The 72,089-nt window shown below is 39.2% G+C and overlaps 4 protein-coding genes across 8 annotated transcripts in view; 2 read left to right on the forward strand and 2 right to left on the reverse strand.

The window, feature by feature from the left end:
- Positions 1-3,832: 3,832 nt before the first annotated feature.
- On the forward strand, positions 3,833-21,550 carry LOC105443501 (NAD-dependent protein deacetylase sirtuin-1). 2 transcript variants are annotated; one of them, XM_030979351.1, is made up of 10 exons: positions 3,833-3,926; positions 9,286-9,477; positions 10,451-10,704; positions 11,213-11,365; positions 12,434-12,581; positions 14,954-15,033; positions 17,361-17,550; positions 18,246-18,484; positions 18,530-19,607; positions 19,850-21,550. In XM_030979351.1, the coding sequence occupies exons 1-10, from the start codon at positions 3,833-3,835 to the stop codon at positions 20,287-20,289; spliced, it is 2,868 nt and encodes a 955-aa protein (XP_030835211.1). In that variant the 3' UTR covers positions 20,290-21,550. The 2 variants fall into 2 exon arrangements, with proteins under 2 accessions (XP_030835211.1, XP_030835210.1); XM_030979350.1 differs by having other exon boundaries at positions 18,246-19,607.
- Positions 21,551-26,911: 5,361 nt separating this feature from the next.
- Positions 26,912-31,236, reverse strand: LOC100889034 (E3 ubiquitin-protein ligase RNF181). 2 transcript variants are annotated; one of them, XM_003731233.3, is made up of 6 exons: positions 31,079-31,236; positions 30,088-30,129; positions 29,412-29,506; positions 28,426-28,532; positions 27,757-27,831; positions 26,912-27,132 (listed from the first exon to the last, which is right to left on the reverse strand). In XM_003731233.3, the coding sequence occupies exons 1-6, from the start codon at positions 31,159-31,161 to the stop codon at positions 27,073-27,075; spliced, it is 462 nt and encodes a 153-aa protein (XP_003731281.1). In that variant the 5' UTR covers positions 31,162-31,236; the 3' UTR covers positions 26,912-27,072. The 2 variants fall into 2 exon arrangements, with proteins under 2 accessions (XP_003731281.1, XP_030835212.1); XM_030979352.1 differs by lacking the exon at positions 27,757-27,831.
- A 7,551-nt stretch (positions 31,237-38,787) lies between these two features.
- LOC115921640 (salivary glue protein Sgs-3-like) lies at positions 38,788-44,873 on the reverse strand. Of its 2 annotated transcripts, none has more exons than XM_030979355.1 (6): positions 44,817-44,873; positions 42,870-43,088; positions 40,853-41,098; positions 40,211-40,327; positions 39,728-39,820; positions 38,788-39,099 (listed from the first exon to the last, which is right to left on the reverse strand). In XM_030979355.1, the coding sequence occupies exons 1-4, from the start codon at positions 44,824-44,826 to the stop codon at positions 40,260-40,262; spliced, it is 543 nt and encodes a 180-aa protein (XP_030835215.1). In that variant the 5' UTR covers positions 44,827-44,873; the 3' UTR covers positions 38,788-39,099; positions 39,728-39,820; positions 40,211-40,259. The 2 variants fall into 2 exon arrangements, with proteins under 2 accessions (XP_030835215.1, XP_030835214.1); XM_030979354.1 differs by having other exon boundaries at positions 39,728-39,829.
- Positions 44,874-63,982: 19,109 nt separating this feature from the next.
- Positions 63,983-72,089, forward strand: part of LOC105437798 — a 15,787-nt gene continuing 7,680 nt past the window's right edge. The window contains exons 1-3 of one of the 2 annotated variants that reach the window (XM_030979357.1): positions 63,983-64,523; positions 69,976-70,186; positions 71,680-71,776. In XM_030979357.1, the coding sequence (XP_030835217.1) occupies positions 69,979-70,186; positions 71,680-71,776 (305 nt within the window). In that variant the 5' untranslated portion in view covers positions 63,983-64,523; positions 69,976-69,978. Of the gene's footprint in view, positions 64,524-69,945; positions 70,187-71,679; positions 71,777-72,089 lie in introns of those variants that run through there. The other variant, XM_030979356.1, reaches the window with a different exon arrangement.

Consider the following 72,089-nt stretch of genomic DNA (forward strand, 5'->3'; position numbering starts at 1 on the left):
ACACACACACACACACAAACGCACACACGCACACACACACACACACGCACACGCACACACACACGAACAAACAACAAACACACACGTACCCAAACACATGTACATAAATTTATACATGCATACATATGCACGCACATGCCAAATTTGACAACCATAAAGTAAAAGAATTGGACACACTTTCAAGTAGTAACATAAAGATTGAGTATTTCGTCAGGAAGATGCGAACTCTTTATTTTGAGTCCCATCACTTAGAAAATGATGTATAATGGTATTACCACAGGAACATCGACACAAATGTTTTATTGGGGGAGGAAGCGCATTGTAAGTCATGTTCCTTGTTTTCTCTTAAAGGAGAATTAACTTAAAAAACATTGATCTATGACCAAATACACAATTCTGAGTCCTTTCTGGAAAGCCTAGGACAGGCGCGGATCCAGGATTTCTTAGGGGGAGGGGGGGGGGGCAAATTTGAAATTATGCGAGCCAAATACTGGTACGTAATAGTGACCAGCATTGGCGTAATGAGGGGGGGGCAGGGAGGGGCGATTTCCCCCTCCCTCCTCCGCAAAGCGCGGAAGCTTTTACGTTTCATTAAATCATTAGAGAAAGAAGACGATTCGTTGTACCGTTCTCGACTCTAAATCCTCATCCGAATTCAGTTTTTCCTTCCCCCCCCCCCCTCCCGCGCGAAGCGCGGAAGCTTTTACGTTTCATTAAATCATTAGAGAAAGAAAAAAGGGGTGGTTTTTTTTCTCTCTCTCTTTGGACTTCTGAGAAATGTAAAGAGGAGGTTATAAAATATTTTGAATATCATAGAAAAATTGATCAAATCCCGGGATCAAATTCCTGCTAGCTTTGAAAGCTTATTCAGGATTATTTCATTTTGAAAAGTAAAAACATTGGCCCCCAGTCCCCCTCGATCGACTAGAGCTAACCTGAAATTGGGGGAGGGGGTGTGCTTCGAGCTAGGGGGGTGCAGCCCCCCCCCCCCATCCCCCCGGGATTTACGCCCTGCTACAAATAGAAATCATGAGCTAATCATTGGGACATTAGAGTTTTGGTCATGAAGTATAAAGCAAATGAATTCACAAACGAAATGAGAAAGATAAAAAAATAAGTAGGCCTACTCAGCGGCGTAGCTAGACCTGTTTCAGTGGGGGGGGGGGGGGGTGTAGAGGCCACCGATTATCGACAAAACTAGCCACAATTACCGACAAATATATTAGTGCCAATTATGTTTTTTTCTTCTCGAGGTTCCCCCCTGCGGCGCTCTGACGTTTCATAAAATTATTAGAGAAAGAAGACGACTCGCTATGGTTGTAACGTACTCCACTCTTTATCCTTGTCTGAATTCAGTTTCTTCCCTCGCGAAGCGCGGAAACTTTGAGGTTTCATTTAATTATTTGAAAAAGAAGACGATTCGTTGTACTGTTTTTGACTCTTATAAATCCTTGTTTGTTTCAGTTTTACCCCTCCCGGGCGCAAAGCGCGGAAGCTTTGACGTTCCATTAAATTATTAGAGAAAGAAGACGATTCGTTGTACCGTTCTCTACTCTTAAAGGCAGGCTTTACTACTTCAGCCAGAAGGGATTAGACTACACAGCGAGCCAGCGAGGTCACTGTGACAGGTGGCTATCTCATTAACTCAGCTTTCATTTAACATAAGAAAAAGAGGATCATGGGGGACCAACAGGCACCGATTGGGGAAGTTTTCTACATAGAGGGAGCAAGTAGCTACAAGTAGGACAGTGTGCCTTTAATCCTTGTCTGAATTCAGTGCCCCCCTCCCGCGCAAAGCGCGGAAGCTTTGACGTTTCATTATATTATTAGAGAAAGTAGAAGATTCGTTGTTCTGACTAGTTGTCTGAATTTTCACAAATGTTTATTTGTCCGATAAAAAGTCACAGTTCGTAGGGAAAAAAATTCCTTGCCGACCGAAATAATACATCTCACGACTTAAAACTTTTGCACTGATATACACGAGGGTCGAGCACATGGGTGTCGATCCCGGGGGGGGGGGGGGTAGGGGGGGATATACCCCCCCCCCCCAATATTTCAGGTGGGGGGGATGGCCTGTTCAATCATCCCCCCCCCCCAATAATTCACCATCAAAAAAAAATAAAAATGATGAGAGCCCGATGAGAGTAGTTAATGGTTATTACTCGCAAGATGACCATCAATATACACATTTTGCTATCTCATTTTCATAATACATACATATATAAATAGGATACGAAGTAAATGAGACGACCGTATATGAGACAAGAATAAATTGAATTCTCGCTCATACGGCTTCATCAGGAATTGATGAATTTATTCAATTTATTCAATCAACAGCATCATATAAATGCAATGCGTCAAATGCAAAGCCGCAGCGTTAAAAAGCAACGAGCTTAGTAAATGTTAAGCGCGAAGCGCAAAAGTGCAAAAAAGAAGAAGAGAGTGGGAGAGAGAGATAATGAGAGACAGAGAGGATACAGGCGCATATCCAGGGGGTGGTGGGGGTGGTCCCCTACTCCCCCCCCCCCCAAAAAAAAAGAGAAAGAAAGAAGAAAGGAAGAGGACATAGGAAGAAAAAGGATTGAGAGTCGAGAACGGTACAACGAATCGTCTTCCTTTCTCTAATAATTTAATGAAACATCAAAGCTTCCGCGCTTCGCGCGAAAAAGGGGGGGGGGGAGGGGACTGAATTCAGCAAGGTATAAGAGTCGAGAATGGTACAACGAATCGTCTTCTTTCTCTCATAATTTAATGAAACGTCAAAGCTTCCGCGCTTCGCGCGGGAAGGGGGGGGGGGGGGGTGGGGAGGAACTGAATTCAGACAAGGATTAAGAGTCGAGAATGGTACAACGAATAGTCTTCTTTCTTTAATAATTTAATGAAACGTCAGAAACTCCCCCTCCCTCCACCCACCCCCTAGGAGGTGCTCACTACCGGCCCCTAAAATAAAATCCTGCCTATATGCTTAAGAGGATAATAACCCAGGTAGCAAGCATGTGGGACACACATGGGTCCTATATTCTCTAGAATGTTATCTTTATTGAGGGTGACTTGAAAAAGTTAAAAACTTGGAAGGGAGGGGGGGGGGGCAACCTGCCACACGCCTCTACCTCTTGGTTGCTTTGATCCATTGCCGAAAATATTTTGGCACCTATCACCCCCCCCCCCCCCCCCCCCCAACCGAGGATACAAATCGACACCCTTGGTCGAGCAAGAATATCGACACAGCGGACCCGACACAGCAACATAATTATCTTGGCGTATCTTTCTTGCTCCCTCGACGTGGCGACTCCACCCAACATCCCCTCCCTCTCTTATTCCCACCCCTCTCCTCTCAGGCTCTTACCCCCCCGCCCCCTCTCTCTCTCCCCTCTTTCATCGCCAGTTTCTTTTGTTTCCTTTTTCTCTTTTTTTTTCCTTTTTCCTTTTCTTTCTTTTCTTTCTTTTCCTTTCTTTCCTCTCCTCCCTCTTTTTCTTTTTTCTCTTTCTTTCTTTCTTCTCTTTCCTTTCTTTTCTTTCTTTTCCTTTTCTTTTTTCTTTTCCTTCCCTTTCCCCCTCCCCCGGCTTTTCTCATTTTTCCCGACAGCAGCGCAATTTTACCGACAATATCCTGATAGGTGGGGGGGGGGTCGCACCCCCACACCCCCCCCCCCTTTAGCGACGCCCCTGGGCCTACTGTATATAAGAGATAAACTTAAAAGACACCAACAAAAAAGTGCCTCCAGAAATGTGTGCTCCAGAGTATAGTACTGTTATGTCTGAATATTTAGACTAATTCAATGAAGCCCTATCCTTCCCATCATGCACCTTCTAATTGCATTAAAAACCCAACATGGCTGAAAAACGCAAACAGGAAGAGGCCATCGATGATCTGTTTTTCAAACGACAGTGTGTCGAAAATTCCGATTCTCTGAAAGATTTGAATGGTGAGGATTCTAATGTACATTTTCATGTATTTACTATTCATATTTTTCTTACGAAAGTGGAAGAATAATGGTTGTATTGAAGTCCTGTTGTGTATGTTGGGCCCGCGCCCTGTGTGTGGGCAATCGCTTCCGTTCGTACGGTATGTGTCTACGTCTGTGTATGGTGTGTGTGTCTGTGAGCTACCATACCGAGGCCGTGTTGGGAGACCGTTCCGATTGTACCGTGGCGGAGAGTAGTACACTAGCCTAAGCTGAGCGGAGCTGCGCTACAGCTGACGTCGGTCTAATCTCAACTGCTGTGCTGTGGTGGGGGCGCGGGGGCTTGGGCCTCAGTCCGATTGATGGGGGTTCCAGAATATTTAGACCGTCCATCGAATTGACAATGGTGCATCTAGCCTCCAGTTTTGCTTTTCCCCCTTTTCTTAGAAGTAGATCTAGATCTACCCTAACTTGTTAAGTTTTATATATTTTTTTTTATTTATAAATTATAGTAAAGCCTAAAGGAGCCTGTTTTCGGCCACTTAAGACAAAATCCTTTTTTTAGGACCCTTTACTTCCTATTTATTATCATTTTTTGTTCAAATCATGAAGCAAATATTATTATTATTTAAACAAAAAAAGAATCCCAGAAAAAAAATCACGAATTGCCATGACAATATTCATTTCAATTTTCACTGTTTTGGAGCCCGTTATCGGCCGAGCGTTTCAGTTTACGGCCGCATGTACAAAGTCAATAGGAAGCGCTCGCGCGCGCCGTGCGTTTCCGCGCTGATGTACAGCACAAGCGGGCGGAGCAGGTATCCCACGCCGGAGCTCCCTGGTGCTCGCCTGGCCGAAGACGGGCACAGCGGTGATCGGAAGTTGGAATCTGAATTAGACAGAGATATCGTGTGTGCGTCGCGGTGTGCGGCTGCATTGATTTAATACATGCGATGAGATACTTTTGAGCTTGCGACTAGCACAAAATCGGGCTTTAAATCTGAAAAATACTTGAAATAAAGCTCATTTTATGGTACCCTTATTTCTTACAGACACGCGTAAGATACTCGATTTTTCAGATTTGGGTAGCGGGACCGGCGATTACATCGCTAAAATGTGATATTTTAGGATATATTTTCCATTGCAAATGTGGTTCTTCAGTGACACTGGCATGGTATGGTATGTGTGGGATATGTGTTATGCTATTATGCGATGTATTTTAGAGTGATTTTACCTTGCATCCAACCAATCGGCCGAAAACGGGAGCTGGCCGATTACGGGCTCCTTTACTCTAGATCTAGGGTAGCGTGCCCAGTATTCGGTCAATTCCCAGTATTCGGTCAGACAGCCGTTTCAACAGCTGTAACAATTTAAAAAATAATTAAAGAGCGACGAAACTTGCACAGATCAGGCAGCTGAACAACTTTTCTTAACTCTCAAAATTAAATCAGATTTAGGGCCCCAGAAAGATCTCCAACTTAGCTCAAAATTGGTCAGTGTCGCAAGACTTTCTGCACTTCTGCGTTCTCTTAGCACATGCGCTAACATGCATAGCCATATGTAGAAGTCTATTGCGAAACAACTGCGTGTGCTGTCGCAATGAATTTAGTATGTGTGTGAAGAGAATCACTTCCGTGTTCACTCCATCGCAGTGAATTTGCAAATGACGCATTTGCCGATGTGCGAGAGGTATTTATACGATACCCTTGCCATGCGGTATCGCTCGGCCAGTATTCGGTCAACGCATTGACATTCAGTGCTTTATCGCGCAATTGTGTGAAAATAGTGCGCAAATACGCTTCGCTCTTTGGTAGGCAAATTCATGCAAAAAAATATATTCAAAAAATTGACTTGAAAACACATCAGACAATTAGTCTGAACCGAGTCAGGAGCAGATTTGAAGAAATTATATTTTTAAATGTTGTAAAACCAAAGATATAAGAAGAAAACTGACCAAGTATCTGTACTAAAAATCGTACATGTAAAATTGGTCGTACACATTCGACAGCTCTAAATGACGCGCACGGTTGCGTTACGTGCGTTCTCGAATCCAAAATCATACCTCACACACACACTCTCACCATACCGCGAATGGTCCGTCGTGGGGAGCTAGCCGGCCGAGAGTTTGCAGCGATACCAACGCAGCTTCGGAGCTCCGCAGCGCGCCATTTTAGCGGGACTCGGAAAGGTTCGCGGTGGGAAGGCAGTGGCCTAACTTTTTGCCCAAACAACGCTAGATCGGCTGCTGGCAAAATGAAAATAACTACGATCGAGAACATCATCGGTATCTTAACTTTTCAGTGAGATAATTCTGAATTCTAATTGAGACTATATAATAAATTAAATCGACAAAGAAACCTCGGTAGAATTCTTATAACTATACAAAAGCTTGTTTATTTCTTCATTTGACATTTTGTTTTTGACCATTTTTTCGTGCGCGAGTCAATGCAAACTATGTATTACCAAACTTTCAACACGCAAGGAACGGGGAACACTCGCGGACCTCGTATCAAATTCGTTGCAAAAAAAAAAATCAAGGGTGATTTTGAAGCAGTGAAGAATATTGGCGCTGCAATGCGCAGAAATATACTTGAAAGAAACTTAAAAAATCATACCTGAATTTTCAGAAAATCGTATTTGTATTAGTGTACCTAGATGTGAATTGTTTATAACTCAGATTTTATGAAGATTTGTCGGGGAAAAATGTCAATTTTTTCCGTTTGGTGGTCATTTCTAGGCTAATATTTTAAAAGTCACTTCAGTAATGGTCCCGATGTTTCTCTTATCATACTCGGCTCGCATGTTATTCCTACATAGATTAAACATAGGATGGTTAAGGGTAAGACCGGATAAGATTATAAAAAAGATATATCCTTCCAACCTCCCATATCCCAGTTTTGGGCTGATTATTGCCGACCCACCGCAGCAAGGCCATTCAGATTTTCGTACGCGACCGAAGCGCCCTCTAGTGCCCCATAAATGTGCCTATCTTTGGCAACGGAGATACCACGCACAAATCGCGTGACCGAATTCTAATCGGCGCGACCGAATTCTGGGCAGAAAAATGCTCCGTCTTCTTTCGGAAGTATTTTGCTTATCATTATTCTATATTTTAAGTGACTATAAAATCCTGTTAGAGGAATAAATTTCTTTTCTTTTGATGGGTATATTGCCAAATAAAAGAGGTAAGAATTCAAAATATTAGTGATTTCCCCTTAAGTGACCGAATACTGGGCACTCTACCCTACACTGGACTGGCGTTTCATTCAAGAGTCGAGACTGAACATTTTTCCAATAAATATTAAATGGACATTTTTTGGAAATTTTGAAAATTGGTTGGATATTGAACCTAGATCTAGTAATTCTTTAACATTTTGATATATTTGGATGGCCCTGTGGATGAATTAAGCACTAGAAAATTTAGCCCCTAAAATAAAAGTAAAACATTTCTGCTTTCGAGAAATTGAATAAATAAAAAATGATCGGTGCTCCCGTTAAATTTCAAATGTTTCAAATAGCTCCTAAGGTCATTCCATTGGAAATCTCAGAATATGCATTTTTGATACATAATTTCCGAACGGGAATAGCATTAGCAAATCGGTCGATTATAGTCAAGAAAAATTGTTTTGAAGCTAAAGTAATATCAATTCTGAGAGAGAACAATTTAACAACAATTTACTCAAATAGCTTCTTCCCATGGATTGTTAAATATTGGAACGACCGCCCTCATGACATCCTGGACGCCCCAAACATAGACATTTTTAAGAAAAGGCTCTGCGATTTTTTCACAAACACCAATCGGAAATAATTCCACCAGGTCAACCCCCAGGTCAGCCCTCTGACGCGATGCGGGATCCCGCTTTGTCGGAGTAAAATCCAGAACCAGAACCAGAGAGCTATACAATATAAAGAGTTTATATTTAAAATTTCATCACTTTGGACTTGATTTAAAACTGCGACAACGATCATTGAATATTGTAAAATCGCATAAGCCCCAGTCCCATATAAAGCCGGACCAGCACGGACGAGCACGGACCACTCCGGACCATCCCGGACCATGGTCTGGGGTGATCCGGGATGGTCCGGGATGTTTTGTTCAAAAAATCGCAACCGCCGACCGTCTCCCCGGACCCAACACGGTACCACTACGGACCACCCCGGACCGTCCAGGCATAGCCCCGGCAGCAGTACAGATCATTCCAGACCCAGCACGGAGCCGCCACGGACCGTCCCGGACCACCCTGGTGCCAACACGGTGCCAACACGGATGACACCGGACCATCCCGGTGCCAACACGGATCATCCCGGAACGCCCCGGTGCTGGTCCAGGGTGATCCGTGTCGCCACCGTGCTGGGTCCGGGATCATCCGTAGGGGCGCCGGGGTGATCCGGGGTCAATAACTCACTCCCGGACTGCCACGGATCAACACGGACCGCCCCGGCGCCACTACGGATGACCCCGGACCCAGCACGGTGGCTACACGGATCACCCCGGATCAAACTATTGTCCCGGACCGTCCCGGACCACCCCGGCAGTTTTTGACCGTCAAAAACATCCGGGGTCGACTCCCGGACCGCCCAGGACCATCCAGGACCATCCAGGACCATCCAGGACCATCCAGGACCATCCAGGACCACCCCGGTGCCAACACGGTGTCAACACGGACCGAATCCTGGATCACCCCGGATAGGGTCCGGGATGGTCCGGGACGGTCCGGGACGTATATGGGACTGTAGCTTTATCTTCCAATATATTCATTTGAACCAAATTCATGACCCCATACCAAAACTCTGTATTAGGCCCTTAGTCTATCAGAATATTTGGTACCACATAGACACATGTTTCGTCACAGTGTCGGATAGTCTCATGTGCAGATCGCTAGCGCTTGTTAAATAATATACCCCCTTTAAAGTGCACTTTTACACTGAGTTTGAAAGTGAACTACTCTCTTAGAGCAGAGGAAAGCAGAAAAATCAGAGAAGTAGACTGGTGAAAGTTTAAATGAAAACGTTCCAAAAAAAGTGTTGAATATTTTAAAGATGTTGTCATTACCTTATACGTATGGGCTCTTCAAATTGTATGAATTAGTAATAACTCTGACTCAGTATAGCTATGCCACAAACCAGTTCAAAAAAGGGAAATTCAAAAATTATCATTATTGTCTTGTCTTGAGAGTTACATGTACATGTATGGAGTTGGATTTTGTCTGAAGTGTCCACAATCCACAGTAATTACTCTTTGTATTGTTTTGTAAATGCATCCTTGTTGGTTTGGCGGTATGTGTCTTTGCTCTGCCAGTTTAAGCCAAATCTGTGTGTGTGTGTGTTTGAAACATGGATTAAAAATAATCAGAAATTTAAATTGATTTGATTCTTTCAGGAGAGGAGGGGCATGTTGAGCAAGAAGTCTCTGATGGGCCCGCACCAAGCTGGGGTTCCCAGGCCTCTTCAAGCGACTCCTCTAGCTCAAGCAGCAGCGGACATCAGCCTGGTGGAGATTCCTCTAGTGAGGGCAGTATAACAGACAGCTTTGACATGGGACTGGGAGATATCCGGCCTGACAGTCTTGCAGGTATTGTTAAACAAAATCAGCCCTGTTCGTTTCTCTCTGTCTTTTTCTGTTGGTACTTCTTTCCATCTATCTCTTTCTATTTTTAGGCCTGCCTCTCACGAGCTGATTCTTGTTCCTTCTACATGTACTGTGTCTATCCTGCCATCGCTCTGTCTCTCTCTTTCTTCCCAATCTTATCTCTCTGGCATTCAGTATCTTTCTCTTTCTATCCCTCTTCTCTTTCAGAATTCATTTGTATACTATTATAATATTGAACATAAATAGAGACAACACCTGAAATTCTGGACAAGTTAAAGGTATTTTTTCTTTAATTCACAAGCTGAAACATGTGATGGCAGCATGACGGTGAAGTTGGAACAGGAAGATAACAATCTATGAGTTAAGACATCTAGGCATCGTTTCACAAAACTGTCATAAGTAAAAGTTTACTGACATCTCATTGATATGTTTGGTATATTTAGCACATGCATTGTCAATGGATTATCAGGGAACTAGAGGGATTCGTGTAACACCGCACATATATCTAGCTGTACTTGTCGTTGAAAATTGTTATTAAAGCATATCTGCTCTAGTTTGGCCAGGAGGGATTAGACATCCCTACATGGTTACTGACAGGTGGTTATCTCATCAAATCAGCTCTTAATTAACATTAGAAAAAGGGTCCGTGGGGGACCAACGGTCACTGATAAGCCATTGTTTGCTGTAGAGGGCACAAGTAGCTATAAGTAGTGCAGTGGGGCTTTAATGTCCTATGTCAAAAGTCAGTTTTATGTTTAAAAAGGGGTTCTCTGTTGCATTCATTCCTATCTGTTTGTGACACTCTCCCCAACCAACCAGGTTGGGTTGGTTGCAGAAGCAGATGATGTCTGGAAATTGTTATTAATGTCCAATGTTAAAAGTCAGTCTTATGTTTAAAAAGGGGTTCTCCATTGCAATCATTCCTATCTTGTTTGTGATACTCTCCCCCAACCAGGTCCCATGGGTTGGTTGCAGAAGCAGATGATGTCCGGTACCAACCCAAAGTCCATTTTGATGCGCATCATCCCATCGGGGATGACCATTCCGGAGGAGATGGATGAGTTTGAGATGTGGTCCATCATCGCAGAGTACCTGCGCTCCATCGACGAGCCGCCTCCAAGGCAGAAACTGGAGCAGTACAACACCTTCGACGATGCGATCCAACTACTGAAAACCTGCAAAAACATTCTGGTCTTGACTGGAGCAGGAGTGAGTTTTCTTATTTGTCTTTTACAGAATTGTAATGAGATCAAACTCATTACCTTCATATAGCTATTTCATCATATATTGTAAAAGCTGATAGCTTTGCATCTACAAATTTCTGTGGAAAATTGAGACACAGATATTTGTGATACATGTGACAATTTACAGAGGCTGTTTACAATGCATATTCATCTTGCATTATCAGCTGATTCTTATTGGCTACTTAGTTCATGACTTTAACCAATTACAGTCAAACCTGTGTATAGCCGTCTATGGCCGTTGTAGACAGGTTGGCGTATTCAGCCATTTTGATTTTGAATAATGGATTGACAGCGCGAGGCCCACTCGCAAGGCTCTAGCAGACCCGCCAGTGCGTGAAAATTTCTCTGTCTTTATGAGGGCTCTTAATGAAAAACAAACAGGATTGTTTCATGGTAAAATGTGTTGTGGACTACAAAGACTCTCATTTCGTACAGTATATGGGGATATTTTCTTTGTCATTTATGATGTTCAGGTATCTGTATCCTGTGGGATCCCAGACTTTCGCTCCAGAGACGGAGTGTATGCCCGCCTGGCGGTAGACTTTCCAGACCTGCCAGACCCGCAAGCCATGTTTGAAATCAGCTACTTCCGCAAAGACCCAAGACCCTTCTACAAGTTTGCAAAGGTATGGGGCAATGATTACTTCACAGTATAATTTAAGTCTTGTTGATGTATGGCTCTCAAGTTACCAGGAAAATCAGGGAACCCCTGGACACTAAGTCAGGGAGTTTCAGTGGTCCAAAACAAGTAGCGGTTATCAGTATAATGATAATAGCATTGTTTATATAGTGCTTCATACATTGAAGTTATCTCTAAGCATTTTACAGATATGTTACTACCCTGGTCATTGAATTCAGGCTTGCCTGCACACAATGTATGCACATTCTCCGCTCCTTGGGGAGCATTCCAGCGAGGTGCCAACTACAATGTCTTTCGCATCATACCCATTTAACACCTTGGTGGAGAGTGGCGAAAGGCTTTATGTCTTGCCAACAAATGTTAGTGCCGGGCTGGGATTTGAATCCTCAACTCTTAGATTCAGAGTCAAGTGAATAAACCACTATACCACAACACCTCCACCTTCAGTACCTTATATTTTGTCCTGTGTACAACGGCGTATCCCTCGGATGATTGGCTAAGGAGGCTTTTAAGTTTGTGCAATGCCTCTTTTAAGATCCTGGACATTTGAATAGCTATCTGGGAAAACTCAAGGAAACATCAGGGAATTTTGTTTTTAATGGAATGCTGGGAACCTTTATGCAGTAGAATCTATTACTTTCGCAAATGTCACTCACTATCCAGATTTGGGAAAGTTAATGCCGCGAAAGGCATCCGTAAGGTAAATTTGCCAGTTTGGAAAAATTCTCGGAAGTGCAATGGCTAAAGGGTATAATTTGCGAAGTTCAGGTCACAAAAGTTAACAGTACAAAGACTGCTCAAGAATATGTTGTCTTTAAATGTAGACAAGGGATCTCTTGTTTTGATAATCTGATAATCCATTCATTGTGTAATACTAGAATATAAGATAATTTCTTGTCTATCTTTAATTTGATGGTTCTTCTATGATTATAAACACAACGATATAGTTTCTCATATATATTTACGTATTTGTACGATGTGTGACCAGAACAAATTTCCATGTATTCTTGAGAATTTGGATAAATAAAAAAAATTGAATTGAATTGCATTGCAGGAGCTGTTCCCAGGCCAGTTCAAGCCCTCCACCAGTCACAAGTTCATCTCCCAGCTGGAGCAGCATCAGAAGCTGCTGAGGAACTACACTCAGAATATTGATACCCTAGAGCAAGCCGCAGGGATCAAAGGAGTTATACAGTGCCATGGTAAGTCCATCGCCGTTATCCTTAAGCAAAGCTGCCAACCATTCCGTTTTTGGCGGAATTACTCCGTTTTTTTCCTCCAAATAACGGTATTACGTTTTTTATGCCTCTGTTACGAAGTAGCCGGAGGCATTATGTTTTCAGGTTGTCCGTCCGTCCGTACGTCCCGTTCTCGTGATCGCGTTATCTCAAGAACCGATTGATGGATTCCTGCCAAACTTTGGTCATGTATGTATCTTGCAGAGCCGATGAACTGATTAGATTTTGGGGTCACGAAGGTCAAAGGTCAAAGGTCACAGGGCTCATTATATATGCAAAAACAGCTTGTGATCGCATTATCTCAAGAACCGATTGATGGATTCCTGCCAAACTTAGATCATATATGTATCTTGCGGATTCAATGAACTTGAGTAGATTCTTGGGTCAGGAGGTCAAAGGTCAAATGTCATGGGCTCATTATGTATGCAAAAATAGCTTGTGAACGCATTCTCATTAGAACTGACAGATGGATTACTATTTAACTCAGGACATCTTGCAGAGCCAATGAACTGAGTAGATTTTAGGGTCATGAGGTCAAAGATCAAAGGGTCATATATGTATATGAGAAATTGCTTGTAATCATGATATTCTGAGAACCTGTTAATGGATTACAATGAAACTTGAATTTGAAAAATTTCTTCTGTTTTGGTTTGTAAACTTGCTCTATGATGGAGACATCATTTTCGACTGCGCGCAGTCGAAGTTCCATCTAGTTCTTCATAAAATACGTTTTTTAATTTTTATTTTTTTTATTTTTTTTTTACATACCGCACGTCAAACAACTGCCCTAAAATGGTGATTTGATCACAAATTCAATAGAAAACTAATTTTAAAACATACTTGAAGAGAAAAATATTCTAAAAAAAAATGAAATGCAGATAATACCAAAATAACCACAAAAAAATTACCTGCTTGTATGGAAAAAAACAGCATGATGAATGAACATTTCTGCATTGGAAGTGTGTCGCGCGTGGTTGTAAGTTTCGTTTTTATGAATTCCTCTTTTTGGCTTGAAATTCCTTTTTCTTGCCATCATGATTCCTTTTTTTGGTCGCACAAGGTTGGCAGCCCTGTTAAAGCCCCACTGCAATACTTATAGCTACTTGCGCCCTCTGTATAGCAAACAATGCCTAAACGGTGACCAATCGTCCCCCATGATCCCCTTAAAAAAAATATTAATTGAGAGCTGATTTGATGAGATAGCCACCTGTCAGTGACAATGCAGGGAGGTCTAATCCCTCCTCTCCAAACTAGTGCAGTGGGGCTTTAAAGGCATCGTTAAACAATGTTAAATCTGAGATCCATGGCCCTACGTGTTATCAGTGTCTGTGATATGGTGTAATATGGAACCCCTACAAAAATTGCGCTTCAAAATGAACATAAACTGCCCCCTACCCCCCCCCCCCCCAAAAAAAAAATCTTTCAGTGACCGGTTTTACCATACAGTACTCATTTTCCAAAATAGACTGTAGTGTTATGAAAAACGAAAAATGAAATTCCGATTTCCAATCATAAATATCTTGATAATCAAACAAGCCATCAGCTTGTATAAGTCATGGGATTCCTGATTGACCTAAAGGTTTATAATTATGATTGCAGCATGAGCTAAATCCAGGATTTTGTTTCAGAATCTGAGGCAATGTTACTAAGTCACTTTAAAGGGAAATGCATCCTTGAAGGTATGAAGTTCAAACTTGGTGATAATATGCAACAGTATAGGGAGATGAACTTATTCAATCTTGGGGTCAGTAGGTCAACGGTCGTAAAGGTCAATTCCATGAAATTCTGGGTTATGAACCTCGTTTTCACAATATCTGAAGTACCACCAAATGTAGATTAATTGCCAAAGGTTATTAGTACCCTAGCAGAACTCGACTCGCCAACCATGTGATCCACAGTCTGCCGATGTACCTGCTACACCCCAACACCTCTAGTGGAGGTGTTGTGGTGTAGTGGATAAGTCACACGACTGCAGATCACAAGGTACGGGGTTCTAGTCCCGCCGCAGCACTAATGTCCTTTGGCAAGACGTTTATCTACATTTGCCACTCTCCACCCAGGTGTTAAATGGGTACCCGGTAGGATGCGAAAGCTAATGTGGTTTGATTAGCAAGTGTGCGCTTGTAAAAATGGCGACTGGCCTGAATGCTTCTCAGGGAGCGGAGAAGGTACATACGTTGTGTGTGGGTAAGCCTGAATCCGATGGCCGGAGTAATAATATATCTGTAAAGCGTTTCGACACATCGTTGTATTGATGTATTGGGTGCTAAATAAAAGCGGAATATTATTATTATTATTCCTTGAGAATCGCATTATTTTTAATTTTTTTGGTAAAGGTTCCTTTGCCACTGCAACATGCACTCGATGTGGACTAAGTGTGGACTCGGATGCGATCAGAGATGATGTATTCAACCAGGTAAGACACTCCTTATGACAGTACTACCACTTGATTTTGAAGGTTAAAGATAAAGTTGAGTTCTGGTCATGCGATTGCATTGTGAAAGAAAAGTTGTGGAATGGATCAGAAAAAGTTGATCATGTAGCATGTAAGTATCGGTGTGTACTGCAAGGTTCTGGAGTCATCAAAATCATAATAAATTTGACCCAGTCTTGGTAAAGGAACAAGCACTGTACACAGAAAGATGTATATGGGACTACACAAATGGTGTCAGGGGTTACCTACATGTACCTTGATTCCTTATCTTTCTTTGCTCTTTACTCAGCCAGTATACATTTTCAACCAAAATTGTTTGGCAAATGACAATTATTTGTAATCTTGAACATTCAGTGTAAGTTTCATTTCATTCTGTGATAAATCATTTTCTTTCTTTTTTACCAGAACTCACGTTTATCTTTAAGATAATACTCACGCTTACGGGTAATGGGTTGTGCCTGTATTTAGCCATGTGAATATTCAGTTCAGTAGTAACTGTGTTTAGAAATGTCCTAAGATGTTATACAAACCGAAGATCAAGAGTACATGGTGTTGTGATTTTTCCAGTGGGAGAAAATCCTAATAGGTTGCATGACTGGCCACTGACTGGTTGCTGGTCAAGACACACTGAACTGAGCCAGATATAGTCTGGTTTGACCATAAGGATCACTGTAACAATTCTTATTTCCAATTCACTTTAGGGCCCCATTTCACAAAACTTGTCATCAGTGACAAATGACATTGATTGTTATAAGCTACTGAAATCCTTGCTTCTGATTAGTTATCAGCAGATTTGTCACTGATATTTGTCATTTGTTATTGCAAAAAGGCTTTGTGAAACACCCTCCAGGTTGAACCAGTCTGCCCTCAGTGCAGTTCTATACACCAGAGTAGGCCATCCTTTTTTTTTTTTTTTTTCTTTATGTGAGAGTAGGCCATCCTGAAAGCAAACATAGTTTTCTTTAGTGGCGATGGTCACTCTAACCATTCCAATTTCCTTTTCACTTCAGGTGGTTACAATTTTGCCCACGGAGCAGCCGTGATACACCAGAGATGGCCGTCCTTAAACCAGATATAGTCCTATGTATTGAGACTAACTTTTACCACTCCTATTCCCCTGTCATCCTAGATTGTTCCTGTCTGCCCCCAGTGTGGCCCTGATACACCAGAGATGGCTGTCATGAAGCCAGATTTAGTCCTATTTATTGAGACTAACTTTTACCACTCCTATTCCCCTGTCATCCTAGATGATTCCTATCTGCCCGCAGTGTGGCCCCGATACACCAGACATGGCCGTCCTTAAACCAGATATAGTCCTATGTATTGAGACTAACTCTTACCAATCCTATTCCCCTGTCATCCTAGATGATTCCTATCTGCCCTCAGTGTGGCCCTGATACACCAGACATGGCCGTCCTGAAGCCAGATATAGTCCTATGTATTGAGACTAACTCTTACCAATCCTATTCCCCTGTCATCCTAGATGATTCCTATCTGCCCTCAGTGTGGCCCCGATACACCAGAGATGGCCGTCCTTAAACCAGATATAGTCCAATGTATTGAGACTAACTTTAACCACTCCTATTCCCCTGTCATCCTAGATGATTCCTATCTGCCCACAGTGTGGCCCCGATACACCAGACATGGCCGTCCTTAAACCAGATATAGTCCAATGTATTGAGACTAACTTTTACCACTCCTATTCCCCTGTCATCCTAGATTGTTCCTGTCTGCCCCCAGTGTGGCCCTGATACACCAGAGATGGCCGTCCTTAAACCAGATATAGTCCAATGTATTGAGACTAACTTTTACCACTCCTATTCCCCTGTCATCCTAGATGATTCCTATCTGCCCTCATTGTGGCCCCGATACACCAGAGATGGCCGTCCTTAAACCAGATTTAGTCCTATTTATTGAGACTAACTCTTACCAATCCTATTCCCCTGTCATCCTAGATTGTTCCTGTCTGCCCCCAGTGTGGCCCTGATACACCAGAGATGGCCGTCCTGAAGCCAGATATAGTCCTATGTATTGAGACTAACTCTTACCAATCCTATTTCCCTGTCATCATAGGTTGTTCCTGTCTGCCCTCATTGTGGCCCCGATACACCAGAGATGGCCGTCCTTAAACCAGATTTAGTCCTATTTATTGAGACTAACTCTTACCAATCCTATTTCCCTGTCATCATAGGTTGTTCCTGTCTGCCCTCATTGTGGCCCCGATACACCAGAGATGGCCGTCATGAAGCCAGATTTAGTCCTATTTATTGAGACTAACTCTTACCAATCCTATTCCCCTGTCATCCTAGATGATTCCTATCTGCCCGCAGTGTGGCCCTGATACACCAGACATGGCCGTCCTGAAGCCAGATATCGTCTTCTTTGGTGAGGGCCTTCCAAACCACTTCTATGACAAGCTAAACGACGACAAAGAGACAGCTGATCTACTCATCGTTATGGGGTCCTCTCTTAAAGTCAGGCCTGTAGCTACTATCCCAAGTGAGTTTATGATACTTTGCAGATAGATTTGATACAATTTAAGTGATATTTTGCCATCAAATTTTTGGCTCCCAACACCTTAGAGGGGCTTTAAGCCGAGTTCTGAGAGTACAGTCAGTAGCATGATACATACATATAATTTAGTTCTTTCTTCGGGTATTAAAGATTTGAATGAAAGTACGGATGATTGTCACCATTCTGTGGAGAGAAAAAAAGATAAAGATCTTTAGCAATCTCAAATCTATGACTTTATTCTAGCAAGAATAAACATAGACACAATTGGATGTCCACTTCCAAATGAAATCCACTTTCTGAAAGTTAGTCCTAACCTGTAAAAGGCATTGAACAAAAATGAGCTTTTCATCTGATATTGAAAATTATGATGATGTAGAACCGAAAATGTTCGCATGCATGAAATGTTAAAAAATTTGGTTGAGTAGTCCAGGTTCACAAAGAGTGTCATGCCATGGAAAACTTGAATCACAAATGATTTATCCCAAAAATGTTATAAACGCTAAAGTCTCTTGCGATGAAAATTGCTGTTGTTTAATAGCAAACAAGTTGTGTAGCACTTGTTTCTTGTTTTACAGTACTTTTATTGAATTTCTTTTTGTACTTTACTGAATTTCCTTTTATCATGTAATATTTGTAGACTTGTAGTCATCTTTGTTTCTTGCACCCGATTATTCTTGCAGGTCTGCTTCCAAAAAAAGTGCCTCAGATTCTGATTAACAGAGAACCCCTTCCCCACTTGAACTTTGACATCGAGTTGCTAGGCGACTGTGATGTCATCATCAATGAGATCCTCCACCGGCTAGGGGATGGCTGGGACCATGTGTGCCAGTCGCAGCAGAGATTGACAGAGACCACCCACATTCCCAATGGATTCAAGCCTAAAGAGTCTCAACAAGCCCGGAAGGCAGTGCTGGAGGAGGGAGAAACAACCGTGGATCAGAGACCTGATCCAGTGCTGGATGAGGGAGAAACAACCGTGGATCAGAGACCTGATCCAGTGCTGGATGAGGGAGAAACAACCGTGGATCAGAGACCCGATCCAGTGCTGGATGAGGGAGAAACAACAGTGGATCAGAGATCCGATCCAGTGCTGGATGAGGGAGAAACAACCGTAGATCAGAAACCTGATCCAGTGCTGGATGAGGGAGAAACAACTGTGGATCAGAAACCTGATCCTGCAGGTAGGATAGATCAGGAGGAATCCGTGTCAAATCCAATAAATGTCAAATCGAAAGAGGATACACAGCACTCTTTGAGTTCTTTGAAGGAGGAAGGTCAAGTGTCTAGTGGTGATGATAAGAATGAGGGATCTAAAGCTGGAGAAGGCGATGACAGATTAGCTCGTTCGAACAGCCAAGATTCTCCAATCTCGACAGAAGGACATGTAAAACAGAGTTGTGTCGAAAGACTCCGGGCTCCCGAGAATCAAACTTCATCAGAACATCATATAAATGGCTTAACAAACGAAGGCAAGATTCATGTAGATGCTTTGCCTTGTTCCCGAAGTGAGACAAACTGTTCCCCATCGTCAAATAGTGACAGGTTGCAGAGTGCTGATGAAGTTGAAAATGCCTTAGCGTCGAGTGAACCCCAAACTTCCAAAACGATTCCCTCTGAATCGTCACAATCCCATACAGCACAGGATCAGACTGCTCAAAGAAACAGTGCTGCTGAACAGTACATGCTCTTTCAAAGAACGTTGGACTCGATAGGGAACTCGTCCACGGGTGCTAGCTCCCCGGATGTCAAAGTGGGCAACGACTCCGAAAGCACTCAAACCCATGTTGCAAGTGACTGTAAAGAACCAAGTACTGATGTGAAAGCGGAAGCTGAAGATCTGGGATTGTGTGTGAACGAAACAGACAGAACAAATTCACAAGATGATTTAAATTCTGAAGTTGGTAATGTTAGCTCGTCAAGTGGAAGTGTTGTAGAACATAGGGAGCAAGCTAGTCCTGCCTCGGACTCTGAAGCCAAGCCAAGTCCATCCACGTCTGCGGCAGCCAAAACACCTCGGGCAACGATTTCAACTCAACTGAAAGGTAAAGACCAATTTTTTGTAATGAGGAATATTTCTTCTCTTTTGATTTTTGGAACTAGAAAGTACTCCATGTTGAATTAAATTAGAGAACATTCCACAGAAACTTTAAAGCTGACTCTAAATTGGAAAGAGAAACAAAGGATTCTGTCAACCTTCCTTGCTTTTTACTTCCATACATTTTCTTTATTCAAATGAAATATATGTCTTTGTTGAAGTTGTTTAAATCTTTTTTATTTTTCACAGAATCGTCCTTCCTCTTCATCCCACCAATGCGCTATGTATTCCATGGAGCCGAGGTGTTCCTTTCCGATGACGACAATGAAATTGAGCACGGTTTGGAAGGTCTCAACAAAGACATGGACATTAATGATCTTCACAATGAACTTGAGAATGGTGACCTTCACAATGAACTTGAGAATGGTGACCTTCACAATCACCTTCACAACGGTGATGACTTGCCTGATCTGTCAGAAGAGGATCACTCGCTGGCTAAAGAGAAAGCTGTTTCGTTAGACGACTTAACTCCGACTGTGCCCTCGACCGACCGGGAGACTAGCCAGTATGGTCAATCAGCGTCCAAAGCGCAGTGTGTTCCGGAAACGAATGGAAGAGATGGGTCGCCTTTTGAAGCGCCGTCTGGTGAAACTGTACACACACATATAGATCTACCTGTGACACCTTAACTAAGCCACGATGCCTTTTGTATTTAAAGATTCCATCATACTGCAACCGAAGATAACAAATGTAACAGTTTGTGTCTTTTTTGTCTCTCCCATTCTTTGCATGATTCTTGTAGGTGTACAAATTTAGAGTGGGTTTAGTGTATGGTATCAAATTTAGAGTGGGTTTAGTGTATAGTATCCAATATCTGTTCAGTCTTCTTTTTCATTTTGACCCAAACACTTTTATTATAAAGTTAAATACTTGTAATGCAATTACATGGTGAACGGAACTCTCCTGAAGTAATTGGAAAAGGCTGATTATGTAGTGCAATAAGTGCATAGAAATAAGTGTATGCTGTCGGGTCTTGGAGTCGTCTCGCTGAACATAACAACCACTGCACACAGAAATGGACATATGGGACTTCACATACATTTGGAGTGAAAATTGGGTTCTAACTTTTCAGCCATTTCTCAAGTCACATTTCAAGTGTGAGAGTGATATGCAGTGCAATCCTATGAAGAGGATACACTGTATTTGCATTCCTGTCAAGTCATTTAGCCGCTTCCCCAACATAGCTCGTTTTTAAGACTATACCTGCCTTCTTACAAATTCTCAAATGATTTTTTATTTTAAAAGAAATAAAGACCACAAATTCAGCCAGAAGAAGCAAAGCTGGATTCTGAACTCCTCAAAATAAAGTTCTGCAATTCAAGTTTGAGCGTTGATATCTCTCTTGTTACAATATGGTCATATTTGACGCTGGTATCATTGGAAAGCCTTTGTATTCCCCTTTACAATAATACCCCATTTGTAACGATCAGGTAATCACAGACTGTGCAGTACACCTGTAAGTTGGGCCGAGTCAAAATGCATTGTTATTGTCCATAGCGAATTTGTTTGGACAGGAGGATAGATTGAGTTTTGAAGGAATAACGATGCATTTTGCAATATTTCACTGTTGACTTAGTATTGTACATTCAATGATTACATAATCGTTATGGATGGGGCAGCATTGTTAAGGGGAAGAAACACTTAAAGAGAAGGTAGAGTTCATGGGAGAGGTGAAAAATGATTTGTTATCACTTCCCTGAAAAGCATGGCTCTTCAAATGCCTTCATATTCTGAATATGACAAGTAACAGCTTCAAAATGAGGCCCGATTTATATGCCACATTCTTGTGTAGTCCCGCTTTTTCACAATGCAATCGCATGACCTGTGACCTGTTTTACAAGGCCTTTTATCAATGACAAATGATAAAAATCAGTGACAAACCTGCTGATAGCCAATCAGAAGCAATGATTTCACTAGCTTATAACAAAAAAAAAGCTTATGACAAGTTTTGTGAAACACCCTCCCCCCCCCCCCCCCCCCCCAACTTTTCAACGATATCACTGTCAGGTATGACCATATACCAACAAGGGAGATATCGACGCTAAAACTTGAATTGCAGAATTTTCTTTGAGGGGTTTACTTTCAAGTACCTGATTTAACTTCTGAAACAAAACCTGGAGAGAGTTATAAGTTATAAGCCACTGATGTAGTAGTACTGTATTCAGCAAAATATGCGTATTCAAAATTAAATGTTCAATCCTAATTCAAATGTAGAAGTTACGATTATATAGAGCTTTGGTTTTAATTTGTTTTCTTTGATTTTGTCATTCTTGACATAACTAGATTTATGTGTTTGTTCTTTCTCATATTCTCAATGGTAAAACATCATCTACTGTATGCTTTTAAAAATATGCAGTGAACAGCCACGGTTTACTGCGGTATATGCCATTACAAGCCTTTAGAGTTCTTGGCCTATATTTATAAAACATTACTAAGCCGTCTGTCAACTAATTATTACATAAGCTTTAGTACATATTTATAACAGGCTTACTAAGGTTATATATATATGGACCGGGAAGTTCACTAGGCCTCCTGGGGGGTGTTTCACAAAGATCCTAAGTTGAACTTATCTCTAAGTTGGACTTAACAATTATGGAAAGCTGTTAGCATCCTTGAAAATATTCCATTACAAAGTTATTTTAAAAGGCATAAAATGTTGATTCAAATCTTTCATATTTTTTTTATTATCATGGGAGATTTCATGTTCTTGATGTAGAATTTATGAAAAGTCTAAAATACTTTAATTTTTGCTTTTGAATATAGTTCATTATAAGGCTACAAATGGCTCTCCATAATAGTTAAGTCCAACTTAGAGTTAAGTTCGACTTAAAATCTTTGTGAAACATCCCCCTGGTCTAGGTCAGTCAAGAAATAAAATGTAGTTAAAGCCCCAATGCACTACTTATAGCTACTTGCGTGCTCTATATAGCAAACAATGCCTAATCGGTGACCATTGGTCCCCCATGGTCCCCTTGTTCTTATGTTAATTGAGAGCTGATTTGATGAGATAACCACCTGTCAGTGACCATGCAGGGAGGTCTAATCCCTCCTAGCCAGACTAGTGCAGAGGGGCTTTGAGTTCCATTAACTGTTATAAGCTTGTGAAATTGTTCCATTTGATTTGCCATTTGCAAATTTTTACAAATATGCAACTCTTACAATTGATGATAAATATTAAATGGCCCAGTTGTCGGAAGATTCAGGAGACAGAAAATATGTTTGTGAGGTGTGGAGAATTGTTTGGGTAGTGCTGTATGTCTTCAATGAGGAAGCATCTTTCCCACTGGTGTTCATAAACAGGGTCTTAGATATTTTGGTAGTGGATGGATACAGTAAGAAATGGCAATGTGCAATGGCATGTTGCTATAGAATGAAGCATGTGTTATACCAAGGTGTGTTTATGGAGCGAATATGATTATTTATCTTCATTTATGTGGAATGGAGTCTGTCGAAACATGTGTCACGGGATAGGAAGCCGTAAGTGTTCCTGTACAAAGTGGAAAGCTTGAAGGGTAATCCAATCTTAATAGCAAACAACTCTAAAAGAAAGCAGAAAAATCAAAGAGGGCGACAGTTTGATCGAAATTGGACAGAAAATATGTGTGGGAACTGCACATTGATGAATAGATAATGTCACTGTGATACAGTGCCGGACAACTTTTCCCAATTGTTCCAACACACATGACCAAAATGTCATTTTTGTCATAATATATGGTTCAGGTGGGTCTTTTCTTTTCTAAAATTGGAGAAAATAGAAATTAATGACATTTTTGTACACAGTAAATGGGAGAGTTCACAATCCAATGACAAACTTGCCAATTTGAGATTCACATAGCTTTAGTGATCTCATATTATTTCAAACTTTCGCCATTCGTTTTCTCTTGTTTTTCTGCTCTCATGCCCTGCCCTGGCCTGCTCTCATATTTCAGTACCTAGACAATCATACAAAAGGTTTGCACTATTACAGTGAGCATTCATTACATGATGTAGAATAGAATTGACTCCATTCTAATTTGTCTCAAATTCAGGCAATAACCACAGATTTTCTTTCAATCACATTCACTTTGTCATACATGAAGATATAGTTACATTTTGTTTTGACTTGGGGTGTATAGTTTGCTTGGTTTAATCAACTTCTAATAAACGCAAACTTCCCATGACTGTCACACTGAGCAGTTTACTATCACTGCCTTTAATTTGTAAAAATGCAAATAAAATCAAAATTTGATAGAATTGATATATTACTGTTTTTTATTGACCATAAATGTTGTACATAATAGCAGTACATGTAGAAAGAAAACGGTGGTATGAAAGATATAACTTACATGTGTGTAGTAGATTTATAAGCGAGTATTGTCATTTTTTAGACAGTATTAAAACGACGGGAATAAAAGAGTTTGAAACACACTTCTGTATTTATTGTGTAGTCTAATAATCTACTGTGTCATAGTAGTCGGTCAGTCAAGTTCATATATTTGGTTTGTTCACATACCTGTACAGTCGAACTGATCCTGTCTATTGAGGCCACCCAACGGAAAGTGGACATTGTAGACATGGGTGACAAAATTGATGACCACAATAATAGACAGGTGGTCACTGAAGGCTAGTTCAGATATGATACGATACGGCAAAACTTGGTTCTTCTTTTTTTTCTTTCTTTTTTACAAGTGAAGAAACCATTGTGGGTTTTTTTGCGATGGTTTTCCGGCCCATATCTGAACAAGCCTTTAGTGACCACCTGTCTACAATGGCCACATATAGACAGGTTTAGTTTGATTGACCTTATGTGAACAAACTGAATACATGAACTTGCTAAGCATATATGGATGTGAATGATTCATCAAGATTATCCCTCGAAAAAGACATTGACATGATATATCAATTGTAGCTCCCAACCCCATGCAAATGTAATGTGAACACAAATGAAGCATGGTACTACAATGTGACTTGTATTCCATTTTATATCATTTGCACTTTGCAGTAACCATGGAGATATGATTTACATTCAAATAATGTTGTAACTGAGAAGTATTCATAATCAGAACATTATGATAGACATGGATTCACAAACAGCATTTATTTCATAACACATTCACTTGAATTCATTAGAATTGTAAAAATATACAACAATGTTTGCAGCTTTTGCTTACGCCAATCTCAATAAGAAGCATAAATAATGGACCTACATGTAATTTTAAATATATTAAAAACGAAAGGGCCTAAAGTCAAACATGTCATTAAAATACTCAAGGCCTACCAAACCATGGTCTGTATTTAATACAGTGGTAAGTATGGTAAATTGACCTAAATTTGCTCTTGCAAATAAATTGCACATCCTGCCAAAAGCATCATTCATATCAATAACCTATATTACAGGTATACAAATGATGCCTTAGGAACTAAATGTACAGTGCAACATGTACCTTAACAATTAGTTGAGCATTGCGAAACAACAAAAAAGAGAGAAATGTGCATGCAGTGGCAAGTGTTTATGCATCTGTTTATACATTTCATTTCCATTTGTCGGTAAGGTATACATGATCTATCACACTTTTATCTCAAACATATAATATGGAATACCCTTTTCAAACCAAGCAGTTCCCTGGGAAACTTTACCCGTGAAGTCCTTGGTTTTCCTGGGGAAGCCCGGAGAATTTTATAAGGGATCTCCTCCACTTTAATACCAAGGTGGAGAACTTCCCTGGTATAGAGAATTTCACCGGGGAAATGGCCGGCGTGATTGGACAGTGGGTAACTCCCCCCCCCCCCCCCCCCAGTGAAATATGTAGGAGGTCAAATATCACTCCCGCCCGATCTCACAGATTACACACGCCTAGCTCTCGCTCGTCCTGGGGGGGGGGGGGGGCGTTTCATAAAAAAAAATTCAATGACAAATGACAAAAATCAGTAACAAATGTGCTGATAACCAATCAGAAGCAAGGATTTCACTAGCTTGCAACAAAAACTGTCATCTGTCACAGATGACAAGTTTTGTGAAACGCCCCCCTGATGATAGGTGTATAGCCACGTACATGCTTCCAAACTCCATGCCATGAATCTGACCTTACTTATAAGAACACATCAATCGTGAGATTCCTAACCAAATGGCAACTTCCTCGAGAACCGAGGTCGGAGTGAAAGGTACTCCGGTATTTTTTCTCTGTTTACCCAGCCAATTGAGCACATACAATTCTGAGATTTTCCCCAGGGAATTTCATGCAGAAAAAGCCAAAATTTGGTTTGAAAGGGGTATAAATTGTCCCAATATTCCTGGGCATGGGTTTTATAAATACAATTCCATTACAAATTTAATCATCAAATACAATCTCTACAAAGTCTTTGGCCTGGAACAAGAAGGGCATTTATACCAGTATTCATTTTGACAACACGTAAACAAACATGGATCCAATACATATTAAAGTCGAATTTGATGGGCCCGCATAAAATAGTTTGGACTTTTGACAGTTGTTTATGATTGCCCTAACACAACTTCAGCAATTCCATGCATAATTTATTGCTGGAAAATTAATTTAAAATTGTCTTTTTTTCTATTATGGAATCGACCTGTGCTGTTACTTATAAAACAATATACACATGTGTAGTGCATACATGCCAACATTTGAAAATCAGAAATCTGTACAAATTATGCTATTTAAAAAAAAAAGAGGAACAATCCTAACTCTCCTATTCAATACAACAGACAAATTTGTACAGGAAGAGGAACACCTGCATTAAAATGATAATTATCTTCTCCCAAAAAGAGGAATGTTCCTCTTTAATCTGAACAGTTGGCATGTATGGTAGTGTATTTTAAGAATTTAGTTCCGAAACATGCGGCATCAACTTTTTAACAACATAGACTTTTTATTTTTGGCATGAATATACTTATTTTTAGTTGTTATATAAATAGACACAAACAAAAAACATTAGTTTTTTATGAGAATATAAAAAGATCCGACATCAACATACTGAGTTTGGTTCCAAAACATGCTACATCCATTTCAGTTCAGTTCCGGAACACGATAGAGTGGCCTGCTTTAGAAACCGACCAATCACAGAGCAGCATGACGTGCATGAATGAACGCGCACTGATATTCAGTTTCCCACACAGTAGAAGGTGGTGAGCGGCACTCAGTACACTGCAAGCTTGGGGGACCCAGAGTTCCGTTACAAGACGTGCTAGCTACATCAACAGATTTTTAAAAGTAATTAATTTATTGCACTATTAAAACTGTGGAATCTAAAAAAAAATTTAAAGTTATAATGTCATCCCAATACACCATGGGAATGAGTTTCATTTCAAACTGATATTGCAAAATAGGCATATTAATTAAAAACCCTTGTTTTTCTCAGAACCTAGTTTTGTGGATGTAGCATATTTTGGAACGGAACTCTTCATGTTTTCTTCTCCATCATGTGTACATAGAGTTGTGAAGGCTCTCCGTTTCAAACTGTCTCTGCTTGGCCCGTGCCTGTGAAATTGCGGGAAGAACAAGACAGATGAAAAACAAACATGTTTGACAAGCATAAACATTGTTGTTACGTAAAAGTAAGAAATGTAGCCGAAGGTTAATTGAAAGTTATCAAAAATAAATGATAGAGTATCTCTCTCTCTTTGTAGTCTTAACGGTAACACAATTAGATAAAGTCAAACCTAGAATGTTTCCTAGCTCTGCTGACTATTAATGTACATGAATACTCTCTCTCTCTCTCACTATTTCTCCCCCTTCTTTCTCTCTCTCTCTCTCTCTCTCTCTCTCTCTCTCTCTCTCATATCCCCTACATTGCAAGGTGTACATGTATTTTCTTTCCAACTCAATTGTTTTATGCCTTCACACAAAAAGAGGGATGTGCAATTTGTGCACCCTTCAGGGGGGGGGACTACAGTTATTATTTACCTACACGTAAGTTCACACAGAATTTTAACACAAATTTCTTCCAATCTGTTCTAAATTTTTTAATTTGTTATCATTATATTCTAGTCAACAGATCGACAACAGACCAAACACAATATTGCACTATCTCTACGGCCAAGAAACGGTCAATTTGCCCTTGTATAAACAAGGTATTTGGACTGTGGTATCGTGACTACTTACTTTGTGTTTTTTGTATTCCTCATAATCTTCATCATCTGTGGGTAACTCATGTCTACATAGGGGACAGGAATTGGTCTTTTTTTTTAAAGGAAGAAAATAAATGATCAAAAATTGAGCACTCTTTTGATATTGAAGCGATTGTTACTAAACATACTAGTAATAAGGGTTCTAGAAACTCCATCATTCAACGACACTTTTTATATTAATAACCAAATCATGAAGTAAAAGAAAAAAAATTGATCATGCTTATTTTTCATGAAAACTTTCTTTTTTTCTTCTTCAGATCAATGCATCCACAAGGCTTACCTCTACTAATTATTCTTTCTGAAATCAATTTAACTTATTTTGGGTTACTACTTATTAAAAAAGTATTCTCTTGCATTCCAGCTAAAGATTGTTAAAAACCTTTGAAGGACACCTTCATGGTACAATTGAATTATCCCTGGTATGTGTGTCTGAGTTGAAGCAAAACTAACAGAGAATAACAGAGGTGAAATTATGATGTAAATGAGACAAATAATGAGAAGTTTATAACAAATCCTCCTAGCCGTAAATGTGGCTATTAGGTGTGATATTGGACAGCAATCCTTGTAAAATTAAAAAATAAATGAATAAATAATTTTTTTTTTTTTTTTAAAATCCAAAATATTGCTTGGTTTTAATACATACCTTGCCTAGCCATGGTAGGATACAAGTCTGGTGAAATTCATGGGTGCATGGTAGAGTCTTTGTTACATCTCCCCTTCGATAGGGCAGCAGGCATATAGGACACTTCTCTGGTAATAACAATAAATATATTGGATACTTTATTGTACCCCACATATCCAACATGCAAGGTGCTCCAATATTACCCCCACTTTTCTAGGCTACCAATTTTTTGGTGTTCACAGCATTCAAGGAATTTCCTTCTACCAGTACCCAATTAACACCTGGGTGGAGAGTGGTAAGTGTAGATTGATGTCTTGCCAAAGTACATTAGTGCAGTTAATAAATCAAGATATCAAACCTAAAAAGGTGCTCTCTCTCAGCTGAGGAATCACCCCCCCCCCCCCCCCCCCCGGGGATCTCGGCCATGGGGAGAAACTTGGCATAAAAATAGAGTATCTTAAATATCAAGAATAAGCCCCTAATAAGGTTTCATATGCATCTCTATAGTTATTTTTTTATTATTGGCAATTGAGTAGTAGTCTCTATATTCACATGCATTAGGTACCATACATAGAGGTGTTGTGGTCGAGTGGATACGTCGCCGGACTGTCGATCACAAGGTCCGCGGTTCGAGTCCCGCCGCCGCACTAATGTCTTTGGCAAGACGTTGATCTACATTTGGCACACTCCACCCAGGTGAAGTAAATGGGTACCTGGTAGGAATTTATTCCTTGAAATGCTAGAGGGCTGTATGGCAGCAGTGCTAAAGCCAGGGTACTAATCGGCAGCACCAGGAGGGTCAAATCTGACCGACACGAGCGCTATACAAAGATCCCACTATTATTATTATTATTACAGCTGCCTGCAGTGCGCTAATTTGGAGGCTGCAAGGTACCTGATATTTAAAATTGCATAAATTTTGTCTTAAAAGATGTAAAGGAATCTAGGCGATAACCCCATGAAAAGCCTTCATCTCACATACGTCTGGGTATATCTGGAATGCTTACCTGATCTGTCTTTTAAAACGTTGGTCTCCTTTAAATTGGCAACACATTCCTTTGAAGCTGGAGGAGCTTTTCTGATATCAGGTGGGAGTTCCAAACTAAAAAGAGAAAAATAATAATCAAAATAACACAAAGCAAATAAACGAATAACAAACATGCTAGAGAAATAAATGTTTTTCTTAGATTGCTCAAGCTGATGTAAACATGCATCTTTAAAAAAAAGGATATCATTCACCCATAATTTTCAATCATTAATTAGCATTCTGTCTACTTGATTCGTTACCCAGAGGTGTACAGTAGCCAGTTTAAATCCTTGGCCTGTGTTTATTACGCATCTTCTTTTCAGTTATCTCTTTATATTGCAAATGGTCTTAATCTCGGGAACTTAATATAAAACATATTGTCTTAAAATAATCAATGAGTACCTGGAGTTTATGTTATTTGTTTATTTTCTGAAATTAAAGACTTCAAATGATAATTTGTTCTTTACTCCAGTTGAACCTATTAATATCTATTCAAAAGAAATGTACTTTTCTTCATTTGCTCCATTGTTGGATTTGCGACCAAGATCTCTGTGGTATTGAGTGGTTTTCATGAAGAAGAATTGACCATGGATAATTAATAGGAACAATTCTTCTCATATCATGACGACGATGTTGATGATGATGTTGAAACTCACCCTTCTCTTTCAGCATACTGCCTAACATCATTTATTAGAATCCTGTGAATTATAAGATACAGAATTTAAAAAAATCAAAACTTGATGAACACAGACACAAATCAGGGTTATCCATAACAGAATATCATCATCACGGAGTCGGGCTAACTTGGCCTTCTGGCAAATTCGGCCTAGCTGCAAATGCAAGGCCGGGTTGTCTCGACAAGATTAATCAATCAAGAGTCACCAATGTGTATATGTTCATGCTCATTGTGATTTAATAATGCCCTTTCTAACCACAATCTTCAATGGAAATGTGTTCAATGATAAAATTGAAGATAATCTATAACTTCTCTTCAGGTAAAATGACAACAAAAAAAAACCACATTTCGGATTCATTATCACATTATGCAGCATGCAGTGTCACACTTCAACGAATGTAATTTCTGCAATGAGGCATGTATGGTCATGATGGCAGACTCGCTCTGTTTCTATTTCTATCTTAAAAGTTCCAAGTTCCAGTTCTACACGTTGTCGTTACGAAGTATGGCCCGACGCCAGCAATAACACATTAATATTAATTTCATCAATGACATTTGTCATCATTTTTAATTTCAAGTAGCAATTTTTTCTTTGTCATAATCTGCCTCGTGCACTAAAGAGAGGAGCCGACCCTACCCAAATCAGAGGCTAACGAACAAAAGAGTTTCCAATAAAATGACAATTTAAATTATAAGTATTAGCTGGCACAGCATGACATTAGCACTGTATTACTAACATAAATGATAAAACAATTTTTAAAATACCATCACCTTGATCACTGTTATTAATTAATGTACGCGCGATAAGCAGAATCCAGCCACCCTTCTACTTATCACGCCGCCAGAGCTCCGGGGAGACCAATGCCTCACGGTTCTGGTCAAGCAGCAGCTGCGCGCAGCCTTTTCTAACATTCAAAATTCACGTACATTTACATGATTATTCTAGCTGTTAAACTGTCATTATATCTCACCTCGCCCATCGTAGCAGAGTATTTAGTTCAGGACCAGTTTCCCCAGTTGGTTCACAGCCATGTTCATCGAAATAAGATGCCATTGTTAGGAATAAATCCGGGTGGATTTGTAAGTTCTCGTCTAAATTGTCATATCATTGATGTTGTTGTTGTTGTGTTTTGAGTTATTGGCGATTAGTCAGTGATTTGACTATTGTCGCCAAATTACTTTACGGCACGTGTTATATCTCTCAATTTTGGATTTTTTTAAAAATACATTTATTTCGTTTTATATTTATCTATCTTTTAAGATAGTATCGTAAAATAATATCGTAAGCAAAACATTCATGGGCTTTGTTAGTGTTTCTTAACAGTACGTGCAGATTATTTGTTATATCACATACACACCATACATAAATATGTATATAAGATAGCACCTACACAAGCTTCTATATTCAGTAATCTTATCATACCTTTTATCATTGTTGTTACTTTTTCTTATTTTATTTTCTTAATACATTATGTTATTATATTTTTAATGTACTGAGTGTAATTTAACATATTTATAATATCGTATTATGTTTTACTGTTCTTATTTTATTTTCTTATTACATTATGATTGTTATTATATTTTTAATGTACTGAGTGTAATTTAGCATATTATAATATTGTATAATGTTTTACTATTCTTATTTTATTTTCTTATTACATTATGTTATTATATTTTTAATGTACTGAGTGTAATTTAACATATTTATAATATTGTATTATGTTTTACTGTTCTTTTTTTATTTTCTTATTACATTATGTTATTATATTTTTAATGTACTGAGTGTAATTTAGCATATTTATAATATTGTATTATATTTTACTGTTCATCAAGGGAGGTATTACTTCCTGATAGGGAACCGTTTCGTTCTGAGAAAGAACCGTACAATAGCTTTTTGTATACTGGACTCACTCTTTTTTAAGTATTCCATAATTTTTTCAGGTTGGGATTCGTTAATTTCTGTTAGAAACATAGCCCTTTCTATAATATAGTTAGGGCAATGTACTAAAAAATGTTTTACAGTCTCTATTTCACTGGGGCATCTATTACAGAAACCAGTAGCATGAATTCCCAATCTGAGGAGATCCTGGTTAAGTCCAAGGACTCCAAAGCGGAGTCGATGTATTATTGTTGAATGTTGTCTCTCTAATGAGCATATAAATGGTTTATTAACATCTTTTTGATATGTTTTCAAATACGAGTTGGTTTTGTTCCACCTTTCTTGCCAAAGGAGTTTGGAACTTGTAGTAATTAAGCTTTTCATTTCTGACATATTTAGGTTATTATTGACTTCTATTTTCTTTACTAATGCGGCCTTTGCGTGGAAATCCGCCATCTCGTTCCCTTTTATTCCACAATGTCCAGGTATCCACTCTACATATATATCAACTCCTTTATTCTTTAAGTGAGTAGTCATGGTGAGAATTTCCAGAATAAAAGATTCGTCCTTCTGTTGTTGTAATGCAATAAGTGCACTCAGTGAATCACTAAAAATAACAACCCCCACATAAATGTCTAATTCATCTACCCATCTGAGAGCAAGAATGATGGCAGCCAATTCAGCCCTGTACGAAGAGGTGAAATTTGCTAACCTTTTGCTCCGATGTACAGAATAGTAAGGGACGTAAAAAGCAGCTGCAGAGGTCCCTCTTTCAGGTACTTTTGATCCATCGGTGTATATATGTAATTGAGTCGCCCATTTAGTATGTATGATTTCCAGGCTGCTTTGTTTTTGTTGTGTAGGATGATCTGTTTTCTTTATTCGAGTACTTAATTCCGTTGACACTGCCGGAGGGTAGAATAACCATGGTGGAAATGGGGAGTAGGTTATCGTTTCTATACGTTTTCCCAGCTTGCTTTGTATTCTATATCCAAAAGGTTTGTTTACGTTTTTCCCCTTCAAGTATTCAAAATGCCAACATGGTTCAATGTTTTTTAACAACGGATGATTCGCCCATCTTTCGATGTTTTGTCTATATTTACTTGAAAGCATTTGTCTTCTTATATCCAAAGGCATTTCCCCCATTTCCACCTGTAGTGATTCTAAGGAGGTTAATGGCAGCCCACCTGCGCATATCCTCAGTGCTTGGTATTGGACAGAGTCAATGGCTTTTTTGGTGGTAGCAGCTGCACTGTCATACGCCTCACATCCGTAATCAAAAAGAGACCTTATAATTGCTCTGTACACCATGATAAGTGATTTCGAGGAACTTCCCCAGTTTGTTCCAGTTAGACATCTTAAGATATTTAATTTTCTTTTACTTCTCGTGATTACATTTTCGATATGTGGTTGCCAAGTTAACCTTTTATCAAATATAACCCCTAAAAAGCGATGAGATTTTTCGTACATTAACACATTTCCATTCAGTTCTATATCAGGCGGTAGAACGGTATTCCAGCTTTTCGTAAAAAGTACGGGCACTGTTTTGACAGGTGAGAGTCGAAACCCCCACTCTTCAAACCAACGATTTAAAAGATTCAAATATTTCTGTATTTTTTCAGTAATATGTACAATGTTCCTGCCTGATATCCATATTGCGCAGTCATCTGCATACATAGATATGCTTACATCTTGGTCTGTAGGTATATCACCCATCATTATATTATATAAAAGAGGACTTAAAACACTCCCTTGTGGTAACCCGTTATGCGTTTTATAAGTTTTAGATTCTGTATTTCCAATTCGTACTTGAAAAGTTCGTGCTGTTAGATAATTTTCTATATATCTCAGCATGTTCCCTTCTATTCCATTTTTTGCTAATTTAAAAACCAGACCCTTTATCCAAACTGTATCGAAAGCCTTTTCGACATCCAAGAAAACCGCTATTACATGTTCATTACAATTTATACTCTTTTGGATGTCATTTTCTAATTGTACAATATTGTCCGTCACACTACGACCTTTCCTAAATCCACTTAAAAAATTGGGTAATAATTCATGCTTTTCAACATACCATTGTAATCTTTCTTTTATCATTCGTTCAATTATTTTGGCAAAACATGATGTTAAAGAGATTGGTCTATATGACGATGTATTTCTGGGATCTTTTCCATGTTTGAGAATAGGGATTATTATAGAATGCTTTAGTTGAATTGGAATTTCCCCGGTTTTCCATATTAAGTTAATAATGTTCAGCATGATTTCCTTGTTTGCTTTTGGCAGATTTTCATAAACAACGTAAGGTATATTATCTTTTCCTGGGGCAGTCTTTTTTCGCGATTGCACTGCCTTTTCAAATTCTGTTATAAAAAAGGGTTCATTTATAACATGATCTACATTTAAAATATGAATGTCATTATTTGGTGCCTTCGGTAATTCCTTATTAGTATCCCTGTCTTTTATTCCTATTTTTTGAAAGTAATTTCCAAAGGCATTTGCTTTCTCCTGATCGGAGACAATATCTTTACTATTTACAATCAATGTTGACATATTTTTTGTTTTTTTTATTAGTACACCATTCAGCCGTTTTATACAAGCCCAGATCTTAGATTCTGGCATATACTGATCAAGCTTTGTGCAAAATGCTCGCCAGTAATTTCGTTCTGCTTGGCGGAGCACACGCTGTGCTTCTGCTTTCTTTTTTAAGTACTCATCTACCTTTTCAAAAGTTATTTTCCGTGACATCTTATTACACATTCTATTTCTCTCTTTGATTTTCTCTGTACATTCTTTGGTCCACCAAGGCACCGGATTTTTAGAGACATTTCTCCTTTTCGGTACAGTTTCTTTTATACACAGTTTTAAATATTTCATGAAATTATCATATATTTCCTGTATATCATTATTTATAAGTATGAGATCATTTGTAATCATCTCTTCACATTTCTTAGCAAATTTTTTCAAATTTATATGTTTAAAGGAGATAAAATCATCTGCACTTCTTATTGAAGCATCATTATATTCAGAGCTTTTCCCGTCTAAAGTTGTTTGGATATTTATTGGGAAGTGATCACTTCCAAAAAGGCTTTCCATGACTCTCCAAGTACTTCTACATGCCAGTGAAGGAGTGGTTATACATAAATCCAAGCATGACAGTTTTCCTGTTCGTGGATCCAGTCTGGTTCCTTCGCCATCATTCAAAACAGTTAGATTATGATGATTCACGAATTGTTCTATCACTTGTCCATTCTTGTCTGTTTTGTCACTTCCCCACATGGTACCATGAGCGTTAAAATCGCCTACTATAATAACTTTATCATTTTTATTAACGTCTTTTAATAGCACATTCATAATATATTCATTTAATTTCTTACAAGGATTATAAAAGTTCACAATTGATAACTTTTCATTTCCTGCGTGTATGTTTACTTGCTGCATTTCTAAATTTACATCATTCATTGGACCTTCATACTTGATTTTATTATGAACGTATATCGCACATCCTCCCCTCGCCTGATTTTCCCTATTTCTTGGGAGACATGTGTATTCAGGAATTTGAAGAACTCTATTTTCCTGAAACCATGTTTCTTGTATACATATCAAATCATAGCAATGTTTGTGTGTGTTCAAATACTTTATAAGTTCTTTTCCATGCCCTAGTAATCCCTGTGCATTCCATTGTAGTATGGAAAACAGTATCATCAATGTTTTAAGTATCGTTATCAACATTGTTAGCACTACTTATTTGCTGCAGCGATCTTTTCGCTGCGACCAGAACTAAATTATTTATTTCTTTAAGAGTTTTGCCCTCTGTGAGTGAGAGGATCAATTGACATATAAAGTCAATTATCTGATCATCATTTGCTGTAGCTATAAAGTTCGTGGTTACAGAAGGATTTTCTTTCTTTTCATTGTCTTTTTTTGAAGTGATTGTTGTGGAGTTTGTTGATGTTGTTGAAGGATTTTGTGGGATTTTTCGAGGGATTTTCGAAGGATGTTATGGTGGCTTCAAGAATAGAAAAATATGAAAAAAGATAATGTAACTAAAATTGTCGATGATAATAGTCTTAATAGACTCAATAGATGATGATTCAGCAGATACGGATGAAGAACGTCTAAAACGAGATGCATAAAATGAGAAACGGATAAATTAATTGATTACAGATATCCAACAGTTCATTTGCAACCCATAAAGTGCACAATGAACACAATCATCAGGGGCTGATCTAGCTTTTTGCCAAGGGGGGGGGGGGGGGTTGACCCAGTGGTGGATGCAAAAATCGCGCCGTTTTACTGTTTTACCCTTCCCCCCCCCCTTTTTTTTCTTCTTCCCCCTTGTTTTCCTCGCTAGGCCGCCCAAGAGGGGGGGGGGGGTAAACCGCCGTACCCCCCCCCCCCTAGATCCGCCCCTGATCATTTGGGTAGATGAAACGGTATCAAAGATAAAGGTAAATTAAAAAAACCTCAGAGCAAAAGTTCTACGATAAATGCTCCGGAGACGATGTAACACAACCTACAAAGGAGCGAATGATCAGGAACACTCTTAAAACTGAAATGTTAAATCACCATTTAAAAGGGCCGAGGAGTGACAACTCTTTCAAAATGGTAGATTAACCCTTTGAACATGCTGGATCCAACACTATAGAGGTTGGATCCAGCATGTTCATTTTGAAAGAGTTGTCACTCCTCGGCCCTTTTAAATGGTGATTTAACATTTCAGTTTTAAGAGTGAAGAGGAAGAACGGAAAAGGGCGTTTTCTTCCTCAATAGATAAATGTGTCATTAATTGGAAAGCTTGGAATGTTTATTTTCAGAAAAGGAATGAGGAGTAAACTTTAGTGACTTCTGCGATTTTTATTTAAATAATGATGAATTAATTTGTTTTTGAAAGTATCTGGATGACTACACCTTTGTCTTATCTGAGCCCCTGGCAACTACCGCTTTTGACTACCCAAGTGCAAAAATCCCTCACTTTATTATCTTCTTACATTCTCTCACTTTTTTATTCTCTCTTACAAATGATATCAGTCCCTTTTATTTCACCATTCTGTCCCCTTTTCACCTTCTCATATTCTCACAATCGTTATCTCAGTCTTCCTTTCAATATTCTATCACTCTACCATACATCTCTTTCACGACAAATTTCTTTCAGTTTAAATCAATATCTTCTCACATTCTCCCAATCTTTATCTCTTCCTTACGAGTTCTCTCACTGAATTATACATCTCTTTTATTAAAACTTCTCTCAATTCGTCTTTTCCACACGACCTTATGTGCTGTGCATCTCTCTTTTTCGTACTCACCCAAACACAATAGACATTATAGTATTGAAACTATATTAATACACGCCAAACAAACCGTGATTTATTTACTTATTTTAATGACTTTAATAAGAAAAATGAATCGTCCTTTAATAGTGCAACACCGATTGTATAAAGTTTGCCTATTTACATCAGCTTTACTTACTATAAATATTATTATTGGTTTGGAAAGAAATAGCGATAGCATAAATGATAATGATAAAAAAATAATAATATTAATAAATATGATTAACAACAATAATGATAAAAATTATAATACCCCCTCCAAATAATGATTAACAAGAATCGTAGTTATTAGTATTACTATTATTATCATAACAATTATAGTACTGATAATAATAATCTTAATCATAATTATTATTATCAGTATTATTATTATCATAACTTTAATAGTAATAAAAATAACAATAATTACAATAATAATATTACTAATAATACTACTACTACAACTGATAATAATAATAATAATTATAATTATAACAATACTGATAATAATAATAATAATTATAATTATAACAATACTGATAATATTAATTATATTGATAATTATGATGAATACAATTTTGTATTGTTTTGTAGTAGAAACTGTTGGGAAGTTCGCTCCAGTAAACACAAAGCCCAAAAAACAAACAGTTATTGTGAGCGAACTATTGGCTGTACAGAAATAATTTCATCCTTTCTATAGAGTAGGGGTTATATGTTTTTTTGTAAGATACTTTGTTTGCATTAATCTACACACGATTCACGACCAAGCAGCATTGTGTTAAAAGTGACATTTCAAAAAATTGTAAGCTTTAAAGGTAAAGACCAGTATTGGAAACGCCGCAATTTCAAAAAATGAAATGGAAGCTCTCATTACCAATCATGTGAAAGAATATGTTTTGACCAATACATGATGATACAAAATTTGCCAGGAAACCAACTACTAATTCATATATTTGGTAAATTTGTTTCTCTCATGGTCTGTGAGAGATATAGGGTAGTCCCATATACATCTTTCTGTGTATAGTGCTTGTAACTTTACGAAGAATGGGCCAAATTTCTTATCATTTTGATGATTCCAGAACCTTGCAGATGCTAGATGCTAGATGATCAACCTTTTCTGATCGATTCCACAACGTTTCTTTCACAATGCAATCGCATGACCATAACTGGTCTTTGCCTTTAAAAGACGATTATCCAATATTTTCATTGTGTATTGATTTAGCGTTTTTCAAATAAGCAGTTCCCTCTCCCCCCCAAACAAAAAAATAGGCGCCAATACCCATTTTTGCGATGAAAAGGGCGCACGTATCCTCAGATATTCATTGGCGTATCCAGGGGGATGTTTTGGGTGTTCAAACACCCCCTGGGAAACAGGGGGTGCTTTAGATGTTCAAACACCCCTACACCCTTTATCTGTATTTTATCTATGACCTCTCCCCTAACCCCCCCCCCCCCAAAAAAAAAAAAAAAAAAAAAAAAAAAAAAAGTTAAACATGTTTTGTTTTTCCTCATCATACTAACTATTTTAAAGCCTTAACACAATTCGAAAACAGCTTCCATTGTCACTGAACAAAGAAGACTTAACATTGCTATATGTAAGACTTGATCCATCTAGCCACCTTGCCTCACTGAGACTTGGACCGGTCAACCCGATCCAGTAGTCCTCAGTGGCACTCCTTTTCTTCTTGCGGCTCGATGAAGACCAGATGGAATTGGGAACAAGCTAAAATCGCATAAACTTGATTCATCTTGCAAGTGCTGGATTTGTAGAACGACCTGCTGTATGCATATTCCACCAGAGAACATGCTAAAAGATGAAAACAATATGTAAATGACTAAACTTTAAGAAAGTCGACAAAGAGATTATTTGGGTAGCCGAGAAACTGAAATATTGAAAGAAAAAAAGATATTGATGACGATGATAACGCAAAAGAAAAATAATAATGAAAAATAATGATACTAAAAATAGATGCAAAGACATAATATTTTTTAAAGCTTTGATAATTAATGTCTAAAGAAACTCTGCTCACCATCACAATTTTTTTACAGTCATTTTTGTCTATATGAATGAAAGAGAGGGAGGGGGAGGAGGCGGGAGGGAGGGAGGGAGAGAGGGTGTCAAGGGAGTCAGGAGAGTGGTAGTGGATAGACCTAATATAATGAACATCAAATGCATGACGTTATTGCATTGTTTCTCTTAGTCAGAATCAGATAAAGATTGAGAGAGTGAAGAGAGAGAGAAAGGGATGGATGGGGGGGGGGGGGGTGAAGGAGGAGGGGAGAGAGATGAAGAGAGAGAGAGAGAGAGAGAGAGAGAGAGAGGGGGGGGATGGATTGGGGGAGAGAGAGGGAGAAAGAGACAGAGGGGGAAGTGGCTAGACACATTATAATTATGATCAAAGCCATGCCATCATTTCCTTGTTTCTCTTACTTACTGAAGGTGGTGGTTTCTTGTGATGTCATTGTGTCTGACATGGTGATCGTAGAACTTGTCGTGGGATTGGACATCGCATTCCCAGCCGATAATTCTGTTGACTCTGAAACATTTTAACAAACATTACAGACTTAAATGATCATGATATAGTTGATGGTTCAAGGTTGTAACAAATGAAACCATACGACAAAGCAATGGGATCAGGAATGACACCTAAACAGGAATGCAAGGCCAAAACAAAGAAACTTGGGCCACATTTAAACATATAAATTTCAACAGTTTATTTATTTTAGAAAGTATAATTGGTGTCACCAAATTGGACATTTAGACTTAGTAATGTTTTTTCAAAGTCAAAAGGACTATTTTTCCAAATAATTTATCTAAATGCATTCCTGTGGCGTGTTTGTTGTCATTGAACTTGTGGGCAAAAGGGTATTACGATTGGTACCCTCCCCCTCAAAAAGAAAAGTTTGAGCTAACTTACTTCAGCAAGTGAGAGAAACAATGGTGGTTCTGTGCGATGTCGTTTTGTTCTACATCATGGTCGTAGCGTTCGTTGTGGGCTTTGGCGTCGTGGCCGTAGTCGATAATTCTCTTGACTCTGAAAAGTGTTTTAACAAACATAACTGAGTTAAATAATCATGATGTAACTAAGGGTAAAGTGTTCTGAAACATGAAACACACTTACCAAACAATAAGACAAGGAATGACACCCAAACAGGATTAGAAGTCCTAAACAGAGAAAATATAGCTCCATGAAAACATAAATTCTAACACTTTATTCCTTTCATGAAGACTTGTGTCAGCAAATTTGTAGATTTAGTGGTGTTTTGGCAAAATTTGAAGAGATTCTTTTGTGCAAAATAATTCATCCAAACGTGTTACAGCCCCCTTGTAAAAAAATGTTAGCGACGCCTGTGATAGGAAAGGACCAATAAAAAAAGTCAGATAAAGAATGAGAGAGAGAGAGAAAGAGAGAGAGAGAGAGAGAAAGAGAGAGAGAGAGAGAGAGAGAGAGAGAGAGAGAGGGAGTGAGAGAAGGGGGGGGGGGCTATAATGGCTAGACCTATTATGATAATGATCAAATGCATGACGTCATTTCAAAGTTTCTACTGCTTAGACATACTAGAGGTAGTGGTGTGTTGGGAAGTCTTTGAGTCTGAGCGTTCAGACATCGTAATCGTAGGCTTGGATGTCGTAGGTTTGGTCGTCGTAGGCTTGGTCATCATAGGTTTGGTTGTTGTAGGCTTGGTCATCATAGGTTTGGTTGTCGTAGGCTTGGTCGTCATAGGTTTGGTTGTCTTAGGCTTGGTCGTCGTAGGCTTGGTCGTCGTAGGCTTGGTCACCGCTTCCGTCGTTGACTCTGTGATCTCTGAAAATAACCCCAAAAAACAATATATACCTGTATATTAAACTCATATGAGGTAAATGACAATGCATAACACTATTTCCTCTGAAATTATTACCCTGCCGGCTGTCTCCAGGCGCTCTTGGTCAAGGGATGGGTATAGGCAACCTGGCCTCCCTTTTAAATAAGGCAATATACCTTATGCAATATGCACAAACCGTCTTATATCAAAGTTTCCTAATATCCATTCATATGATGTTTGCAGGAATCATATTTGGTTGAACATGTGGTTAAAGAACTCATCAAATATCAAACAATTATTTAGTATACATTTCAGGAAAAATACCCCAGCTTAGGAACCTAGTGCCCCGTAACAGCAGGTTTTTTCTCCATCTATTTAAGAAAACCACCCTTAAGGACAATTAACCCCCTGAACATTACCCCCTAGGACAATTACACCCCCCCTCCCAAAGGACAACCAAGGACAATTACCCCCCCCCCCCCTCCATGAAATTACCCTCCCTGTTCAGTAAAGGGGAAATCTACCCTAAAAAGTATGTAATGTACTATTGCACATCAATTCTCATTGAAATCCCATAAACAGTGTGAAAGTACAATTCGCCACATAAACTTTCAATTTCATAAAGAGAAGTGGTTAACCTGGCAATACACTGCCAACCTACGCATAAATTATATTGCTTCTGAACAACATGAGAAGTAAGTGTTTTAAGTTTAATTGCAATCCTAAGTTTAGAAGTAGTTTGTTTGACACATTTTTTCAAATTGTTGTGTTTTGTTAAAGTGATTGCGAAGAAAATGCCACCCCCATTGCAAGGAAAAATGAATTCATGAACTTCCCCACATCATAATCATAGTAATCAAGTGTACTTTATATTTTAATCACTTTCTATTGTTATCATCATTATTATTATTACAAGTGTAGCATTTGACATGGAATTTATTTTCTTTTTTTACCTTGTGACCTAATCTATCTATAGCCATCATTATACATGCATCTTATTTTTTTCCTTTTTTCACATGCATAAAGATATCCTCTTATGGTGTTAGAATTAAGTTTGAAATATTTGACAATTTTCAGCACATTTCATCTTCCTGTATTTACAACATGGACATTTTTTTTTTTTTTTTTTTTTTACTTCTTTAACTTAATATAACACATTAATGAAAACTAACACTTAAAAGAAAGAAAATGAATCGGAAGACTTAATATTTACATATTTTATGGATAAAAAGTTGCCTTTCTTTTTTACTTCAACAGGCATGGATAAGCAGTATCACTTACAATCAGAATACAAATTTAGTAAATAGTAATTTCACTATTTTAGTATTTTCAGTCAGTACACATTCCTTTCCAAATATTTAACTGTATGTACATGTAGATGTGATATATAGAACAGGGGGTGTTTCATAAAGCTGATCGTAAAGTTATGCATGACTTTACAAATGACTTGAATATGAAGTGCCAGATAGGATACCTTAAGTTTTTCCTGATGTTTTAACAAAGTGTGACTATATTTCTAATAACCTCAATTAAATTATGGCAAAAAATATACTTTGCATTAAAAATTGTTTGTTATGATAAGAATGTTAATCTACATCTGCACAGTTCAACGTTAGTTGATGCAGTTAAAAACGATTGAGCATCCCATTTGGCTTTTCATATTTAACTCGTTCGTAAAGTCATGCATAAGTGTACGAACAGCTTTATGAAACATCCCCCTGGAGGCCCTATCATTGTCAATGATAAAAAGTGGAGGTGGATAACAGTTGATACCTGAACTAGCAACCTTCTTTTTGCCACTGCTCCGCTTCCTTGGTTTTGTTTTGTGATGAATGAGTCCAGTGTATGGATTCCTACGAGGATAGTACCAAATTGTTTCCTTCTTCTTTTCCTTCTTCTTTTCCGGGAACAAGCCCAAATCTGCTTTCAATTTTTCATTCTGTTCGTGAAAGTATTTGCTCCAGTCTACTTTTTCAGAAGACTTGTTCTTGGCTTTGTATATGGAAAGGAAAATAAAAAGAAAGACAGTGTGTACAGTTATTTACAAAGAAGACATCGCCAGGCGCACATGCATAATATGTAATAAATTCAACTTTTTCTTCAAACTGAATAAGTTCGGGGAAAAGCAACGTTTCCAATCTCTATTTTGTTGTTTTCACTATTTGGTTGAATATAAACTGTAAACTGTGAATTTGTGAAACTGTAAAGTGCAACTTGTCAGATGATCAGAATTGATCATACAAACTCTATGTATATTCAAGAACACAAAGTTGATGCAATAAGTACACATTAACATTTTTACTATTTGGCTAATACTTCCAGTAATTGCAGTTGTCTTTTTACAAGTTTAGGATGATGTATTGGTGATTCATCTCTGATACTAAATTAAGGAATGAATAAAGTGGTGCCCATTAGCACCAGATTTTGAATTTTCATAACACATGATGCTTTATTTTACTCATGATGTGCAGGCAGCAAGACTCCCATGACACACTTAAAGCCCCTCTGCACTAGTTTGGCCAGGAGGGATTAGACCTCCCTGCATGGTCACAGACAGGTGGTTATCTCATCAACTCAGCCCTCAATTATCATGAGAAAAAAAGGATCATGGGGGATCAATGGTCACTGATTAGGCATTGTTTGCTATATAGAGGGCGCATGTAGCTATAAGTACAGCAGTGGGGCTTTAAGGTACTTTTGTTCTGCCAACAGCTATTTCTAGATTATCTGCTGAGTAACCAGTAACTTCATTACTATCATAACAATTTTGTTGATGCTCTTTCGGAAACTTTAATAATTTCAAAATGCTTAATGTTTTTTTGTGACTCACGTGACACTTTTTAAGGGTGCTTTTATAGGGAATAAGATTACAAAAGCAATGACAATTGGCAGAATTCTTATATTTATTAGTGTTTTATCGAAATGGACCTATGAGCAACCCATTACATATTTATTCCCTCTCCTTTTGAGCCCCCTTTCAGATAGAAAAGTTTACCTTAATTCTAAAGACCATAACTATACCAAATAAAAGGGCCTATGTGAATAAACTTCCTGAATGTTGACATGAAATTTTAGCCTTCGGGTACTCCAAGTCTCCAACAACAGCTAGGAATAATTTGTTATCGTATCTTCAACCTTCTCCGTACCGGTACCGTACAAGTAGGAAAATTACAGGAAGGCCATTGCAAGATTTGGCACAAACATCTGTACTCACTCAACTTTCTTTGTACATGTATATGTCCTGATATTTCATTTACGATATCTGGGATGTATGGACTGATAGAAAGACTGACAACCCCAGAGGAGAACTCCTGAAAATTTTGGTTTGAAGTCCAACAGTTAGGTTCAGTTGAGAGGTAAACAGCCTTTTTGTATTTATTGGGTAATTGTGAATGTTAAGGATTATGTCTAGATCTACCCTTTCTTGCATGAAATCCAGTAGAATGAAAGAAGAAAAAAAACAATTTTATGAGATTAGGACAGGGATGGGAAAGAGCTCTGCAACTGAGCCCTCATGAGGGCGAGGTATCTATGAACAATTATAGATTCGCTCCCACATTGAAACTATAATCCCTACAAAGTTTTAAAAAAAAAATCTGTTTCATGCACGACCGATGACCCACAAGGTACAATGAATGATAGTTATCAAAATATTCAAGTGAGCTTAAAACTAAAAGAACAATTTTTACGCTTTATCTAAGCACTTATGAAATACCTTACCTTTTGGCATAGTGTTGAAAATCTGTTGTTATATTGATTAGCCTTTCAGTTCATTTCTGTAGATTGAGAAAAGTAAAAATCAAACTACTTAAAGAGAAGGTTGAGTTCTGGGAAGAGGTGAAAAATAATTTGTGAGCATTACTCATTCTTATTATGCAAGCGTGGAAGAACATCAGTTAAGACATGTTCCCTGAAAAGCATGGCTCTTCAAATGCCTTCATATTCTAAATATGCATGTAACATCGTAAAAATCGGGGGGGGGGGCCGGTTTTTTACGCCACGTGTTCGTGTAGTCCCATATACATCTTTCTGTGCAAGTGTTTGTAACTTTACCAAGACTTGGCCAAATTTCTTATCATTTTGATGATTCCAGAACCTTGCAATACACACACATTCTTATATGCTACATGTAGATGATCAACCTTTTCTGGTCGGTTCCACACCGTTTCTTTCACAATGCAATCGCATGACCATAACTCAACTTTATCTTTAAAATACATTAATAAACACTTGTACACGATGCATTTGATTTGGCTGCTAGGCGAGGAAGAGGGATGATATGGTAGATGAAGGAGAAAAAGGAAGGAGAAAGAAACATGATACCAAGGTTATCAAGCTGCTTCAAGCAGTATAGTCAGGTACTAGTACATCTCAGTAAAGTCATGGTGAAGATGCATGCCATTATCATTATTATCAAATGCTCCAAACAAGTTCCAAGAAAGATGTATTCTTTTCTATTGGGCATTGGCCATTGCACATACTGCTAAGCCTATAAGTAATAATATGAACAATTTGAAATATCTATCAGTTCATCACTTGCCTAAAGCCCTAATATTAGTTATAACCAGCACCAGGTCATCCCCCTGTTTGCACCTGCGTCCCGTTCCTAGAAACCATCATAAGTCTAACTTCTTGACTATCCCATTGAAATGTGTGTTATACATGTAGAATTAACACGCATTTCAATGGGATAGTCAAGATGTTAGACTTATGACGGTTTCTAGGAACGGCCCCTGGTGCCTAATTATTTATTGACTGCCTTCAGGGCAATACGACATATATATGACAAGTCGTATTGCCCTGAATTAGGCAGTCAATATTACTATTATTAACCACATCAGACATCTAGAGCAAACAAGAAACTATCTTATACTCTTAAATTATGTAAAACACAGTAACCGACTAAGTTGCAAAAACATCGTCAAACCAGCACTGTGCATCAAGTACTTGACAAATTTGTTGATACACTGCAAACAGTGAGCCTTGGGTGATTAATATTATGTCACAATAGAGTGCGCTCAAAGTGCGCATTTTCCCATACGCGTAATAGATGTGCAATGAAAATTACAATTGGCTCTACATTATTGCCTACTAGTTTCACACGCATTTTGCCATTGACTTTTCAGCAATAATATTTGTTCATTTGTTTACTGTATAATATTATTGACCGGCAAATTAAACACAAAATCCCATTGTCATTGACTTTTCTGAGCGGTCAATAATAAATTAATAATATTTGTTTTTGCCTGTAGTTTTGTTGGCTTATCCATTAAACCTCGAGGGAAATTAAAAAAATTGCCCTGCTCAGATGTCCGATACTGTTAATATACAAATAATACACAGCAGTGAGGGAACTAACATTAGTAAGAATTACCTGCACGAGGTACCTGTGGAAAAGTCTAGCACGCCCGAGGCGATAGCCGAGGGTGTTTAGACTGTTTTGAAGGTACAGAGTGTGGGAAATTTTTACTAATGCCTGAACAATTTGATGTGTATTATTTGTTTTATAAGATTACCGGTAGGTCTATGTTTTAGGGTCTATTTATTTTATAGGTCTAACATGATTTTGATAATGACCGGTCATCGCCATTAAATAATGACCGGTCATTATCCAAATTACGCGTTAGGCAAAATAAATGCCTGATCACATGTACGCTTTCAACCAATCATTTGATTAGGATTCACGTCATCATCTTATAATGTAAAATATGATATTAATATCGTTGTTGTTGATATCACCAAACGCAAGCCTTATCATAGTCATACTACATAGCCATGTTCGAGCCCTGCTCGCCCGGCTCGCCCGGCCAGAGGCCTGGCCATAGACCTGCGCGAAGATCGAGGCAGGTAAACAAACTCTAAAGTTCGTCCAAAATCACCCCTTCCCACACACTACGAACCAAAGCAGTTGGCTTTAACGTTTGCTGTCCCGCTTCTACTCCTAATGATGCACCACATTTACAAATCGGGGAACAACTTTAGAATACCCCACCATGCGAATTGAAGGTTTTTTTTTTGGTCCGCCAACCCAACGCTTCAACTTGGTGCCGAGATATAGTCTTCAATGGAAATCGCAATCGTGCCGCGAACGTGCCAACGAGCCAACATGAGTTGAGAGACTTGAAGTTAAATCGCCAACGTGCCAACGTGCCAACGAGCCAGCGAGCCATAGTTGAGAGACTTGAAGTTATATCGCCAACGTGCCAACGTGCCAACGAGCCAACATATGAGTCGAGAGTCTTTAATTTGATATCGCCAACGTGCCAACGTGCCAACGTGCCAACGAGCCAACATGAGTTGAGAGTCTTGAAGTTATATCGCCAACGTGCCAACGTGCCAACATAAGTTGAGAGACTTGAATATATATCGCCAACGTGCCAACGTGCCAACGAGCCAACATGAGTTGAGAGTCTTGAAGTTATATCGCCAACGTGCCAACGTGCCAACATGAGTTGAGAGACTTGAATATATATCGCCAACGTGCCAACGTGCCAACGAGCCAACATGAGTTGAGAGTCTTGAAGTTATATCGCCAACGTGCCAACGTGCCAACATGAGTTGAGAGACTTGAATATATATCGCCAACGTGCCAACGTGCCAACGAGCCAACATGAGTTGAGAGACTTGAAGTTAAATCGCCAACGAGCCAACATGAGTTGAGAGTCTTGAATATATATCGCCAACGTGCCAACGAGCCAACATGAGTTGAGAGACTTGAAGTTAAATCGCCAACGTGCCAACGTGCCAACGAGCCAGCGAGCCATAGTTGAGAGACTTGAATTTATATCGCCAACGTGCCAACGTGCCAACGAGCCAACATGAGTTGAGAGACTTGAATTTATATCGCCAACGTGCCAACGTGCCAACGAGCCAACATGAGTTGAGAGACTTGAAGTTAAATCGCCAACGTGCCAACGTGCCAACGAGCCAACATGAGTTGAGAGACGTGAATTTATATCGCCAACGTGCCAACGTGCCAACAAGCCGAGAGACTTGAAGTTAAATCGCCAACGTGCCAACGAGCCAACATGAGTTGAGAGACTTGAATTTATATCGCCAACGTGCCAACGTGCCAACGTGCCAACGAGCCATAGTTGAGAGACTTGAATTTAAATCGCCATCGTCTTGGAATAGGGCTTATGAGAATGAAAAGAGACCGTTTTCATAAATGAAAAGGAGACTGTTTTCATAGATGAAAAGGAGACTGTTTTCATAGATGAAAAGGAGACTGTTTTCATAGATGAAAAGGAGACTGTTTTCATAGATGAAAAAGGGCATTTATGAGAAAGGGAAGGGGCTCTTTTTTAAATGGGGGCGCTTATTAGAAAGGAAAGGGCGCACATGTGAAGATATAAGGTACGCTATCAGATTTGAATAGGGCAATTATCAGAGGTGAAAAGGGGCGCTTGTCGTATCTGAAAAGGGGCACTTAAATTATTACAGATTATAAAGGGCACTTAAATGGAAAATGAACACTTATTGCAAAATAAAATGGGAACTTGTCGAACGAAAAGGGGTACGTGTAAAGAAGAGGGGGCACTTTTAAAAATTAATAGGGGCACTTTTCCAAGTAAAAGGGGCACTTAATTCTTACAAAGTTAAAAGGGCACTTTTCCTGTTTTAAAAGGGGCACTTTTGGAGAACTTGATAAAGTGGGGGGGGGGGGGCACTGTGCCCCCCTCCCGGGAGCGCCGCCTCTGATAAACATAGATACAACCATCACACATAATTATGTTTATATACTTTTATAAACGGAAAGTTTCGCTTGTACCAGTAAAATATTTGTCTAATAGTAAAATATCCTAAGCACTAAATGACTAATCGAAACTGTTTTATACTCGACCAAATGTAAAACGTTTTGTTAACTATAAAGGTCAGGCGATATTCATCCTATTTCATATACAATCATATGAACGAATTATCTCATGACTGCTCTCCTCATTTGGTAAGTGGGTTATTTACATAATATGTTTGCCATTTTCTCTGTTATTTCTCTGTTATTTTGGTTTACAAAATATTAACGCTGTTGATTTACTTCAACTGCAAGCTTGACTGCTGATACTGAGTGATAAGTTATACTTATAATGATAGTGAAACAAGGCATTTCCAGAATCTGTAGTAGTACCTAGTAGTACTACTACTACTACTACTACTAAAGTTCAAAGCTTGCGCGCTTCGCGCGAGAGGGGAAAACTGCTTTCAGACAAGGATTAAGAGTCGAGAATGGTACAACGAATCGTCTTCTTTCTCTAAGAATTTATTGAAACGTCAAAGCTTGCGCGCTTCGCGCGAGGGGGGGGGGGGGGGGGGAAATGATTTCAGACAAGGATTAAGAGTCGAGAATGGTACAATGAATCTTTTTTTTTCTAATAATTTCTGAAAAGTCAAAGCTTCCGCGCTTCGCGTGGGTTTTCTATATCCATCGCACCTTATGTATTTGTTTGTTTAAAACTTCTTTTATCTTCTTTTTCTAATTTCCTTATGTTATTCTTTATTTCTCTTTCTTTTCCATTTCTATTTTGCTTATTAGCACCTGTCTTTCCTCATGGTATTTTTTATTTCCTCCTTCTTTTATATTTTCTTTCCATATTATTAATTTGTTTAATCTTCCATTTCTATCTTTCCACAAGTGTTTCTTTGTTTTAAACACCCAAGGACACCGGGTCCCGCGTCACCCTAGGACACCGGAGTTTGCGTTACCCTAACTCTCACCCTAACCCTAACCCTAGGACACCGGGTCCCGCTTCACCCTAGGACACCGGGTCCCGCGTCACCCTAGGACACCGGGTCCCGCGTCACCCTAGGACACCGGGTCCCGCGTCACCCTAGGACACCGGAGTTCGTGTTACCCTAACTCTCACCCTAACCCTAACCCTAGGACACCGGGTCCCGCTTCACCCTAGGACACCGGGTCCCGCGTCACCCTAGGACACCGGGTCCCGCGTCACCCTAGGACACCGGAGTTCGCGTTACCCTAACTCTCACCCTAACCCTAACCCTAGGACACCGGGTCCCGCTTCACCCTAGGACACCGGGTCCCGCGTCACCCTAGGACACCGGGTCCCGCGTCACCCTAGGACACCGGAGTTCGCGTTACCCTAACTCTCACCCTAACCCTAACCCTAGGACACCAGGTCCCGCTTCACCCTAGGACACCGGGTCCCGCCTCACCCTAGGACACCGGAGTTTGCGTTACCCTAACTCTCACCCTAACCCTAACCCTAGGACACCGGGTCCCGCATCACCCTAGGACACCGGGTCCCGCGTCACCCTAGGACACCGGAGTTTGCGTTACCCTAACTCTCACCCTAACCCTAACCCTAGGACACCGTGTCCCGCGTCACCCTAGGACACCGGATCCCGCATCACCCTAGGACACCGGATCCCGCATCACCCTAGGACACCGGGTCCCGCGTCACCCTAGGACACCGGGTCCCGCGTCACCCTAGGACACCAGAGTTTGCGTTACCCTAACTCTCACCCTAACCCTAACCCTAGGACACCGGGTCCCGCGTCACCCTAGGACACCGGATCCCGCATCACCCTAGGACACCGGGTCCCGCGTCACCCTAGGACACCGGGTCCCGCGTCACCCTAGGACACCGGGTCCCGCGTCACCCTAGGACACCGGGTCCTGCGTCACCCTAGGACGCCAGAGTTTGCGTTACCCTAACTCTCACCCTAACCCTAACCCTAGGACATCAGGTACCGCGTGACCCTAGGACACCGGAGCCCGGAGTTTGTATTACCCTAACCAGGCGCGTACGCAGGATTTTTTCAAGGGGGGGGTTTTAACATTTATAAATCGGGCCGAAAATTTCGCAACGACTCAGCCAGCCGCTGAATAAGCAGGGGGGGGGGGGGGGGGGGGGGGGGGGGGGGGGGTAAGAGGACACTTTTTTTTTTTTCTTTTTGTCTCGAAATTTGAAAATTTGACATGTTGCTCCGTTGGGGGGGGGGGTAAGGTCACTTGTTTAGGTCATCCATGGGAATTTTTTTTTTTTTTTTTTTTTTTTTAAATAATAATTAAAAAAAAAAAAAAAAAAAAAAAAAATCCCAAAGGGGGGGGTTTTAGGGTTTTTTAGGGGGGGTTTATACACATAAAAATACCAAAGGGGGGGGTTTAACCCCCCAAACCCCCCCCCCCTGCGTACGCGCCTGACCCTAACTCTCACCCTAACCCTAACCCTAGGACACCGGATCCCGCGCCACCCTAGGACACCGGGTCCCGCGTCACCCTAGGACACCGGGTCCCGCGCCACCCTAGGACACTGGAGTTTGCGTTACTAACTCTCACCCTAACCCTATATAGGACACCGGGTCCCATTTCTGTTTGATTTTCTTCTTCTTTTGCAGTTTTACAAATATATAACAAACAAAACATTTTATACATGACAAAATAGTATATGTAAAACAAAGTAAGGTTGGCTGTAAGTAATCAGAAACATCAATCAGTTTTTATTGCTTGATTTTCTTTTTCTTTTTCAGTTTTACAAATATATAACAAACAAATCGCATTGAACATGTATACATGACAAAAGATTAAACAAAGTAAGGTTGGCCGTAACTAATCGAAAACATCAAACAGGAGGGTTGACAAAGTAAGCAAAGCTTGATAGTATGACTACCCTCAATGGATACATAATAATACAAATATGGAGACAAAAATATTGGTAAAATGGAAAAAAAGAAAGAGGGAGAAAAAAGGGGGAAAAAAGAATTAGGAGGGGGTGTACATCAAAATGTACAGATTTTTGTGGTAGATGGATTTCTATTGATATATTATGGTTATAGTATATTATTCTTCTTTTCCCCTTTTCTTGTTTTCAATTTGTTTTACCCACGACCACTTCTTCTTCTTTTTCTTCTCCTTTGATCTTCATCTTCTCAATTAAACCACAAAGATATTAATGGTTTTCTTTGAAGGCGTCACTGTGCAACAATCTCTAACAGTGATTAACAGTAAATTCTCCCAACGTTTTTTTCTCTGAAACTAAGACATAAATCAGGCTTTATAAAATCTTAACACTATATTGAGCCAATTCATTGCTTTGCCGATTTACATTCACCTAACGGTTACCATATGCGCACCCTTATTATTATCATTATCATGTAGTATTATTCCTCAATCAATTCCACTTTCTTTTGTTTTCAATTTGTTTTACCCACGACCACTAGGCCCTATTGTTCTCCGACCTTTATCTTCTCCCATTTCTCTTATTCTTCTTTTTTTATATTATCAATAATGATAATATTAATAATAATAATGATAATAATTCTCTTTCTCAATATCTCTCTTCGGACTATAGACTCTTTCTATTGTTCTGTACTTCATTCCTCTCTCCTTTGACGACTTTGCCGGGATTGGGTTGTCTGCCAACGATCCAACGATGTCCGCACTGTGTGACGTCACCACCCCCTGTGCGTATAGCACATCGTTGGTCGTTGGCTCTCACCAAGAAGGTAACTTTATTGCTCTCAACAAAACTTTGCCGAGATTGTTTTGCCTGCCAACGGTCCTACGATGTTCAACGAGGTGCAGGAGGGGTGGGGGGGGGGGGGGATAATAATAAGAGTCTGTAATGATACATTAAAGGTACTATGTCCCATTTGCAGGCCAAACAAAATATCCCAGCTAGCAAGCTGACGTCGGGCCGATGTCGGCAGTTATCGGCGACATCGCGGTCGGCAAACCAACGTCGGGCCAACATTGTACCAATGTCGGATAATGGTTGGAATCAAGAGGTCGATAAAGGGGTTTAAAAAGACGTTGGATCGACATCATTAATCCGACCAAGTTATGACGTCTAAAAGCTGACGTCGGATCAACATCGTGCCGATGTCATGAAGTGGTTAGAATCAAGTGGTTGGTAAATAGTCGAGAAATTGACATTAGATCGACGTCATTATTCCGACCAAATAATGACATCTCAATTCTAACGTCAGACCGACATTGTACCGATGTCAGAAAAATTATTGGCATCGAGGAGGTCGGTAAATGGTCAAAAGTAGACGTTGGACCGACCTCATTAATCCGATCAAATTATGGCGTCTAAAAGCTGACGTCGGATCAACATCGTGCCGATGTCATGAAGTGGTTAGAATCAAGTAGGTTGGTAAATAGTCGAGAAATTGACATTAGATCGACGTCATTATTCCGACCAAATATGACATCTCAATTATAACGTCAGACCGACATTGTACCGATGTCAGAAAAATGTTGGAATCGAGGAGGTCGGTAAATGGTCAAAAGTAGGCGTTGGACCGACCTCATTAATCCGATCAAATTATGACGTCTAAAAGCTGACGTCGGATCAACATCGTGCCGATGTCATGAAGTGGTTAGAATCAAGTAGGTTGGTACATAGTCGAGAAATTGACATTAGATCGACGTCATTATTCCGACCAAATAATGACATCTCAATTCTAACGTCAGACCGACATTGTACCGATGTCAGAAAAATTATTGGCATCGAGGAGGTCGGTAAATGGTCAAAAGTAGACGTTGGACCGACCTCATTAATCCGATCAAATTATGGCGTCTAAAAGCTGACGTCGGATCAACATCGTGCCGATGTCATGAAGTGGTTAGAATCAAGTAGGTTGGAAAATAGTCGAGAAATTGACATTAGATCGACGTCATTATTCCGACCAAATAATGACATCTCAATTATAACGTCAGACCGACATTGTACCGATGTCAGAAAAATGTTGAAATCGAGGAGGTCGGTAAATGGTCAAAAGTAGGCGTTGGACCGACCTCATTAATCCGATCAAATTATGACGTCTAAAAGCTGACGTCGGATCAACATCGTGCCGATGTCATGAAGTGGTTAGAATCAAGTAGGTTGGTAAATAGTCGAGAAATTGACATTAGATCGACGTCATTATTCCGACCAAATATGACATCTCAATTATAACGTCAGACCGACATTGTACCGATGTCAGAAAAATGTTGAAATCGAGGAGGTCGGTAAATGGTCAAAAGTAGGCGTTGGACCGACCTCATTAATCCGATCAAATTATGACGTCTAAAAGCTGACGTCGGATCAACATCGTGCCGATGTCATGAAGTGGTTAGAATCAAGTAGGTTGGTACATAGTCGAGAAATTGACATTAGATCGACGTCATTATTCCGACCAAATAATGACATCTCAATTCTAACGTCAGACCGACATTGTACCGATGTCAGAAAAATTATTGGCATCGAGGAGGTCGGTAAATGGTCAAAAGTAGACGTTGGACCGACCTCATTAATCCGATCAAATTATGGCGTCTAAAAGCTGACGTCGGATCAACATCGTGCCGATGTCATGAAGTGGTTAGAATCAAGTAGGTTGGAAAATAGTCGAGAAATTGACATTAGATCGACGTCATTATTCCGACCAAATAATGACATCTCAATTATAACGTCAGACCGACATTGTACCGATGTCAGAAAAATGTTGAAATCGAGGAGGTCGGTAAATGGTCAAAAGTAGGCGTTGGACCGACCTCATTAATCCGATCAAATTATGACGTCTAAAAGCTGACGTCGGATCAACATCGTGCCGATGTCATGAAGTGGTTAGAATCAAGTAGGTTGGTAAATAGTCGAGAAATTGACATTAGATCGACGTCATTATTCCGACCAAATATGACATCTCAATTATAACGTCAGACCGACATTGTACCGATGTCAGAAAAATGTTGGAATCGAGGAGGTCGGTAAATGGTCAAAAGTAGGCGTTGGACCGACCTCATTAATCCGATCAAATTATGGCGTCTAAAAGCTGACGTCGGATCAACATCGTGCCGATGTCATGAAGTGGTTAGAATCAAGTAGGTTGGTAAATAGTCGAGAAATTGACATTAGATCGACGTCATTATTCCGACCAAATATGACATCTCAATTCTAACGTCAGACCGACATTGTACCGATGTCAGAAAAATGTTGGAATCGAGGAGGTCGGTAAATGGTCAAAAGTAGACGTTGGACCGACCTCATTAATCCGATCAAATTATGGCGTCTAAAAGCTGACGTCGGATCAACATAGTCGTGCCGATGTCATGAAGTGTTTAGAATCAAGTAGGTTGGTAAATAGTCGAGAAATTGACATTAGATCGACGTCATTATTCCGACCAAATAATGACATCTCAATTATAACGTCAGACCGACATTGTACCGATGTCAGAAAAATGTTGGAATCGAGGAGGTCGGTAAATTGTCAAAAGTAGGCGTTGGACTGACGTCATTAATCCGACCAAATTATGACATCTCAATGCTGACGTTGGATCGACATCGTGCCGATGTCAGAAAATGGTTGGAATCAAGTAGGTCGGTAGACTAAATGGTAAAAAATTGCAAGTTGTTGGATCAACGTCAGTATTCCGACCAAATTACAAATTATCTCATCAAAGCGGACGTTGGATTGATATTGGGCCAATGTCAGAAAATGATAGGAATTAAAAACGTCGGTAAATGGTTGGAAAAAAAACGTTGAACCGACGTCATTTATCCAATTAGATTATGACATCTCAAAGCTGTCGTCGGACTAACATCGTAATAATGTTAGAGAATGGTTGGAATCAAGGAGGTCGGTAAACGGTGAAAAATTGACGTTAAATCGACGTCTATTAGCCGACCGAAATTATTAAAACCATGTCCTGAATTGCAATATTAACTTTCATCACTTGGTGAATAATCCTATTTCTGTGTTATGCAAAACATAATAATCACAGAATTGTCATGGGATATGATGGTAATATAATGTTAAATTGTATACTATTATACCATCATATCCCAAGCCAACCTCTGTGCTTATTTTACTATTTTCCCGATTATATACTGGGTTAAAGGTACTATGTCCCTTTTGCAGCCAACCTCAAATTCTGTAGAACTTTGCAGGAATTATGAATATATCATGTATGTCCTATCTTCGAAATTTAAACGTTAGCAGTGTCCTCATATTCAAATTATGCAAGGAAACCCGTTTACTTGCTAGACTTCACTGTCAGACACTATTGAGTGACTGACTGGCTTTTTTCTTCTTTGGTAATAACATACATGAAAAGAGTTGTAAAGGGTACATGAGCATTTGTCTACATCAATAACCCACTTCTTGTGATGGTCAAGATTAAACTGATTGAATCTTTGCGCAGCATAAAACGTATGACCATTCGGTACAATTGTCTGAAAATCTAGACTATTACTTTTGGGCTCTATAGCCCTAAAGTCGATTTGACAACTAATAGTCGTTATTTTCCCACTTGAAGACATTTTCAAGCCCCACCTTTTTCAGGGAAGTTCTAAATTAGTATTATCTTTCAAATGCAGTTGGAATTTAACTTTTTCCTTTTTTTGGCCTGCAAATGGGACATAGTACCTTTAACATTATATTCTATCATCAGCCCTCAGATATCGTTTTGTCAACCATTGGAAATTTTCACGGGAGCCTCCGATACCTTGGAGTAGGGAAGCTAAACTGAAAGCTAACGTCGAATACGGCGTCAACGACAGAAAGTGGTTGGAATAAAGAGGGTGCGCTTGAAGAAAATTAATGTTGATAATGGATAATAATATCTGCATGGAAAATATGCATTTTGCTAAAATACGCAGAATTCGTATTTATTTATTCAACATGAAACGGCTAATGTCTTAAGAACTTTATCGCATCCTATTGTGAATTCCACAAGCATTTTAACTGCATGAAACCACAATTTGTACAATTTTGTTAAGTGTATTTTAACATAATTTTTTTTGTCATCAAAATCTTGCCGTGAATTGCAGTTCTAAGCGAAAGGTTAGAGCCTATGCTTATTAGGTAATGATGGTATTCGGTGCACTTTCTTTAACATTGAAAAATGGTAGGTACTTACTCAAGTAGTAGTAAAAGTAATACTATTATATTTAGGAGTATTACTAGTAGTGGTGGTAGTAGGAAGTTATATTTTGTTAGATGATGTTTGTTAATAGTAGAAATCGAGTAGTCGCTATAAAACACACATATTTAATGGTCTATTTGGCCTAGGCTCCTATCTCTCTGTCAAATATGTATACTGTAACTGTCGAAACATTCACTAAAGTCTAGAATCTGGCCGGTTCTTATTTTATCTTTGCAATCACTGACCTACATACACTTGTTGCAAGCTGCCGAAGATGGCGTGATCAACGATGTCGTATACGTACGCCCCCAAACAGAACTTCGGGGATCACGCAATCTTCGGGTGGCATCTTCAGGTCCACCGCCCTGTCCCCCGCCCTGCCCAACCCCCCCCCCCCTCCTCTCCCTATCTATAGACGAATGGATGATTACAATATCCTAACAATGCTTATATTGATAATGTAAAAGATAATTTTAATATACAAGATAATATTTCTAATGATATGATGATGATGATGATGATGATGATGATGATAATTATGATGATCGAAATTGATATTGATGGTATTATTCAATACGTTGGCCTATTTCTATGTGACTTAAAACACAGACCATATCGACATAGGCGCCGGAAGTGGGGGAGGGGACAGGGGGCAGGGGGGCGCTAGCAGTTTCGCCCCCTCCTAAAACAAAAAAACAACAAAGGGGTAAAAATGGTTTTGTATTTTTTAACCAAAAAGAACATAAAAAATAATAAAACCTGAATTGAATCACATACAAATTATATTCCATTCAAAGAAAAGGAAAGTTAACAGGAATTAAATATCCTATACATTCCGCATGCCCCTATATCTATCAATGGAGGTTTTTATAAAAGCGATACGCGCATATCGTGGAAATATTGTGAGAGGATGGAAAAGCGTGTGTTTTTAATTTTTTTATTATGGAGGTGAGAAGACATGAGCCCCTGAACACTGGCATACTGATGGGGGTATATTTCTAATTCGATACCAGTGATTTACAAATTTTGCTTGAAATGACATGATTTTCCGGTATTTTTTCTAAAATTTTGTGTAAATCGTACCTTTTTATGCGTTTGTTGGAAAATCACAAATTTACAGTCGGGCGAAAAAATATGCTTATTTAGAAGGCTTCATGTCAGGGCCTGCAGAACGTCGAGATTCGGGGGCTCCAGCGCCCCCCCCCCCCCACACACACACACACAAACACTTTTTTTGAAAAAGGATGTTAAAGAGCAAAAGAGTGACCTGCCAATGTCCCAAATGGGGTATCAAAATATGCTCGTTTGGCCGTAATTAAATGTCTAAAACCCCTTAGGTTCCGGGGGCTTTCCCCCTAAACCTCCCCCAAATTAGTGACCTGCACGTGTCACAATTAAGGTATCTAAATAATGCTTATCTGACCGTAATGTAATGCCTAAATATCCTGAGCTTCCAGAGGCTCAGCCCCCCCCGCCGGGGCAAAGACCCTGGACTCTACTGGACCCTGGGTGGTGATTTAGATTTTTCTTCTGCCCCCCCCCCCCAGGTCCATGTCCATAGCCAGAGTTTGATGTTTTTTTTTTTTTTTTTTTTTTGGGGGGGGGGGGGGGGCACATACTTTTTTACATAATTGATTGACGTCCTGGGGATGGGTCTAAAAAAGTTCAACCGATCTTGGATTGTTTTTTTTTGTTGAAAAAACGGCCCCCCCCCCCCCCTGCTTCCGGCGCGCCTGCATAGTACATATCGATTCTTTATAGTATGCAAATTGTCAAAATGTAATCAGTAATCATGACAACCATCGTGCTTGATCGACGGGTAACCCTTAGCGGTTCCGCCAAGAGTTTAGGCGAGAATATAACCCAGGACTTGTGTCGAGTTTTAAGCTTTCCCAAGGTCAAATTCACACTAAATGGGGGTTATTTATATTCTTAGTTATATTTCTGTCTGTAGAATTTCTATGAAGCATGTCAACCAAATATCATTGAAAAATAAGGAAGTTATTCTAAAACGTGTCAGGCTAGCACATACAAGCTCACAGTGCTGGAACGACGAGTTACCCTGTGCGCTCCCGTCCAGAGTGTAGGCGAGAATATAACCCAGGACTTGTGCTGACCCTTCTGATTACATTCCTTTTTAATTTTTAATTCAAAGCTTTTCGTTTAAGAGTTTAATTTTCTTTCCAGGATACCATGTCCTTTTTTGTTTATAACTGGAGAAGAATCATCAATAAAACGTTTTGCGAATGCTGCAAGAAATCACGTATCATAGTTGATCCATTGCCATGAAAATGAGTTTGAAGAAGATCGCTTTTGAAAACTCGTAGTGTTGGTAGGAATCTTTAAGAAACTGATTATAAATTTATAACCCAACATGCATTGAGCTGAAATTGTTTGCCCTGAATCTTAAGATTTTAATATTTTTATATTCATTATTATTTATTTTAAACAATGTATTTATGTTGTTTCTTGTGACGCCCTCTTTATTTTAGTGAAATAAGGTGATGCATGATCTTTGTATTAAAATTCACATCGTAAACATGGTCTTTAATGATCTTTTTCATGACAGACTGAACATCCTACCTTTACCTTTCATTAAAGGGATCGTTTAACAATGTTAAATCTGAGATACACGGCCCTAAGTGTTATCAGTGTCTGTGATAATATCACAGACACTGATATGGTGTAATATTGAAGCCCTAAAAAAATTGCGCTTCAAAATGATCAAGAATTAAGTGCCTCAAAAAAGTAAAAATCTTTGAGTGACCGGTTTTACCATACTCGTTTTCCCTAATAGACTGTAGTGTTATGAAAACCGTCAGGTGAACGGTTTTCAAAATTTGTAATTCCAATCATAAATATCTTGATAATCAGACAGGCGATCGGCTTGTAAAAGTCATGGGGCTCCTGACTGACCTAAAGGTTTATAATTATCATTGCATCATGAGCTAAATCCAGAATTTCAGAATCTGAGACAAAGTTACCGGATCCCTTTAATTGAACTTTATTTTCATTAGATGATTACTAATTATGTACACTTTATATTTTGTGGTATTCGGCAGGCACGGATCCAGGATTACTTAGGGGGGGGGGGGGGATTTGAAATTATGCGAGCCAAATATTGGAACGTAATGGTGACCAGCATTTTTTTTTTTTTTTTTTTTTGGGGGGGGGGGGGTAGACAAAAAGTACGCATCACCCCCACTCTTACATGCAGGCCCCGCTTATAGTTTCTCAAAGTGGGTGGGGGTAAGTATTTACGATCAGGTAGAGTGTTGCGTAAATTGGCGGGGGTCAAGGGACGGAGCCCCTGGAAGCTCAGGGGGTAAGGGCATTTAATTACGGATATTTGATACATTATTCATGACACTTGCGGGTCACTAATTGGCGTGGGGTCCAGGGGCCGAGCCCCTCACGATCAGTGGCAGGACCTTAACAGGGGCGGATCTAGCTTTTTGCCAGGGGGGGGGGGGGGGGTTTGACCCAATGACGATGCGCATCATCGTCCACGAGCCGCGAAGCCGCTAGGAAATTTTTTGTTGTTGCTATTTTGAACACCCGTAAGTGATGTTTTCCTGGCATCTACTAACATGCGGAGCATCGTCTACGAGCCGCGTATCGGCGAGGTGATTTTGTTTTGGCTATTTCGAACCCCCCATAAGTGATGTTTTCCTGGCATCTACTAATACTGCGTGGGTCTGGACACATGATGGCGTTTTTCTATGCATATCACATTTACAATTGGCAGCCCAAGGGGGGGGGGGGTTAAACTCCCTAACCCCCCCCCCCCCCTCTCCCCGTAGATCCGCCCCTGACTTATTGGCGTGAGTTCCGCCCCCCCCCCCCTAGAAGCTCAGGGGTATTAGGCATTTATTCACGGTCAGATGAGCATATTTTGATACCTCATTATTGGAGGGGGAGCTCGAGGGCCCCGAACCCCGCCATTCTGCGGGCACTGACATGTAGGCCTCTAAATAAGCATAGCCTATTTCTTGCCTGACTGTCATTTCCAACGAACGCCTACAAAAGTTATTACAATTTAATAAAAAGTCATTTCAGCAACATTTGTAAATCACCGTTATATTTTGAAAACAGAAAGAAACCAGATTGAATTTCGTCGGGTGGGGGGGGGGGGGGGCAATTCGCAACTGATCTCGCCTACCTCTCTTCTTTCTTTTTTAAATAAATTTCCCTTTCTCTCCTCTTTCCCTTTCTCTTCTCTCTCTTTTAGATTTGCTGGGGGGGCAAGGGCCTTTTGCCCCCCCCCCCCCGATCCATAACTTGTTGGCGGGAAAATTGCAACTGATATCCTTCTTCTTTTCTTTTCTTCTTCCTCCTTTTTTTCCTTCCCTTTATCTCGTCTTTTTTTCTTTCCCTTTCCTTCCTCCTCTCTTATTTTTTTTTGAGGGGGGGGGGGCAAGGTCCGCTCGGCCCCCCTGGATCCGCGCCTGGTATTATTCAGTCCTCAAAATAAAAAGAATATGGGACGGGACCTTTCTATTTGATCAGCTTTTTCGTTACATCGAATTAATAGTATAATGATAGAACACTCCAACCAAAGAGCAAGTCTGACATTTTTATATTTAAAAAAATGGATCCAATTCGTACCAACCATGCAAATGCATGACAGGCAGAACAAGTCTATTTTACCTTTGACATTCTATAACGTTGGAGACTTGTGGATTTTGTGGATAACATGTTATATCTAAACAAGACATAATAATAATGTTTGTTGTATTCTTTTTAACAAATAAAGAATAAAGGTATTGTGTACTTAACTCAGTGTTTTGCCTTAGAAACAGTGTTTTACGTCAATCGAAATTAACTATCTTAATTTGGGTCAAAGTATCAGAATGTTGAAAATGCCAACACGTAGGAATTCGAAAATTGTTATACGTCCAAGTTAATTTTTTATGCAAGCAAATTATATATGACATGCACTTTTATGGAATTAGCAATGTTTATCTCGTTTTCACAATGATAAACCACACAGCTATAATCAGTTTTGTAAGATGTAGTGTTTTATTTTTCTGTCAAATGTTACAAAGGGGGTGCAGTAAAAATATCTTATTAAGGGATAGAAACATGTCTTTTGACATCTTTCTTACTTTATGTCAGCTTTGAGTTCATTGCGTGTCGGTCATTTGCTTTTTTGTTGCACCTTTTGTACATAGTGAACATAATATCGGGGGCTTAATTATATAAATACCTTAATATGCATTGTGATGCCATATATCAATTCGTTTCTGTTCTTTTCCGTTCTATTCCTTTCTTGAACTACCATATTGCACCTCTCTCCTTTGTCTTTAATACGATTTAATTGTTTGAATTTATTTGAAAGGGTGTCAACGATCGAAACAATTACAATGCAAATCAAGTTTATTTTGAAATAATGTTATTTTATTTCCCGCTTTTCTTTGCCAAACATCATGTTTTTCCCCTTCTTTTTCGTTCGTCTTTTAAATCGGTTCACTCTTACGGCCTATACAACACATAATTGTTTTATATTTATAATCTCGATCATGATTTGTCTTTTGCATTTCCTGTTATAAACCATCACCTTATGAGAATATAGCCTTCTAAGAAACTCAGTTTCTTTAGGTAATCCCCATCAGGTATCATAGTTGATGATTTTTTCTGTTATTGTATTTATTATGTATTTATTTTTTAATTTAGGCTTTGTTATATACCACTCCTCAAGTATACCTGCCCTGCTTGGAACGGTGCCCATGCATTGCCCTGCCCAGACCAACAAGATCGAAAACGTACAAAATGGCCACTAAGAATCATCCTATGATATTACACATCTTATCCAAATGCATATCAGTGACCAAGTCTCAAACTCCCGATGCATGCTCGCCGAGAAGAGTTATGTCTCAAGTTTGCACAGAAGGCACTACAATTTGACCGATCAAACTGGTTTGAACTAAACGTCTGCACAAAAAAAACACGGAAAACACGTAGCTAGCTAGCTATTTGTATGTAACCAAAGTCCACGACAGAACGTTACAGGAAAAGCCCATATCTCACCAGGTTACTGAACAATGCATAAATTCCCTTGATTCTTGCCTGATTTCATAACTCTTATTATTGTATGCCTTCTCTTGCTTTAGTGGTACTGCACTGTACGTATCAATGTTTAAAGATTAGTGCAAGTAATCAACATCTTAATGAATTGATAAATCTGTGTTTTAACTGACTAATTAGTGAATTTCTAGTGAATTTATCTTAGTCATATATATTTGGTAAATATAACTGCTTTTCTCTGTAAAGGAAACTTTGAATTTACTCTGAAATTTCTAATCGCTTTTCCTTTGTCGTCTTACTTTCATCATCATTCTTCTTCTCCATGTCTTCTCAGTTCCATCTGTTCCATTCTTCTTATGCTACCGACTCTCTCTCTCTCTCTTTCTCTCTCTGTCAGGATTGTTTAATTATGTTTCCTTGATAAATCCTCGTAATTAAGACAGTGTGACTGTTTTGAATTACATAATCGGGTATCAGAGTTACAATTAAGGCATATAATTTGCAATTGCATTTTTTAATGGTTTGAAATCAAACAAATCTTCAGTATTTATTTGTCATGAATTCAATTAATATGCCCCAATTTCTATTTGAAATAAGTATTCCTCACTTAACAATAATTTAAACAAAATAATAATAATGATGAATTTATACTTTTGCAACTATGGTATATTTAATAATCAAGCTGTAATCTATTTTAGGTTATGCATTATTTGCACTTGTCTATATCTAAGTTTTGTTAAAATGTTTTTTTAAATCTGAGCTTGTAAAACTCGCAATGTAATTTAGCTCTCGAGCTACCATTTTGCAGTTGTTCTGATAAACCATTTTACTATACTACTATACTACTATATTATTGTACTTCGTTTTCTTGTATTCTTTGTTATTGTTATACTTATTATGTTCCTGAAAATGAAATAAAGTGGAAACAAAATGAAAATACTCTTAGTCTACATCAATGACGCAGATGGGACTTACCCACATTAAAGTATTTTGCGATAATCGTGCACCTCTTACAACAAATTATGATAAAGAAAAATTACAATTTGATTTTATGTTGAGATTATCAAAAACCGACGCTTAGTGTCATTGATCTTAAATAGTTTTATTACAGAGGCTATACGAATATCGTCATCTTTACCATATCCATATTCTTTTAACTATAGTACTACATATATTTCTACTGCAGTGTCAGAAATGAACTTAAAAACATCAATTTACAAATTAACCCTATGTAATATTTTCCTTTAAACTCAGGTTCCCTAAAACAGTATTCATACTATGTGTGTTGTAGTGCATACATTAATATACAGTAGATAGATGTATGTTCAGTCTAAAAATTCACATTCCTCAATGTCTGACCTTTTTGACCCGCAAGGACATTATGTGACCGAAAGGGGCATTATACTCCCATTAACACTATAATTATAACCACTGGCCAGAGCAGGGTGGTCACTGCGTTTTCAGCCAACAGAACATCAGCATCGATCATTGGTATAGTCTGACTTTGCAAGATAGCTAGGAGAAGAACAAAATTGGTGAGTTAAAAATACTTTAACTTCTGTTATTTACTAAGTTCCATATATATGTTCGATATTTACAAGTGTCGTATCTATAAATTTTCTATGTAGTACATTGTATTAAAGATATATATTGGAAGCGGAATTCTGTAAAAGAAGTTTGTGTGAAAAAACACATGCAGGAAGCAGATGATGAGAAGCATTATTCATTTTTCTTTGTATAGTACTTTTTGATAAAAATATATGTTATTCCAGGTTCAAGTATGTTAAATTACTTGTCAAGTAATAAGCACTGTTATACTATTTTTGATCATGTTTTTTACAAGCAAATCATTTATATAAATTACCGCCCAACTTCAACGAAGTGTAATGCTATATTGTTAATTTGCCTTATTATAGTTGAACCATCTTCACCATCACTGATGCACACCTCGACATTTCATTTTCTCGGAATATTGCATTAATGAAAGCCACATGGTTTTACTTTTAATTGATATAATATATGTCCTGCCTTAGAACAATCTTTTATTGAACTTCTGTTCGGAGAGAAATCTTGGTCAATTTCTGAGACCATCCCCCCAAAGTCACATCGGCGCAACACATTTCCATTCATTTAAAATGCTTATGAGCTAGGAATTCCTACCCTTTTACCTCCTGTAACCAGGGGCTTCTCTAAAGGGGGTGGTGGGAATGCGACACCCCACCTGTCACGATATTGTCGGTTAAATTGCGCTGCCGTCGGGAGAAAAGAGAAAAGGGGGAGGGGGGAAAGAGAGGGAAAGGGAAAGAAAGGAAAAAGGGGAAAAAAGGAAAGAAAGAAAAGAGAAGAGAAGAAAGAAAAAGAGTGAGCCGAGAGGAAAGAAAGGCAAAGAAAGAAAAGAGAAAGGGGAAAAAAAGAAAGAAAAGGGAAACAAAAGAAACGGGGGATAAAAGCGTGGAGAGAGAAGGGGAAGTAAGAGCATGAGAGAGGAGATCTGTAGGTGGGAGTAAAAGAGAGAGTTGATTGTTGGGTGGAGTCGTCTCGTCGGGGGAGCAAGAAAGACACGCATTAATATATTGCTGCGTCGGGTCAGCTGTGTCGATATTCTTGCTCGATCCTCGTGTACTATATCAATGCAGAAGTTTGAAGTCGGTGGGATGTACATGTACACTGTCGCTCATATAGTTTGATAAAAAAAAAATTACCCCAATTCATGGAATTATTTTGACAATGATTTATTCCTAATGGATCTAGATAATAGTATACATTCTCTGATTTTATTGAACAATAATTTGCCAGTGTTTGTTTTGGTGACTGCTAAAGCATGTGTATATGCTACAATCCTTAAGTCATAAATGACAGTAATGAGGATTAATGCCCCACAAAATATAGCACATCGACACGTTTTTTATCCTGGGGCCTCACAGTTAGGAGGCCATTGCTTTGCCACTGAACCATGACTGTACGCAGCGGGGGCTAGGGTAGGGGGCAGTTCCTACAAATAAAATGCAATAAATTTTCAATAATTCATTGAATTTTACCCCCGTCCCCAACATAAAACAAAAATCCTCTGTACGACCATGCATTATGGCATAAAGCATGGGCACACAGAAGATTTTTTTTATGTTGGGGACCGGGTGGGAATTCAATGAATTATTGAAAATTTGTTGCATTTGTTTTATTTATTTTTATTACTACAACTAATTATATACTACCACTACTATTATAGCAAGGGAGTATCCAGGATTTGTTAAAAGGGGTGTTTAAGAGAGTGGCGATCCAGGTTTTGCCAGTAGGGGGAGGGGGGCCTGAAATTTGAAAATCGCGCCGATCGATATCAGTGGGCGGGGGGGGGGGGGGAGAGGAACAAGCGCGTAGCTAGGATTTCATTTTAGGGGGCGGTAGTGAGCACGCGAAGCGCGGAAGCTTTGACATTTCATTAAATTATTAGAGAAAGAAGACGGCTCGTTAGATCGTTCTCGACTCTTAATCCTTGTCTGAATTCAGTTTTCCTCCTCCAGCGCGAAGCGAGGAAGCTTTGACGTTCATATTATTATTAGAGAAAGAAGACGATTCTTTTTACCGTTCTCCACTCTTAATCCACATCTGAATCCAGCCACCCCCCCCCCACTCTTCCGTGCGAAGCGCGGAAGCTTTGACTTTTCATTAATTTAAAAAAAAAAGAGACGATTCGTTAATTGTACCGTTCTCGATTCTTAAATCTTGTCTAAATTCAGTCCCCCTCCCCCTCCCATGGGAAGCGCGGAAGCTTGACGTTTCAGTAAATTATTAGAGAGAAGACGATTCGTTGTACCGTTCACGACTCTTAATCCTTGTCTGAATTATAAAAAAACGTTTCTATGTCTGCTCTTTTTTCTTCCTACGTCCTAATTGTTGTTGTTGTTGTTGTTGTTGTTGTTGTTTTGTTTTTTTGGGGGGGGGGGGGGCTTGCGGGGATTTGCTTTTTTTTTTTGTTGGGGGTAGTGAGCACTATATATATATATATATATATATATATATATATATATATATTTTGGGGGACCTGCAAAATGGGGGGCACAGTGCCCACTCTCCCCACCCGGAGTGCCGCTTCTGGCATAATGGGCGAGAATGAGAGGGGGAAAAAAACGGGAAATCATGTCATTAAAGGCATAAACATTAATATTTGTGTAAATCACTGGTATTGAAGTTAAGTATTATTATTTTAGTATTCAAAACCACGTTTTAATTTTATTTAGTGGATCAACAGCCCCCGAGCACCGATTATACCAACTATTTAGTCTATGTTGGGATCGTTTCTAGGCTAGTATATGCTTAGATTTGTTTGTGGTGTGCGACCTATAAAGTTCATGCAAGGTTGGCTTGATTTTCACATAAACCAGTTCCGTATTTGCTAGACCCCCCCCCCCCCCCCCCCCAGCTCCCCTTCATCGATATACGGCGGGAAGCAGAATAATACAAGGGGGAGGGGAAAGAATAAGGGTTGAGTAACTTGTACCGTGTAGAGTAAGACTATAGTTCATTACATATTCTTTTCTTTTGTTCTTCTCATTACAGATTTTTTTTCAGAATCAATCAAACTTTTAAAGGTGATGTTGATACGAATATTGGGTTTGTAGCCTATAGCTGAACTAAACAGAACTTTGTTGGATTTGTTTGCAGCATTAATATTATTGGTCCCCCAAGTTCTTTGTCTTTGTCAGAGTCTATTTAGATCCTCTAGTTTTCATTATCACTTTGCTCAAGGTTTAGAGGCCCTGCATATTTTTCTCATACAGTGCTACTCGTGGTGTGTAGCTATGTCAAATTTTAATAGAGCTACAAAGCTATACGGCATTAGACATTTGCGCCGAATAGCCGACAGACAAACACGAGAAGTTTTGAATTCCACCTTACCATCTGACGTTAGCGATGACGAGATTAATGGTGTTACTGGTACTTCAAGTGACATAGAATTAGGGGCATGTGGTGGTGATGAATTATCTTTGACTGACTCTGAATCTGATGGTGCATTCTCAATACCAGACTTGAGTCAACATCGCGAAGCCGCGGCGCCGTCACATTCAGGCTATGATAGTGACGTAACGTCGGATGAAGATGTAGATCTTGGTCAACCAACTATCCGTGAACATCTTAGAGAATGGGCAGTAAATTGCTGTACGCCAGCAAGTCACATTAACTCATTACTAGCTATTTTAAAGCCCCATTTCCCCCAGTTACCGAAAGATTCTCGCACTCTTTTGACAACCATGACATCCTATGAAGTGAAAGAAGTTGCTGGTGGAACTTACCATCATTTTGGAATTGCTCCCAACATAGTTTCTTCCCTAGAATTTAATCCCCAACTTTTCGATATGCTTGTAGACTATCGTTTGTTTCTTCAGGTTTTTATTGACGGAATGCCTTTGTTCAAGAGCAAAGGGGACCAGTTTTGGCCGATACTGGGTAGGATTCAGGACCAGGATACCAACTGCACATCAGAACCCTTTGTCATTGGTCTCTTTTAGGGGATAGCAAACCAAATACTTCCAACGATTACCTACACGACTTTCTTGAAGAAATGGTCAAAATATCAAGGGAGGGGGTACAATTCAGGGGCAACAGAATACATGTCACAATTAAAAATGTTATCTGTGATACCCCGGCGAGGGCATTTGTTAAGTGTACCAAAGGACACTCGGGCTACTGGGGTTGTGACAAGTGTAGTCAAAAAGGAGTGTACACAGAGCGGCGTGTCACTTTCCCTTGTGTTGATGCAGTTCTTAGGACTGATCAAACATTTAAGAATCAGGACAACAAGGAACACCATCGTGACACTAGTTGCTTGCTTCAAATTGGTGTGGGTATGGTCTCTCAGTTTCCATTAGACTATATGCATCTGATTTGTCTAGGAGTTGTAAGAAAGTTGATAAACTTGTGGATGCGAGGTCCAATGAACGTCAGACTAGGACCAAGAGTTGTTAATGCAATATCAGATGAGATTATTCATTGCAAATCATTTGTACCTCGGGAGTTTGCAAGAAAGGGAAGGGCTCTTGCAGAAGTAGACCGTTGGAAGGCGACGGAATTCCGTACGTTTCTGTTGTATACTGGGGCAGTCGCTCTAAGGAGAAACTTGCCTGAACCTTATTATTCACATTTCATCCTTCTAGTTGTAGCCATAAGACTGTTGTGCAATCCCTCGAAGTGTGTAGAGTACTGTGACTATGCCGAAAATCTTCTTATTCTGTTTGTGACACAGTGTGGGAAACTGTATGGTGAAGAAAGTCTCATCTACAATGTACATTCGTTGGTTCATTTAGCAGATGATGTTAGAAACTTTGGATGTTTAGATAAATTCTCTGCATTTCCATATGAAAACCATTTGAATAGTATCAAGCGAATGATTCGCAAACCACAACAGCCACTACAACAGGTCATACGAAGGTTGTCTGAAAAGAACATGGATACCAGTTCAAGACGGAAGCCTGATCATGTTGTCTCCCCATGCACATGGAAGTACAGGCACTCATCAGGACCTCTTCCAAACGATGCACCCCGAGGCACGATGCAGTTCAAGGAACTCCATTGCAATAACTATGTTATCTCAACAAATGAACGTGATAGTTTTGTAATGATCGGAGAGGATGTTTTTCAGGTGACCAATGTTCTTGTCAACAATGAAATCGACCCTTTTATTGTTTGTTACAAATTTTCAAAGGCCATGTCTTTCTTTGACTACCCCGTTGACTCCAACAAGATTGGAATATATTATTTTAGAGAACTTGGCAAAAGGTTGCACCATTTTCCTGTGTCAGCAAGTGTTGGCAAAGTTGTTCTATTGCCTTTCAGAGATGGATATGTTGCCTTTCCCTTGAATCATGTTACTCATTAGTTTTGTCTCATCTCTGTACTAGCCTTTGAGACTCCAATCGAATGAGCACTTATCAAATCGGTCATAGCTGGTTGGTACATTTTATTAATTTGTACTAGATAATAATGTTATTTCAGACCATGGATAAATATGTTATTGTCGAGTTTCTGGACACCAAAGAGGTGGAAGTGGTCTCCTCCAAGTGGCTGGGGACGAATGACGGGAGACAGAGTTGCCGATGGCCCCCCTGTGACGCCGCAAGCGCGAAGAACGCAGTGATGCGGCACGACCCTCCAGAAGACACCTGGCCTTGGTTTACCTGTGAGGTTCAGGAAGGCGGAAGTACAGGTAATTCACTCAACAGTGCGTCCCAGAAAAAACGAAACACCTCAAACTGTTATTATAAACAAATCAGAGCTGTATAAATCTAATTCATTACTTTTCATACAGTACAAGTAACATGCTTTCAAATGATACATTGATCATATAAATCCATCGCACTTTCCTGAACAGGATTGCTTTGAAAATGGCTTGTCAAAATCCATTTTTGCCAGATTCTGGTAACCGCTAGTTCACAAGCGAACACGAACGAGCATATGGCCTGAAGGTAATACAAACTTTAATGCCGAATAAAACGATTGGTTTCATGTGCTTATTTAAATAACGGGGAAGGGGGGGGGGGGGTTAAGAATAATGCCATCAAAACCAAATAAGTGATAGTGGGGATATTATCGAAGGTGACGGTGAAAATCGAGTAGTTACTGAAACGGGTCTGTGATATTATTGTTATGGATAGTGTTTTTCGCATTTGCATGTCTCCGCCACCGAACGCATTATTCAGAAATGCTTTTAAAAAGAGCAAAAACGGACAGCTAGGTGGTATTTCATACAGGAATCAAAATATCGGGCGCCATACATTTCATACAGGCACCCTTTTCAATCACAAAAGGGGTACTGTTTCATTGCTCAATTTGATTGATCAAAAATCTGAGGGTGCACCGTCATTTTGGAAATGAATGTTCACCCTTTTTCTTTCTAACTGCTTATTCGAATGCACATCATCACAAATGAAAATCTTACATTTTCGTCATATGTGCATGTAATACTAACATTATCAATGTTTTACCAAAATCTGGCACAGATGGATTTTTGAGATGCCATTATCAAAATAATGTTGCTCGATTGAGCATGAATGGATTGATATAAAACAAATTATCATTTGAAAGCATATACATTTTAATTTACTTTTACTTTATCGACAGAAGTAAAGCTGATATTGCTGCTTGTACAATAAGCGTTTGTTTTCGTTTTTTTTTTAACGTAGCACAAAGAACTATGTAACTGACATAAAACGTGACAGTTCAAACAAGTTCTTAAACTGTTATTTCGCAAGTTATGCTAAGTTTTTTTCTTCTTCTGTCCTACACAAAATGATGACAATTTGAATTCTTTGATATGTCATAGGCCGACATAAATAATCTTTTCTCGTTTCCATCCATGAAATATCATAGTTTCAGTGAAAACAAAACTGAAATTTTATAAGATGTTTTGGGGATATTTGATGTATTTTTACTTGTTTACAGCGTTGCAAAAGATAATGACAGTGGTGAAAACATATTATGTTATGCAGGGTCCGCTGGAAGAGCAGTTTCATAACTGAAGTGGCTACCCTGGGTAAATAAAACGTTATTATTGTTATTATTATTATTATCATTATTATTATTATTATTATTTAAAACATAATTTTCTTCCATTTTTCCTTTTATCTTTCTTTCTTTTCTTCTTCCCCTTCCTATTTTCCCCTTTATTTCTTTTTATATTTCTTTGAAATTCGAAATCAGCTTCCTATGACAAGGCCCGAAAAAAACTCAGTAAGGCTGAAAATTGTTTACCCTTGGCAACTACGGACGACGAACACGTTGGTAGACGTAGAGTAGGGTAAGGACACCATTTTGTTCAAATTCTAATTGACTCTTACATTTCCTGTCATGTATTAGAACTGATAGCAATTTCTTTAACATTTCACTTGACTGAGAGGGCACCAACATATCCGGCCCTTTTAGGATTAAAAATGAAAAGTAAATTAACATACATGGCTCTGTGTAAGATTGTCAGCAGCTGACTAAATTAAAGGAAATTCTGTTTGTTATATTTTGACTTATTATAGTGAACAATACATATTTTGCTCTCATTGTGTCCATGACTTGGGGGGGGGGGGGTATTGAAATATATCTTTAAAAATTATGTTTGA

This window comes from Strongylocentrotus purpuratus, unplaced genomic scaffold (assembly GCF_000002235.5).
Source record: "Strongylocentrotus purpuratus isolate Spur 01 unplaced genomic scaffold, Spur_5.0 spur5_scaffold_10, whole genome shotgun sequence".
NCBI classification, from domain to species: Eukaryota; Metazoa; Echinodermata; class Echinoidea; order Camarodonta; family Strongylocentrotidae; genus Strongylocentrotus; species Strongylocentrotus purpuratus.

Coding starts and splice junctions, on each gene's coding strand:
- LOC100889034 (XM_003731233.3), bottom strand. CDS start 31,161: ATGGCATCTTATTTCGATGAACATGGCTGTGAACCAACTGGGGAAACT. Junction 29,507..30,087: donor CAGTATGCTGAAAGAGAAGG/GTGAGTTTCAAC, acceptor TTCTCTTTTTAG/TTTGGAACTCCCACCTGATA. Junction 28,533..29,411: donor CGTTTTAAAAGACAGATCAG/GTAAGCATTCCA, acceptor TGTTATTACCAG/AGAAGTGTCCTATATGCCTG.
- LOC115921640 (XM_030979355.1), bottom strand. Junction 41,099..42,869: donor AAAGAAGGTTGCTAGTTCAG/GTATCAACTGTT, acceptor GGTTATTTTCAG/AGATCACAGAGTCAACGACG. Junction 40,328..40,852: donor CCAACACACCACTACCTCTA/GTATGTCTAAGC, acceptor AACACTTTTCAG/AGTCAAGAGAATTATCGACT.
- LOC105443501 (XM_030979350.1), top strand. CDS start 3,833: ATGGCTGAAAAACGCAAACAGGAAGAGGCCATCGATGATCTGTTTTTC. Junction 3,927..9,285: donor TTCTCTGAAAGATTTGAATG/GTGAGGATTCTA, acceptor TGATTCTTTCAG/GAGAGGAGGGGCATGTTGAG. Junction 17,551..18,245: donor GCCTGTAGCTACTATCCCAA/GTGAGTTTATGA, acceptor TTATTCTTGCAG/GTCTGCTTCCAAAAAAAGTG.